The 72,089-nt window shown below is 43.8% G+C and overlaps 2 protein-coding genes across 2 annotated transcripts; both read left to right on the forward strand.

Annotated features, from left to right (window-relative positions):
* The first annotated feature begins 35,922 nt into the window (after nucleotides 1-35,922).
* On the forward strand, nucleotides 35,923-42,145 carry LOC136588246 (keratin, type I cytoskeletal 19-like). The gene is made up of 8 exons (XM_066587323.1): nucleotides 35,923-36,506; nucleotides 37,740-37,822; nucleotides 38,406-38,562; nucleotides 38,650-38,811; nucleotides 38,901-39,026; nucleotides 39,108-39,322; nucleotides 40,306-40,322; nucleotides 41,685-42,145. Exons 1-8 carry the CDS (start codon nucleotides 36,000-36,002, stop codon nucleotides 41,777-41,779), a joined length of 1,362 nt encoding a protein of 453 aa, XP_066443420.1. The 5' UTR covers nucleotides 35,923-35,999; the 3' UTR covers nucleotides 41,780-42,145.
* Nucleotides 42,146-64,113: 21,968 nt separating this feature from the next.
* On the forward strand, nucleotides 64,114-69,957 carry LOC136588454 (keratin, type I cytoskeletal 13-like). Its single transcript, XM_066587669.1, has 8 exons — nucleotides 64,114-64,784; nucleotides 65,976-66,058; nucleotides 66,140-66,296; nucleotides 66,414-66,575; nucleotides 66,658-66,783; nucleotides 67,010-67,230; nucleotides 67,632-67,702; nucleotides 69,589-69,957. Exons 1-8 carry the CDS (start codon nucleotides 64,206-64,208, stop codon nucleotides 69,648-69,650), a joined length of 1,461 nt encoding a protein of 486 aa, XP_066443766.1. The 5' UTR covers nucleotides 64,114-64,205; the 3' UTR covers nucleotides 69,651-69,957.
* Nucleotides 69,958-72,089: the final 2,132 nt, after the last annotated feature.

Consider the following 72,089-nt stretch of genomic DNA (forward strand, 5'->3'; position numbering starts at 1 on the left):
CTGCGGAAAAGACAGAAGAATGGACATGCTGCATCTTTGAAAAACGCGCCGCAGTTGCATTTCCGCACTGCAGCTGTGCGGAAAAAATCCGCCCTGTGAGAACAGCTTTTTTGCAAAACACATTTGTGCTGCATTGCACTGCAAACAGGCGGTTTTGCTGCAGTGCGGATATGCAATGGCAATCCGTGGCAAAACCGCAGCAAATCTGCCCTGTGTGAACCCAGGCTAAGTGTTCAGCTTGTGGCCTCTCCTCCCACCTATGACATAACCAAAGCCAATTCCTATTTTTCAAATTATATATATAATGCAGCCATATATTGTATATAAGTAATGGCACACAAATTATTCCACCATATAAGGCTGGATTCACACGAACGTATATCGGCTTGGTTTTCACGCCGAGCCGATATACGTCGTCCTCATCTGCGGGAGGGGGGGAGGATGGAAGAGCCAGGAGCAGGAACTGAGCTCCCGCCCCCTCTCTGCCTCCTCTCCACCCCTCTGCACTATTTGCAATGGGGAGAGGCGGGACGGGGGCTGGGCTAATTCACTGCATTTAGCCCCGCCCCGCCTCCTTTCACTGTCTTATATTATTTTTTGCCCCAAAAAGGGCACAGTGTCTTATTTTTTTTGGGGGGGGGGGCGGGGGGCTTATACTCACCTGGTCCGCGACGTCCCGATGTCTCCTGATGGTCTTCGCTGGAGGCGCTGCGGTAAACTGCATCCCCCTCGTCTCACAGCAGAGCTTCTGCTGGTGATGGGGCTTTGAATACCCCGCCTCCAGCAAAGCGAGCGTTGTGATTGGCTAATTGAGTGACTCTAAGTGTATCTAAATTCCTGAGGGTTCCCTTAATCCCTGAGTGAATTAACAGGAATTTACTGTGGTATCCCTCCACCTCTCTCCCCAAGGAATTTACCTATAGCCAGGAGAGAGAGGAAGGCGGGGTTACAGGGCTTCCCCGAGAGCATGTGAGGAGGGGCCGGAGCTAGAGAAACCCACCCTCTAGCCCTGCCCTCTGACCCCATCTCCTCTGTATTTGCTATTGGGAACATCTGTGAGAAGCTCTATAGCCCCGCCCCTTTTAAGCCTCGCCCCCCTATGCGCTATAGGGATGTCCCTCGGGGATCCCCAGAACAGGGAGAGAGAACAGGGCTATGGGTTAATCCCCCATAGTAGGGAGATAGAGTGGATCTTTGGGGGATTAACCCATAGCAGAGAGAGACAGAGTAAGGCTATGGGTTAATTCCCCATAGCAGGGATTGAGAGAGCAGGGCTATGGGTTAACCACTTCCCGCTCCATGACGTACCGGTACGTCATGGAGTGGCGGGGTATGTATGAAGAGAGGTTGTGTGGCAACCTCTCTTCATAAAGTTCGGGCGTCAGCTGTTCATAACAGCTGACACCCGCGGGCAATAACCGCTATCGGCCGATCGCGGCTATTAACCATTTAAATGCCCTGACAGCGGCAATTTAAATCCCCTGAACCCACACGGCCCCCCTGCGGTGAGATCGGGGACCCATGCAGGTGTCATGGCAGCCGGGGGCCTAATGAAAGGCCCCAGGGCTGCCTTACCAGACTGCCTATCAAGCCATCCCCGTGGGGTGGCTTGATAGACTGCCTGTTAAATTGCAGTATGATGTAATGCTGTAGCATTACATCATACTGCAGGAGCAATCAAAGCATCGCATGTTAAAGTCCCCCAGGGGGACTTCAAAGTAAAGTAAAAAATCAATTAATTGTAAAAAAAAAAAAAGTTATAAAAGTTTAAATCACCCCACTTTTGCCATATCTATTATTAAAAAATCTAAATTATAAAATAAAAATATGTATTTGGTATCGCCGCGTCCGTAAAAGTCCGATCTATCAAAGTAGTGCATTATTTTTCCTGCATGGTGAACGTCGTCTGAAAAAAAAAATAAAGAACGCCAGAAATGCACTTTTTTAGTTACCCTGTCTCCCAGAAAAAGCACAATAAAAAGCGATCAAAAAGTCGGGTGTACTCCAAATTGATACTATCGGAAACTACAGAACATCCCGCAAAAAATGAGCCCTTGCTCAACTACGTCAACGGAAAAATAAAAAAGGTATTGCACGCACAAAATGACCGCAGAAAATAATTGAAAAAAATTAAATGTCTTTGAAAAAAAAAAAAGAGGAGTATAGTAATAAAAAAAAAAATTTGGGTATCGTAGTAATCGTACCAACCCATAGAATAAAGTTATCATGTCGCTTTTGTTGCCGTTTGTGCGCCGTAGAAACAAGACGCACTAAAAGATGGCGAATATGTTTTTTTTTTTCATTTTACTCCACTTAAAATTTTTAAAAAGTTTTTCAGTACATTATATGATACTTTAAATAGCACCATTAAATAATAGAACTCGTCCCACAAAAAACAAGCCCTCATACAGCGACGTCGATGGATAAATAAAGGAGTTACGATTTTTTTGAAGGGGGGAGGAAAAAACGAAAATGGAAAAAGAAAAAGGGGCCGCGTCATTAAGGGGTTAATCACCCTTAGCCCCCTCTCTCTCTCCCTGCTATGGAAAAATCCCGAAGCCCTACAGGGATTCTTCTCTCTCTCCTCCAGGAGCAGCTGCCTGTTCACACGTTTTTTAGCGCAGTATAGGCACGAATTATTTGCGCATCTATAATGCACTAAAACAGCGCTCGTGTAAGCGAAGCCTCAAAAAAGTGTTTAAATGATGCATTCATGTTCTTCAATTTCCGGCATCATGGCACTCAGGATGTGTGTGACGATGCCAGGAGAATGAGCAGTGATGTTGCAGCCTCTCATTGGCTGCAGTGCTCACCTGATTTCCTGCTACATCATCTATTACAATATTCACCAGGACTGCAGCCGTGTGTTTCCTGCAGCACATCAGCTCTGTATGGCCCTGTGATCAGATGATTGGCAGGGGTCTCAGGCAGTGGACCATTGCTAATCAACTATTGATGACCTATCCTGAGGGTAGGTCATCAATACTGCAGTCTTGGAAAACCCCTTTAATACCAACATATCTAACTGTGGACTTTAGGAAAGCCCTTCTTGGCATCATGAGTGTAATCTGTGGTTGCATCTTTCAAATATTAGAATTCTGAATGTCTATTTAGCTGTAATAGCTAAATAGCTTATATATATATATATAGTACATTTCTGGTTAGGGAGTGTCCCAGGAAAAGACGCTTCCTCTGGGAACCTAATATTGATGGGAGTGGTGTCTGTGTATTTTGTACGAGTGCCAATTTGGCAACTAGAGTGCTGCAATTAATGGATGCACTGTACTGATGTAAAAATCTATCTAACTATCTATATCATATCTATCTATCTCATATCTATCTATCTAATATCTATCATTTATATATTTCTATCTATTTATCTATCTATCTCATATCTATCTATCTATCTATCAATCTCATATCTATCTAATATCTATCATCTATCTATTTCTATGTCTATCTCATATCTATCTTTCTATCTATCTATCTGTCTGTCTATCTCATATCTATCTTTCTATCTATCTCATATCTATCTATCTAGCTATCTATCTATCTCATATCTATCTATCTCATATCTATCTATCTCATATCTATCTATCTATCTCATATCTATCTATCTATCTATCTATCTCATATCTATCTATCTATCTCATATCTATCTCATATTTACCTATTTGTCTATCTCATATCTATCTAATATCTATCATCTATCTAATATCTATCATCTATCATCTATCTATTTCTATCTATCTATCTCATCTATCCATCCATCCATCCATCCATAAGAGGCGGCTGCTTAGGTGCTCTGAAGGGACTCTCTGTCATGTGCGACCGAGCCACAATGGCCTCTTCGTGGGGTTATTGCCATTTTTTTCTTATTAATAATAATTTGTGACGCCAGCGCTACATTAGCACAAGAATGTTAAATGTGATGCAGATAAGAAATCCCAAGAACCAGGGTTTAAAACATAATACTTTTCTTTTCCATTTCTTTGTTGATGTCAGTAACGATCATATATCAGTGCGCACATGGTGCCTTTCATTAAAAGTGGTTATTCTCTTTACATGTTAGGAGTATTATTAACACAAATGATCTACATGGGATTCTTCAGGTTAGAGACAGAGATGATGCTCGGGGTGACATATGGCAGTGCTGTTGGTTTTCCTTGGGCCAGTTTAATGGCTCTTCAGTGGCGTGAACTGTGAGCAGTATACACCTTTGTTTTGGCCCAGGTTACGAGGGTATTCCATGGCTCTGGTGTCCGCAATTATAACTCTGCTCTGTATTTAGAGCCCTCTCTTCACGGTAAAATTAATACTTGTGTGTTTTATGTCTCGTGTCTCGGCCACCACGCAGGGACTTTCCTGTGATAGGCTGCAACTCGCCTCTGGATCCAACATCTCTTCTGGTAGCTTCCAGCAGCTCCCTGACTGCAATGCTGATAGGGACCTTTCTTCTCCTGGTAATCCCAACTCACTCTCTATACACACTAACACTGTCCCCTTCTCTCTCTCTGATGGACGCCTGAAGGTTTTCACTATCTAACTCTCTCACTTGTCTGACTAACGCCTCTTAACTACACACATGATCACACTGACTAACTAAATATTTAATTTGTTTAACAGTCTGCCCACGACTCTTTGATTCTAGGCAGAGGATAAACATCCTTGTGTGTAATATTATTAAGCTTTTGGTAGTCTACACAGAATCTGATGCTTCTGTCTTTCTTTTAAACTAACATGATGGGTGCTGCCCATGGGCCATTACTCTCTTGTATCACTTTTGTCTCTTTCACTTCCTTTATTAATTTTTTAACTGGTTGATACATGCCTGGTGGAATTGGCTGGTATCTTTCTTTTATTTAGGGATGGAGATCAGTTGGTATTGTATGGCATACATTCTTGGCTCTCCCGAAGTCTAGTGAATACTTACTGAAGGCGAAATTACATTTTTGAGCTACTTTAACTACTCCTTCAACCTGTTGAGTAAGAGTATCATCATTGCCACCTGTAAATCTGACCACCAGTGGGTGTGGAGTTGAGAATGTGATTTCTGTTGATATTGTATGGCTTGTTGCACTTCCACACAAGATGGAGTAAGAACATCTTCCGCGTGTAGAAGCGAAATTTGCACTACTGGATAATACTTTTTAAGTTGAACTGGGGATTCTCACATATTTAGTATGCAAATGGGTATTCTTCCAGCTGAACCAGTAGCTACACTTCTAGCCGCAATGATGAAAGGATGTTCTTCTAGCTGAATCGGTTCTACAAGGGCTTGATAATCTTTTCCTCGAAGGACTGGTCTGGTTTGGCACCAGATTAAGATTTCGGTTCTCGGTTGCAGGGTACCGGTTCTCACATTGCTTATGCACGTACGCCTGACTTGTCCTTTCAAGTTAGTAAACCGCTGTTGTGTGGATAGGGTTTTAATGGCTCTTTGCAGGACTCTCTGCTGAGCTTGGGAAGCTGATGGCATTGATTTCTAGAGAGCCTCCAGCATCTCATCGTAACAATTTCCTAATATGTTCATGCCCAGAATCACAGTGGGGGCGTTTCTTCCTTCTACATCGATAACTAGAATCCCTTGTGGTGGCACTTCTGCTCTTCCTGCCAGTACAGTTGCCTCCCAGTACCCTACCAAAAGTACAACTTGTCCATTGGTGGCATTGACATCTAAAACTTGTTCTGGCGGTTGTATCAGGGTTTCAGTATCCCAGTACTGCTCAAATGCGTCTCTTCTTATTGTGGTGACCTGTGACCCGGTATCTATCAAGGCTGGAAGTGGTATGCCATGAAAATAGACAGTCACTGTAGGATAGGGTCCCACATTTTTAGAGAGCCACCTCGGATGTTCAGGACCAAATCCTCCTTCACTTGAGGTGGGGTCCTTGACCTCAGGAGCTGTCCATTTAACAGCCAGCAGTCCTGTCCTTTCCTATGACAGTATTTGCAGATGACGGGTCCTGGTCTAGCATGCGAGGTTTGGCCCATCTTTCAGCTGGAAGGTTGTGTAGTCTCAGAGGACCATTATGTGTAAGTGTTAGTGTGCATGGACACACTATGGGTCATTTCTGCCATGTTCTTTTGCGTTTTGCTGAGCAGGTCAGTTGTAGTGGTCTGAGACTTCCCTGTCTGTAATGCAAGGAAATGCTTGCTTTAACCAATGTATTATCTACTTTGGGAAGGTAGGTGATTTCATAGGTCTCTTCAGAATTACTCCAAGTTTCTTGACCTAATATTCAGATAGCTAGCTCCTTAAAGTCAAGGAAGGAAGTATTTGTGTTCTGAACAGATAGCATCTTTAGTTGTCTTCTCAAATCCTTTGTCGCTGCCTCTTTAAAGAAATTGCTCGCAAAGCATTTGGTCTGCTCCAGTCGCTTCTCTGGGTTCCTCTCTGATCACTGCCTTCATGCTTTCCTGTAATGACAGGACATACTCTCTCAGGGACTCATCTGCCTTCTGCTTCTTGTTGAAGAATTGCTTCTTCACCCCTAAGGTCATTCTTATCTCAAAAGTGTTCTGCTGTCTCTCAAAGGTCTGATCCACTGTTTTCTTCTGGTCTTTGGGCCATGATTTAACTTCTCTGGCTGCAGCTCCTTCCAATTGACCCACCAGCATTTTCAACTTCTGATCGTTGGTAATGGGACACAGGTGATAGATAGCTTTCATTTGGTGTTTAAACTCATGGAGATTATGCATTTTACCACTATACCATAGTAGCCATGGTGCTCCCAAATAGTAAGGCATAGTGAAGGGTATCACAGACAGACAAATTCAATTTGTACATAGAATAGCAGCTGCAGATTTGTATTTATTTTTTTTAAACTGAAGTGGCAGTTACAAGGACACGGAGACTCTGTGTCCTGTTCGTGACGCCACTTGTAAGAAGTGACTGCTTATGTGCTCTGAGGTGACTCCCTGATGTGTGTGTTGATGTCAGTAGCGATCATATATCAGTGCACCCATACAAGCCTTTCATTAAAAGTGGGTAACATATGACTGTGCTGTTAGTTTTCCTTGGGGCGGTTTAATGGTTCTTCAGTGGTGTCAACTGGGAGCAGTATATACCTTCGTTTTGGCCCAGGTTATGAGGGCATTCTGTGGCTCTGGTGTCTGCATTTATAACTCTGCTCTGTAACATAGTAACATAGTATGTTAGGCTAAATGACGTTAATGTCCATCTAGTTCAGCCTGTTTCAACCCCCCAATTTGGAGCCCTCTTCTCACAATAAAATGAATACTTCTGTGTATTCGCAGTGGGATCTGACCCGCGCCCCTGCAGGAACCAGCGCGGTACTTACCTGCTCCCGCGGCTCCAGCTCTGTGATGTGTCGGCTGCCGGGCAGTAGGCGATGCGCAGAGCGGAGCCAGCGGCTGGGGAGTGACATTTGTTTTCTGCGTGAGATTTCGTATGGACAAATCGCAGCCGTCTGCATACGATTGCGTTTTCTAACGCAATCCTATGGCAGCTTCCACAGGCGGAAATTCTGCGGGAAATCCCGCCGTGGAATCTCCGCAAGTGTGCATGGGCCGCGCAAATACATGGTGAATGCGCAGGAAACCTATGTATTCACTGCATATTTGCACACCATTTCAATGGGCCCATCTGCGTTCATTTTTGCAAACGCAAATATACAGGCCTAAGCGATTTCCGATAGCGCAAATATGCAGCGCTAAATAATGACCCCCACAGTGACCCAAATAGTAATATTAACCCCCTCAGTAGTAATACCCCCAGTAATAAGCCCCCCCAGTAACAATATTAAGCCCCCCCAGTAAAAAGCCCCCTCAGTAACAATATTAAACCCCCCCAACCCCTATACTTACCTCCTCCCTGCTGTCAGCGCCGCTCCTCCTCTTCTCGCGCTGATTCCCGGATGCACACTGACATCAGTGTGTAGCCCGGAACGCTTCCTCCCCGAGTCCTCTCCTGCGGAACTGAAGAGCAGGGGACTCGGGGAGGAGGATCCTGGCTGCACACTGACGTCAGTGTGCGCTGGGAACAGCGCTGCCGGCGTGATTACCAGCGGGGAGCTGCGGCTCCCCAGCTGGTAATTGCTGCAGTGGTGAGCGGCGTCGGCTCACCACAGGCCACATAACACGAGGCAGCAGGCCGGATTCGGCCCGCGGGCCTTGTGTTTGACACATGTGCTCTAAAATTACTCCAGAAACTGGTGCAAATTCTAGTTAAAACATATGCCAGCTCCTAACTGGTGCAGATTTCAGTCTGGCACTTGGAGGTGCTGCCAGATGTGACAAAAAGTGGCTTGCACCACTTAATAAATTTAAAATCTGCCTATTCGCTGCATATTTCTTCATTAAATCAATAGGATTTTGTATATTGTTGTTACAAGCATAAATATGCTGTGCATTGAGGACTTAAACAGATGAGCGTGTTTTAGTCCAGTTATGCGGGTGTGAAAAACACGGCCAGATAACAGGAAGAAACAAAACCGTTGATTTCATGTTATATAACATAGAGAAATGCAAACATTTGGCCAAGAAAAATGAACAGGGCACATTCAGAATTGGCGGAATTGAGCTAAGCAGCAGTACATGTGAAAAAGACTTGGGTATACTAATAGATCACAGACTGAACTTGAGTCATCAGTGTAATGCAGCAGCAAAAAAGGCAATCACAATTCTGGGATGTATTAAGAGAAGCACAGAGTCTAGAGGTAATTATTCCTCTCTAATCTTCCTTGGTCAGACTACAACTGGAATACTGTGTCCAATTATGGGCACCCAGACTGAACTTGAGTCATCAGTGTGATGCAGCAGCAAAAAAAGGCAATCACAATTCTGGGATGTATTAAGAGAAGCACAGAGTCTAGAGGTAATTATTCCCCTCTACTCTTCCTTGGTCAGACTAGAACTGGAATACTGTGTCCAGTTCTGGGCACCCAAATTTAAAAAAGACATCATGAAACTGGAGCAAGTTCAGAGAAGAGCTACCAGGATGGTGAGTGGTCTACAATGTCCTATGAGGAATGGTTTAAGGATCTGGGAATGTTTAGCTTGCAAAAAAAAAATAAAGGCTGAGAGGAGACTTAATAGCCGTCTACAAATATCTGAAGGGTTGTCACAGTGCAGAGGGATCAGCCCATATTCTCATTTGTACAAGGAAAGACTAGAAGCAATGGGATGAAACTGAAAGGGAGGAGACACTGATTAGATATTAGAAAAAACTTTGTGACAGTAAGGGCTCCTTCACATGGACGCTGCGATTTTTGGCCCGCAGCATCACGGACGCAGTGCGGCTGAAAATCACATGAACGAAAGGCAGCCAGGACCAAGTCACGGTTTAAAGGGGTTCTCTCGCGAAAGCAAGTGGGGTTAAGCACTTCTGTATGGCCATATTAATGCACTTTGTAGTATACATCGTGCATTAAATATGAGCCATACAGAAGTTATTCACTTACCTGCTCCGTTGCTGGCGTCCCCGTTGCCATGGCTCCGTCTAACTTCGGTGTCTTCTTGCTTTTTTAGACGCGCTTGCGCAGATCTATCTTCTCCATTCGGCTCGTCTCGGCATCACCGGCATTTTGGCTCCGCCCCCTTGTACACGTCATCGCGAAGCTCCGCCCCCGTCACGTGTGCCGATTCCAGCCAATCAGAGGCTGGAATCAGCACATGTGACGGGGCGCGGAGCTTCGCGATGACGCGTGCAAGGGGGCGGAGCCAAAATGCCGGTGATGCCGAGACGAGCCGAATGGAGAAGATAGATCTGCGCAAGCGCGTCTAAAAAAGCAAGAAGACACCGAAGTTAGACGGAGCCATGGCAACGGGGACGCCAGCAACGGAGCAGGTAAGTGAATAACTTCTGTATGGCTCATATTTAATGCACAATGTATATTACAAAGTGCATTAATATGGCCATAGAGAAGTGCTTAACCCCACTTGCTTTCGCGAGACAACCCCTTTAAGCACTCATTCAGATGTCCCAGGTGCGGCAAGTATACGTTGCAGCCTGGTATACCGTCTGGTGGGGAGAGAGAGTTTTAGCTAGCGTTTTATTGTGGCAAAATTTCTGCAATAAAATGCTTGTGTAAATAAAACCCGACGGTGATGAATGAGTGGAACGGGTTGCCACAGGAAGTGGCGAGTTCTCCTTCAATGGAAATCTTCAAACAGAGGCTGGGCAGACATCTGTCTGGGATGATTAATGATCCTGCATTGAACAGGGGGTTGGACCCGATGACTCTGGAGGTCTCTTCCAACTCTATAATTCTAGGGTGATCATTGAGTGAAACAGATTGCCATGGAAGGTGGTGAGTTCTCCTTCAATGGAAGTCTTCAAATAGAGGCTGGACAGACATCTGTCTGGGATGATTTATTGAATCCTGCACTGATCAGGGGGTTGGACCCGATGACCCTAGAGGTCCCTTCCAACTCTATGATTCTAAATTTATAGCGTTTTTTTCCAATCCCTCTTACAAATACCCATTTCAAGACTATTGCTTTTTCACATCCTGTGTTTCCGTCTCTCATCGGAGAGAAGCCTCAGAAACATTGGGCAAATCTACCTCTCTTGGAGATATGGCCTAAGTTTCCCACACTGGAAGGGGAAGCCATGAAGGGGAATCCTCATTGTCTATACGACATGCGTGTGTAAATAGGACATTTCTGACAGTCTAAATGATAGACTTTACTCAACTCATCACTAGAAAGAGTAATAAGTATCCTGTATTATGTTAATGAGCAATGCGTTGGCAGCGGGCAGGATCCCGCAGGCTGTGCGTGTTCAGTGAGACAGACATCTTCTGCACAATGGCACAATTAGTCAATGTCAAGTAAGCAGAAATTGAGCTGAACAGCAGCCAAGGAGTGAAACGCGTCTGTCGGCTTTCTTCGTGTTTAGTGATTCTTGCCTTCTCATCATAATTTCATTTAGTAAAAGACAGTTTTATGAGAATCCATAAACACACTCTATTAACTTTTCATTAAGTCAGATATTGAAGTTCTAAATGAAATTGTGGCTGGAGTCTGAAGAGAGAGGTCCGAGATCGGTGCGGATTCATTTCTTACTGTATCTCTGCAGTGGTCCGAGCTCTGCATTACTGATACTTATCTCCAAGTCATCTATATTTACGACATTGAATGATAGAATTCTGGATGACAGCTAAGGTGTGCTTAAGGGCTCCTTCAGATGAACGTGTTTGCCCCACGCACTGCGAAAGTGGAATTCACAGCGAATGGAACCCATTGATTTAAATAGGTTCCTTGACACTATGTTTTTTCCTCGCACATTTTGAGCATGCAAAAAAAGTTGTGACATGCTCTATTTTGGTGCACAATTGCACAAAGGTCCCCATCTGCATGTAATTGCGCACTGAAATGCACGATTTTGCGTGGAAAATCGAAAACACCTGGGACTAAGTCGGCCCGGCCTGCCTACTCAGATATGGCACTGCCGGGACTGCGTCGGTATAAGCGGTTCCAGCAGCTCAAAAAAGTACAATAAAAAGCGCCCTGTATAGCACATATATGTCACGGTAGCGCAAGCGTTTATGCATTTACACCCTTGTGAGGCTGCCTTAAGCCCCTTTGACATGGGACAACTGTTGGGCACTTCAGTGCCTGACAGCCATCCCAGTGGTAATTGTTCCTGTGTTTTTAGAAAGGAATGATCATGGCTCAGCGTATGGAGGGAGAGCGGCCCGGGGATCATTCTGGCCCTCGGCCTAAATTCACAGTAAACAGGTAGTCCATCAATGCTGAACAACTGCCTGTTTACACTTATGGCAGGTCAACAATGATTTTTATATCTGCATGGAAAATCCAATCCGTGATCCATCGCTGATTGCTCTTTCACTACAAGTGTTCATACTGCGCGATTATTGTGTAAATCACTCGTTCTAATGAGCGATTAGCATAATGATGCCTTGTAAAAGGGGTTTTAGTCCTCAGGCACACCATCATAGTGTAGATCTACGTTGTATAGATAGACTGCCCTGGGACCATACTATATGTACGTTTAATGGGTACATGCAGAATCGCAGCATACTCCATTGCATGCTATATACACATATAATTGCAAGAAAAAGTAAGTAAGCCTCCTTCCCACAGGCGGGTTGGACACCGCATGCGGGATTCTCGCAGCAGAGTTCGACCCTGTGCCCGGCTGGTGACCCCTGAGTACTCTTCTGGTGGCTTCTGCACAGCGCTGCGGATGTGCCAGCCGGCACTCCATCGCGCATGCACAGTAGCCGCCGGTGCTCTGCGATAACGTGGATCCCGCGATACTTCCGCAGTACTCACCGCGGAAGTGCTCCGGGACGGACGGCTTCCATTGACTTCAATGGAAGCTGGCAATGCGTATCCTGCACAAAATCGCAGCATGCTGCGATTTCCTACCTGTGAATGGAAAATCGCAATTGATTTTTGCTCATGGGCATGAAATCACAATTTGCCATAGCATGCTATAGGCTGGATTTGCTGCGGAATCAGGATCCGGAATCCCACTACGGATTTCGCAATGCAAATCCGCCTGTGGGAAGGAGGCCTAAATCCTTTGGAATTACCTGTCTTTCAGCATTGATTATTAATAAAATGTGGTCTGATTGTTATCTAAATCACAATTATAGATAAACACAATCTAATAACTCACAAACAGTTGTACCATTTATGTATTTTGTGCACGTTAAAGGAGATGTCCCGAGGCAGCAAGTGGGTCTATACACTTCTGCATGGCCATAATAATGCACTTTGTAATGTACATTGTGCATTAATTATGAGCCATACAGAAGTTATAAAAAGTTTTATACTTACCTGCTCCGTTGCTAGCGTCCTCGTCTCCATGGAGCCGACTAATTTTTGGCCTCCGATGGCCAAATTAGCCGCGCTTGCGCAGTCCGGGTCTTCAGCTTTCTTCTATGGAGCCGCTCGTGCCAGAGAGCGGCTCCGTGTAGCTCCGCCCCGTCACGTGCCGATTCCAGCCAATCAGGAGGCTGGAATCGGCAGTGGACCGCACAGAAGAGCTGCGGTCCACGAAGGTAGAAGATCCCGGCGGCCATCTTCAGCGGTAAGTATTGAAGTCACCGGACCGCCGGGATTCAGGTAAGCGCTGTGCGGGTGGTTTTTTTAACCCCTGCATCGGGGTTGTCTCGCGCCGAACGGGGGGGGGGGGTTTAAAAAAAAAAAAACCCGTTTCGGCGCGGGACATCTCCTTTAAGTAATCATCCACAGTGCAGGGAGAAAAAGTAAAGCTGCATTTACACACAAAGATGATCGCTCAAAAGATGGCTTTTGAGTGATCATTTTGCATAAACTACTAATTGGTACTAATGCCTATTAGTACCAATTAATATCTATGTGAGCCACTGGGAGCTATATTCAGAGAACAGCAGGTGGTCTGTTCTCTGAATACATTCCCTTTGTTCTGCCATAGGGCTGACAGCTGAGACAGTGTTATCAACACTCCCCACAGAGAACACAGTGTAAAGTCCCTGCTATCAGCTCTTCTCCTGAAAGACTAGAATTATTTCTTACCGATGGATTCATGGAAAAGGAATTATCATGACAGCACACATGGAGGTTGCCCCGCCTATATTCCTTGGGACAGAAAAAAGTAGAGTTTTTTAAAAGGCCACCTCCCACCGATTAACTCCAGTGACTTCCAAATCATCACACTGGATACGTGGCCCAACAGCTTTATTAACACTGAAAGACATCAAAACATGTTACATATATATGTATTACATACCATACAAGGGTGGGAAAGTATGTGCTGTCATGATGGACTCATGGAAAAGGAATATCAGTAAGAAATAATTCTCATCTTTCCATCGCGTCCATCCTGACAGCACACATGGATGTATAGCAAATAACCTGATGCCTAGTAAGGGACTACTACCAGTTCCCTTCTAGCTGCCAAGTTGCTGCCCTGCACATTTTTCTACCGAGTCCCCCCTGCGTTCCACGCAAGAGGCAGCGAGAAGAGAGCCCTGGTAGAGTGGGCCCTCGTCCCCTCCGGAGCCAACAAACTCCTGGCTCTGTAAGTTTCCTGGATTGCTAACCTGATCCATCTAGCAATTGTATCCTTAGAGGCCGACTGGCCTTTATTGGCACCCTGAAATTGGAGAAAAAAACTTTTCTGATTTTTGAAAAGGCTGAGAAGCTTGTAAGTAGGCTTTAACCACTCTACGGACATCCAAATTATGTAGTCGCTGCTCTTTCTTATTACTAAAATTTTGGCAGAAGGAAGGTAGCACTATCTCTTGACTCATATGGAAGGGAGACACGACTTTTGGTAAAAAATCAGGAGTGGTTCTAAATATTACACGGTCTTCTGAAACCCTTAAATAAGGTTCTATGCAAGAAAGTGCCTGTAACTCGCCGATTCTTCTCACAGATGTAATGGCAATCAAAAAGGTGACCTTAAAGGGGTGGTCTCGCGAAACAAAGTGGGGTTATACACTTCCGTATGGCCATATTAATGCACTTTGTAATATACATCGTGCATTAAATATGAGCCATACAGAAGTTATTCCACTTACCTGCTCCGTTGCTAGCGTCCTCGTCTCCATGGTTCTGTCTAAATTCGCCGGCAGCTTGCTTTTTTAGACGCGCTTGCGCAGTCCGGTCTTCTCCATTCAGCACGAGCCGCTTCAGTGTGCTCCCCACTACAGCTCTTCTGCGCATGCGCAGACGAGCTGTCACTGCTCGGGAGCGCGCTGGAGCGGCCATTCTGTACCTTCCTCTGTTAGAGGAAGGTGCAGAGCTGCCGAGCTGTCCGGAGAAGCCGCCCAGCTGTCCCGCCGTCCAGCTGTCCTGGTAAGTGATGGGCCGGGGGGGCTGCCGCTGCGCCGGGCTGCGCCGGGGGGGGGGGGGGGCTGCCGGGCTGCCGCGGCGATGGGGGGGGCTGTCGCTAGGCCGGGGGGGGGGCTGGCGCCAGGCCGGGGGGGCTGCCGCTAGGCCGGGGGGCTGCCGCTGCGATGGGGGGGGCTGTCGCTAGGCCGGGGGGGCTGCCGCTGCGATGGGGGGGGCTGTCGCTAGGCCGGGGGGGCTGCCGCTACGATGGGGGGGCTGTCGCTAGGCCGGGGGGGCTGCCGCTGCGATGGGGGGGCTGTCGCTAGGCCGGGGGGGCTGACGCTGCGATGGGGGGGGCTGTCGCTAGGCCGGGGGGGCTGCCGCTGCGATGGGGGAGGCTGTCGCTAGGCCGGGGGGGCTGCCGCTGCGCCGGGGGAACTAGCGCTGGGCCGGGGGGGCTGCCGCTGTGATGGGGGAACTAGGGGGGGGGGCTGTCGCTGGGCCGGGGGGGCTGTGATGGGGGGGGGACTGCGCCGGTTACCTTGTGCCTGGCGGTGGGTGACAGGTCGGCGGTGTTCACTCCAGGGGTCCGGTCGGCGGCTGCGGGGCGTCTGGTTGCCATGGAGACACAGCTGGTAGCGTCTCGGGAGCGCGCACGTCGGGCTACAGCAAGCGATGCGAAAAGAGCTGGCGGCCATCTTGGGAAAAAGTTTTATAAGTTGCTGAAACGCTGGAACGGTAAGTAGAAACCAGCTAGGAAAGTAATTTACAGGGGTAATTAGTAATGTATGTTTAATTAGGGGGACTGGGCAAAAAAAAAAATTCACTGCTTCCTCGAGACATCTCCTTTAATAGATAGATTTCTTACAGAAATTTGTTGAATGGGTTCAAAAGTAGAATCACAAAAGCCCTCCAGAACTATGTTAAGATCCCACATGGGTGTCACCCCCTTACAAATGGTTTTATCATATCTGCTCCCTTTTGAAACCTTTTCATCCACCTATTTTCCAGCAGTCTGGCATCAAACAGGGCACTGAGAGCTGCCGTCTGTACTCGTAACGTTCTAGGGATAAGGCCCTTATCTAGCCCCGCCTGAAGAAAATCTAAAATCTTAACATAGTCTGGGTAATCAGTTTCCAGAATATCTGGCTTACACTATGCGCAAACTTTTTCACATACTTTGTAATAAATCTTTGAGGTGACAACTTTCCAACTTTTGAATAAAGTATCAATCACCTTATCGGAAAGTCCTTGTTTTCTTAGCCTCCGCCTTTCAGCAGCCAGGACGTCAATTTTAACCAGTGGATTTACTGAAAGAACACTGGGCCGTGGAATAATAGATCCTCCCTGAGGGGTGGCGCTATGGGGGATTGCATCGCCAAAGAGTTCAGAATTGGATACCAAGGTCTCTTTGGCCAAGCCGGAGCGATGAAGATTACCGTAACATGACTGTTCTGAATTTTTTTGCAGACACCTGGATATTAGCGGGAGTGGGGAAAAAGCATATGCCAGAGACATCTCCCACTCCTGGGATAGCGCATCTAGTGCTAACGGGTGGTCTGTAGGATCTAGTGAAAAGAAGTCTGGGCATTTGGAGTTTTTTTCTGGTCGCAAATAAGTCTATTTGAGGTTGGCCCCACTGGTCAGTGAGATAGCGCAACACTTCGAGGTTGAGGGCCCAATTTCCAGGATCCAATCTCTCTCTGCTCAGGAAATCCGCTACTCGATTTAATGACCCTTTTAGGGAGACTGCTGATAGAGATACAGTGTTGTTTTCTGCCCATGGCAGGATCCTTCTCGCCATGTGTAATAAGCGGGGGTGCCGGGTGCCTCCCTGATGGCGGAGAAAAGATACTTTAGTTATGTTATCCAATAACACCTTTACGTGTTTTCCTCGGAACAAGTCTCCTGATCTAATAAGGTCCTCCCAGACCACCCTCAGCTCTCTAAACTTAGAGGAAAGGGTGCTGGTGAATTTTGACCAGGAGCCCTGCAAGGCTTCGCCTGCTCCTTGGGCTCCCCAACCTGAACTGCTAGCATCCATATTCACCGTGACGCAGGGAGATAAGGACCACTGAACCCCTCTCCTCAGATTTGAGGGTGAAAGCCACCAGTCTAGAAATTTTTTTTACCCATTGTGTCCAGGGAACTCTGAGAACGATCCCATGATGACAAAAGTTTCTCCTGTAGGGATCTAGAATGAAATTGAGCCAGCGGTACTGCTGGTAAGCAAGATGTCATCTGACCTAGGATGCGCATCACTCACCTTGCTGACACAAAATTTTTCTTTTTAAATTTTCAAATCTCCAGGATAGTATGGGAAATTTTAGTTTCTGATAGAAATGACCAACCTCTTTCAGAGTCTAGGAGGATTCCCAAGAGTATTTTCTTAGTCTCCGGAATAAGATTAGATTTATCCTGATTGGCAATCCAGCCCAAATCCCTGAGGAGATACAATGTCTGCTCTAGATGAGACCGCATAGCGATTAATAACAGGTCATCCAAATATGGAATGATCCTGATGTTTCTTTCCCGAAGAAACCTGATTGGCTCTATCATCACTTTTATGTAAGTATTAAGTGATTTTAGGTTCAATATAATTCTAAAGGAGCCGTTTGATTTGGGGACTAAAAATAACAGGGAATAATAACCCTGGCGCTGCTCTTGCACAGGGACAGGTAGAATAGCTCCTAAATTAATTAAACTAAGGACACCCCCCACCAATCGCTCATGAAGGTGGGGAGACTGGATAGGTGTTACACAAAATTTTGGGGGGGGGCTTAGATAACAGTTCTAATTTATAATCTGACGAGACTACCCTCTATACCCAGGGATTTTCGGTAATCCGATGCCAATTCCCTGAATACCGAAGGAGTCCACAGTACACTCTTTATCTGGGATCAAGTCTGGAAGGGAAGCCCGAGCCTTTCCCTCTGCCCCTTTTCGGGTAAGACTACCTACCCGACTTTCCTTTGTTCTTCCGTCTTGGATAATATTCTCTCCTAAAGGGTATTTCTTCTGAAGATAATCTGTCGGGAAACCCATCTTTTTGTCCGCCGCCTTCTCTAGAATTTTATCCAGGATTGGGCCGAAGAGATACTCGCCCTGGAAGGGGATTGTGCACAATTTACTTTTTGATGTTGGGTCCCCCGCCCATGACCTGAGCCACAGAGCTCTCCTGGTGGAGTTCCCTAGACCTGCGCTTCTCGCGGCTAACCTGACAGATTCCCCCGATGCATTGGCTAAAAAAGCCGTAACTTTTTTGATCAGAGGAAGACATTTGAGGATTTCTTCTCTCGAGGTCTTCAAATGAAGATGAGACTCTAACTGGTCAAGCCACAGATACAGAGAACTTTCCACAGATGTGACGGCTATGTTGCCTTCAGCAACGGTGATTGCAGATTCCCACACCCTTTTCAAGAAGTCCTCCATTTACCGCTCCATCGGATCTTTAAGTTGGGAACTATCTTTAAATGGAAGCGACGTTTTCTTTGCTAATTTAGCAACCTGTACATCTACCTTTGGAATCGTATACCAAAGGGTAGCATCCTCTTTGAAAACAAAAGCCTCTCTCTGAATTTTTTTTGAATGGAGGAACCCCGTGTTGGTCTATGTCACTCATCTAGAATCATTTTCAATAGATTTTCATTGACCGGAGAACATTTCTGGCGTCTGCTTCTAAGACCCCCGAACATTTCATCCTGTACAGATCTAGATTGTGGTACTTCCATAACTTTCATGGTGTTCTGTGCTGCAGTAATTAGCTTGTCTAAATCTTGGTTTGAGAAGTAAATTTTTTTTCCGTCATCGGTAGCAGGAGCCGAAATCTCTGAAAAATCATCAGATTCTTCAATCTCAGAGAGTTCAGGTGATGAGACCTCGTAATCTCTAGTGCAGGCTCTTTTCCTGGACGGTCCTGGCTGGGAGTCAAAGGACTGTTCCTTCAGAACCTGAACCTCCTCACGGACCATCTCCCGGATTCCTTGTAACAGGTGTTGTTACTCATCTTTCATAATCTTAGAAGTACACTCTGAGCAAATCAGTCTCTTAACATTATCATCAAATTTGTTGGAACATAATGCACACCTCTTAATCTGTTTTTTATCTTGTTTGGTTTTTAATGCTTTCTCCTAGAAAGTGAAAACCATTACCAATACCAGATAAAAATTTTCTATCCATGGCACCTGCCGGGTGAAAATGGAGCCTGTGGATCATGGAGGAGCTCCAGGGATTCAAAATTGGCGCTTTATGCCGCCAACGCGGTGTTGAACATCATCGCGTCCGACATCTGACATTATTGCCCCATGACGCAGTGCTGCTACATACCCGGAAGCCGGCCGCCGCTAGACGCCAGGACTGAAGCGCAGAGCCAGATGCACCTGCCGCTTAGTTTCCTCCACTTTGCTGGTGCCGTTCGTCGGATGGAGCCGCCACACAACCGCCTCGACCCAGCGGGATTTCCTGCGCCCCGATGAGTAGCATACTCCGGCCTGCAGCAGCCTCCATCCACAGCACATAGAACTCCCTCCTGTGTCCGATTGGGACAGGAAGAACACTGGAGTTAGTCGGTGGGAGGTGGCCTTTTAAAGAACTCTCCTTCTTCATGTTCCAAGGAATGCAGGCAGGGCAACCTCCATGAATGCTGTCAGGATGGACGCAATGGAAAGACGGATTTTATGCTGAACTAAAAATCATCGTTTGGCAGAAAAGTGAAAGATGGGCACATTTATACGCAACGATTATAGCTCAAAAGATGGATTTTGAGCTAATTTTAAGCGATAATTGTTATGTGTAAAAGAGCCTTTAGTGAACCTCTTAGTTAATGATTTCTCTAAAAGCTAATCAGCAAAAGGTGTTTCAATTAAGGAGATAAAATTAGATTTGAAGGTTTCACAGGGCTTTGCCCAGAAAATAAAGACACACAAAGCCTGGGCACTGACAAATTTGATCTCTCAAGAAAGATTGGTTAATGTGAACCTTGCCTCGATTCCCAAAAATTTCTGAAGACCTCAGAAGACATGTTATAGAGAGACATAAGGCTGAAAAAGGTTACAAAAGAGTTGCTAAAGAGCTGGGTGTACATCACTCCAGAGTTAGGGAGGGTCCTTTTAGATGAGACGATTAATGTTTGAACGAGTGGACGAGTAATTGACATCACCGCTAGCTCGTTCGCTCTCGTGCAGCCTGTTTGGAGAGGCAGATGCATCATTGCTATATTAGCGAATGTGAAAGACTGAATGATTGCTGTTTAAACCAAACAAAGCTAAAAAGCCAACAATGGTTTTTATGCTTGCATAAAATGAACAACGAACAAAAAGTGAACAAATATCATTTGTTGTTCAGTCATTGACTCGTGTTTAGACCAAACAATGTTTTGAACGATGATCGATGATGATTAAGACAAGTTAATTGCAAATTGATAAAATTCAGGACTGTTGCTACTCGCTCTAGGAGTGTGTGACCTGTTAAGATCACTCCAAGAGCACCAGGTTGTTACATCAGTCAGCACTTGGTTAAATATTTGCCAGAACACCTAGTGTCTGTAGGTTCTATCCAGACTTGCCAGGGTAAACAGCTCCTGTGCCTTCTAGTCTAGGTTAATTATCCTGCTAGTGTCTGAGAGGTGTGACTAGTGATTGACTTGTCTGGCAGCCAACCAGCTTCTCCCGCCTCCCTATAAGATCCAGCTCTTGCTGCCTGGGAGTGGCCGATTATTCACCAGTGATCCCTGAGCAGTCCTGCTGTTCAGATCTGCTGAGTTCTGGCTCTGGTACTTTGACCTGTTCCCAGTTTGTTCCGGGCGTTCTGCTACTGCTGATAGTAGCTGCTGTGGGTTTACCAGTTTTTCCTGTCATACTGGTCTATCCTTTCAGCCTAGTCTGTCGGTACCAGTAAGTTGTTTTCTGCATAGGTACGGCGGTTTCTTCCTGTCTTGTCACTAGGCAGCATAGGGTCAGTGTTGGCTACCTGGACCTGTCCACCTTTGGGGCTACCTCCAGGAAGGGACATTGGCATGGGTGAGAGTCAGGGAGTCCCGCACCGTTCGTACCTGTGCACACTACCAGTATTGTAACATACCCATGCCGTGCTTTCCTGTGCACACTACTAGTACCGTAACAGGTGCAATCATGAGAGGTGAGAAAGAACTCAAGGGGAACAACAAAAGACCTACAAAAGACTCTACAAACAGCAAAAACCTCTGTTCATGTGTCCACTATTAAAAATCTACTGAACAAGACTGGTGTGAATGGAAGGGCACCACAAAGGAAGTTGATGTTGTGGAAAAAAAGGCCATTGAGGTCCATCTCAAATTTTTCCGAGACCACCTGATGCTCCAAAATGCTTCTGGGAAAATATTATGGACAGATGAGACAAAAAGGGAACTTTTTAGCAGAAATACACACTATGTTTGAAGGAGAAAGAACACTACACAGAGCACCAAAACCTCATCCAACTGTGAAGCCTGGTAGAGGGAGCATCATGGTTTGGAGCTGCTTTGCTGCCTTGGGGTCTGGACATCTTGAGGTCATTGAAGGAACAATGAATTCTAAGGTGTAACAAAACATTTTACAGTAGAATATAAGAGCAGCGTCCATGACCTCACGCTGAAGAGATATTGAGTTATGCAACAGGGGGCTCAGAAATAGAGCATGCTGCGAAATCACGCTCGGACAAATCGTGGTCGTCTGCCTAGGATTGCATTTTCTAATGCAATCCTATGGCAGTGGCCACGGACGGAAATTCTGCGGGAAATCCTGCCACGGAATTTCTGCCCATGTGCAGGGAACCTTACTAACGGCCGGGATTAAAGCTCTGGACCAAGTGCGGTATATTTATACCTTTTATTAGTAATCATTAAAGAAATCCAGGTAGTTATAAAAGGTTTATTTATTTCTTTTTGCAACTGTAGGTATTCTAAATAAAGTTTCCAGGGGAGAATATGGAACCTCACGATGGCTCCATATGGTGACACACAGAGGCACATTTACAAACTGATTTATGCCAGCTTCTGGCATAAAATGTCACAAATTTTGGCGCAAAGGGATATTTTCTGCGCCAGCCCCTCAACTTTTTCCAAAAGTGAGTGAGACTTGTTCGGAGAGGTTGTGGCTGCTCCAGACTGATAGGTTTATGTATAATTTACGCCATAAACTGGTAACCTTTACTAGAAATGTATGCCAGGTTGGATCCGTGTTAAATTTCAACCTCACATTAAAAACAACCCAGTTGCACATCCATGTTCACACTTACGCACATCACGTTTTTTCGGGTTCTCCTTACAGGGTGGCTTTTCATTCTGATTCACAGAATGACCCATCTCTGCGATGTCCGTACGTCCAGATAGGGCATATAGATGTAGTGGCCCAGAGTTAGGGGTCCCCTTCGGTACCTCAGAATATAAGATTATGTCTGTCTTGTGTCATCGTCTTGTATGTAGCATACATCAGAGATACGTGTATTGAAGTTGGCAGGCACGAAAGGGTTAATGTCTGGCCATGTCTCTTGTTGTCTGGAAAATGTATTGTTTTGTCTAGTGTTGCATAAAAGTGTGATCACATGTGAGAGAGAGAGGTGAGAGTCAGTCGAGCCAAGTACAGAGAAGGAGTGAGTAGCAAGGAGTCGGTTGGTGAGTGAGGAGATTGAAGAAGCCGAACGATGGTCTGCCGCTCTTGCTTGGGCCCAGCCCTTCCAAGAACCCTCCATATAGCCGCTGACCCTGAGGAGAATGAAAGCCCGGACATGGTGGAAATGCATGAGTGTATAGTGCAGGTACCGCATGCATCCGGAGGAATGGCAACTGCTTATAAGCGAGAAGCAACGGTGGAGAGAGAGTTTGTCCCGGGGGAGAGCTCTGATAACGGAGGAGTATACAAATGCCCCAAGAATCCTCCCTGTCATAAGTTGTTTCTGTACAAAGACTGTTTCATTGACTTTCACACCAAGAGTTTAAGTAAATGGACAGGAGCGAACGTTTCTGGTTCTCGTTCAGAAAATACCCTGTGTGTGGACTACTTTAGTTAGCGTCATGAGTGACAAACAGGGTCACTCCGACCCCTCTGTTACTAATTGGTAGACTCCCCCTGTGGTAAAGAGGTTGGGCTACAAGCCACCCTTACTGAGAAGACAGTAGAGGCCCGTGACGAGGTTATCTCTCTACCTTGCTGTCTCCTCGGCTGAGGGCCTGCTCCTCGGACGCTGCATGGACAAGGGTTGACTTCATGAGATGATCCCTAAAGGACATACATTGAAATTGATGAGTGCTTATGAACTTCAACTGATATCCATAGTCTTGTTCCTCATAAGGAGAAAGGGGTGTCCTTTAAAGCTATTACTTGACAACTTATGTAGTATAGGACTTTACGTGTGGCCGAAGCAACAATCAGATTCCATTTTTAATTTTTGTAATGTATTGATTGCTCTGATTGATTACTTTGACAATATGTCCACTTTTTGGCATAAGTAAAGTTCATGGTTGGGAAGATTTATCACAATTACTTCAAACCAATAGAAGTTGCCCAGAGCAAATAATCACAAACTCAGAGCTGGAATTTAATTGGCTGATATGGGCAACTCCTCCACTTTTCCCTTTCATTAGTTTTTTTCATGTGAGGGCATACACTTTTTTTTGGCAATGAGCATAATCAATTGGGCAAAACGTACAGGATATGATCCAACGGAACTCATAACGGGCACAGTTTGTTGTAGATAGACAGTTCTCAGCCCCCGTCATTGTATAATCCATTTCTTGAATGAGTAGAATATGAAGCACTTAAGGGATTAGAAGAAAATACCAGAAGACATGGGATGATGCCATCAGTTCTGCATGTGGAGACATTGGTGCCGTTTTAAGAGCAACATGAAGTGTTCCTGCCTGTCTTACAGAACAATGGAAAATTCACTTAAAGGCAAATCCAGGCACATTACACACACACACCCAGTGCCCGCCAATGTTTTCTTAGCAATTTTAAAGACCGCGATGCTCATTTGTTTGGTCTATGAAAAAGGAAAATAAATAAGTGGCTGTCTGTATCACATTCAATGCAGTATAGTATAGACTCATAATAGCCTTATTCATGTACTGCCTCTGTTCTGGCCATTAGACAACCAATATCCATGTCTTACTAAAAGCAGACGTTGCAATACAGTTGGTGTAGGATCTATTCCTTTCTTTACCCTGTCCACTACTATCTCTACATCTTCAGAATGGTGACAATTCTGTAAATATAGGAGGAAGGGCAAAAACATACCATGCAACAGCTATGATGCTCCTTCGGCATAGCTCAGTTTTTTCCCCATTGGGTGAAGAGGGACTATAGCAGGGGTCCCTCTTTACACTCTGGGGAGGCTTCAACCAGCCCTCTTTTCCTACAATGGGTAACTAATCAGGTGGGTGAAAACATTTTGGATACTCTTGACTCCAAATGAGCCAACTTTGTACAATTGGCTATAGGAGACAAGGGCATAATGTTTTACCTTCTGGAGAGCACCAAAAGGGTGTATAGAGTCTTGTCAGCCATGCAATGCTCCTTGGGGAAAAGCTATGTAAATGAGCAATATAATAATGCCTCTACACTGCATTTGGAAGATAGCTACTCTATGAGTCAATATCCAAACTTTTAATAAGCCTTGCAACATATAAGCCAAATCAGAATGCCTATGTACATACAGGTATTTGGGGATTCTTGCCTCTCATTGGTGCACAGTACGGTACTGGTTGGCTTGGTGTGAGATCATCAACCTGGGTTTTATGGGGCATTGTTTCTCCTTGTAAAGAACACCACAGGATAGAGGATCTGTGGTGTTCTCCACAATGAACAATATTATGCCCGAGACTTGCATTGATGATCTCTTATCCAGCCAACAAGAACTGATGAGGGGCAAGGGTCCCCAAAACAGTTTTATTTACAAAGGTATTCTGATTGGGTCAACATCACTAGTCATGTTACAAGATCTGTTACAAGGTCAGATATTGACTTATAGGTAGCTACCTTCCAATAGGGGGTGTTGTGGAGGATTATTCTATTACTCATTTGCATAGCTATTGGACACTGAATATACATAGCCCCATACCAACCATACAGAGCAATAACCAAACCCTAGAGCTTCAGCTGGAAGTAGTCTTTTGGATAGGTGATAAATGTTAGATCAGTGGGGATCCAATCTGATTCCACTCCTTGCCAGGATTATACGGCTAAGGTGAACTAGAGTTGTTATTGGTGAGGGTCCCACAAGCCAAACCCGAACAGATCCAATATTTGTGGCTGAAAGAGCTCTTTGATAGATGGGGGGGGGGGGGGGGGGGGGGGGGGGGGGTGTCCTACATTCAGGACCTCCATCTATTAGCCACAGTGAAGAGCACATAAAAAAGTGCCATTCTCTTTTGAGGACCCAACAACTCTGTACATTAAATGGCAACCCATTAATTTCAATTGGAGCCATGTAATACTTTATTGGTCCTGTGGTGGCACTGCAAGGGAATTAGACAGTTCTTGGCAGGGTGATCACTGCAGGTCCTAGTAGCATGACACTCATTTTATGTGAGCCACCGGCCGTGCATTGGACCTAACAGGAATTCTACTCACCCCTCCTGCACCTCCGGGATGCAGAGTTTATGATCGCTAACCTCTCCCCCCCTTCCCTTACATCTGCATGCGCCGTCTTGTATGCAGTGCTGACAGAGAGCTGAGAGGTCAGCAACCCTCTGCTAGTGCGCAAGTTTGAAAAAAAAAGTGGGAAGATAAGTCCTGCCCTGTCTTTCTCCCGTATATGGTAGTATTAACTACCTGCGAGAATAAGAGGGCAAGCCCTATCTTTTCTCGCGCATATTATTAACGTGCGAGAATCCCAATAGTGGAAACAAAACCATTGAAATCAATGGTTTCGTTTCCTCCTATTATGCAGCTGTGATTTTCATGGTCTCATAATGGGACTAAAACACGCCCATCTGTTTAAGCCCTAGAATTACAATCGTCCCTTTGAAGGTAACCATAAGGCCGATGTGATCCTCGGTAAAAATAAGTTTGACACCCCTAGTCTAAAGTGTATGCCATCGTTTTGCTTTCTATGACAAATTTTAGGCTTCACTAAAAGGTAAACCGGAGTTGCATTTTCACTCCTTTGAATAGATAATTTTCCGTTTCCTCTCTTCTCCTTTCCTTATGTTTACTTTGCTTATATAATAAAAAAAACTATAGCCTCACTTTTTTTTTATCTCTCTCATTACATTTCATAGTCAGAGGACTAACCTGAAATGCCTGGGACTCAATATCGGCCCCCCCTACCTACCATGTGCCATATCTAATACTGGCATCTACTTATATGGCTTCTGGCCCCGATCAGGCACAAGGGTTCTGATACTAGTGTACCCTACGTAAATATGGTCATATCCATATATTTAGGGCTTAACCTTAATATTAATAGTCTTCTAATGTCACCTTCTTCCTGTAACGTGTCACTGTGCATGACGCTGTCTGTTGTTATGGACACATTTTGGTGTGTCAGCCGAAAATATTATCTGTTGCAGTTCTGGGATGTTAGGTGATTTAACTTGTAATTAACGGTTCCCTAGCAAGCTTTCAGGATGGTGACGTATTCTTGCAGATTGGGTGTGTCCCACATTCAAGGCTAAGACTTAGGTAAGCCAAAGAAATGTATATATATCTACAGATGGCTTTGTATGGCCCGTAGTCAGCAGGTCACGAGGAGCCAGATGACTTTGGTTGAGACCACAGATATGAGTGGTACTGCATAAGTATTGACGGACGTGGGAACCTGAACATTTTAGCACCATAGAGCACTGTTATTTAGGCACAGTATGACAATAGTATTTGGACACTATAGTGCTACTATTTGGGCATTGTATAGCAGAGAAACTTGGATACTATACACCAGCCCAATCCCAGTTGGAGCTTCGCTGTATGGAAATCCCCGTGACCCCGCAGTGCAGCATAAAATCACGTGACAAGTTTTACGTGGATCAGTTTCAGTGTGAATCCACATTAGGTGGAAAAATCCATCAGATCGACTTCCAACGAGTCTCGGTCATCGGTGCTAGACTAGCCACGCCAGGATTCCACTGCCAACCTTGTGGGGTTTCTTGTGCAGCAGTGTGGAGAATATATAGAGAATGGTATGATCCAGAAAATACATCCAGCAAAAGGGGATCCCGTGAAGGTAAACAACTCGTTGACAAAGGAGTCACATTTGGATCCTGTGGTTGTCAAGAATAGTCCTGATGAACACATAGTGTACAGCCAAGCAAATTGCAGCCAAATATAACTCTGGTGCTCCAACTAAGGTTGTATTCACACGGGCGAGCGCTATATTGGCCCAAGAAACGTAGACTGATATCACGCTTGTAAACTTGTGATGATGGATGCAAGCATGTAGCGTTTATGCTTAAAAATGCATTGCATCACATCCGTGTACTTGTAATGCTCATGTGCGATACAGGTTCACAAGTGCTTTCAGTAGCTTACAATGGTAAAAATCGCATCACACTCACATGCAAATAGTATGGCATTTTTTCAAAGATCTCATAGGAAATAATGGTTGATTCCTTATTAGGAATTGCCCAAAAATTGGACATGCAGCCATTTTTCAATCTTGTAGCTCCGTTCATATCGCTATTGGATGGAATTTGTGCATGAAACTCGACTATGTGAATGGACAACTCGTCGTTCCTTAGCACACATGGGCTATAACAGCAGATGACCAGTTTCAGCGTCTTTGCTAAGAGAAATGGAAAGGCGAGAATCCAGTGGGGAAAAAGGCACAAAAATGGGATCACTGAGCTGCAGAAATCATCCCCTGAGTCCAGATTTATGTTGCACCGGAGCGATGGGAGGTCAGAATTTGGCACAAGCAACAGGAATTGATGAAACTTTTCTGTCAGGTGTCAACAGTTCAGGCTGGTGGAGGTGCAGTAATGATGGGGGGGATGTTTTCTTGGGTCTGTGGGTCCTCTGATACTTGTGGATGGACGACATGATGAACTGCTGCAGTTCTGAAGGCCAAAGGAGGTCCAACATGCTACTTCGAAAGGTTTCTGAGAGATGCCATCCTGGAATACCTCAAGGAAAACAACGGAATGAGTCCTCACCAGCATGGCTTCATGAAGGGTCGATCATGTCAGACCAATCTGATCAGCTTCTACGATGAAGTTAGTTCTAAGCTGGACCTGGGAGAGTCTATTGATCTCCTATATCTGGATTTCTCTAAAGCATGTTACACTGTGCCGCATAATAGGCTAATATATAAAATGAGACAGCTCGGTCTTGGCGAAAACGTGTGTATCTGGGTAAAGAACTGGCTCAGAGATAGAAAGCAGAGGGTGGTAGTAAATAGTTCATACTCTGATTGGACCACCGTTGCTAGTGGGGTACCACGGGGTTCAGTATTAAGCCCCATTCTGTTCAATGCATTTATCAATGACCTGATAAAAGGACTACACAGTACAATATCAATATTAGCAGATGATCCAAAATGATACAAGATAATTAATGCAACAGAGAACAATGTGCAGGTACAAATGGACCTAGATAAGCTGGGGGCTTGGGCAGAAAAATGGCAAATGAAGTTGAAAATCGATAAACGTAAGGTTATTCACATGGGCAGGAGAAACGGATGTCACCAATTTACACTAAATGAGGTACTGCAAGGGAAAAGTGAGATGGAAAAAGACCTGGGGGTACTAGTGGATTGTAGACTAAACTGGAGTAACCAATGCCAGTCAGCTGCTGCAAAGGCAAATAAAGTTTTGGGGCGCAAAGAGGTATAGGGGCGAGGGATGAGAACATTATTCTTCCACTATATAAGGCGCTTGTCAGGCCTCACATGGAATACTGTGTACAATACTATGGGGACAAGACAAGGATCTCTTGCATGATCTGTTTATACCCAGGACTGCGACGGTAACAGGAGGGCATCCGCTACGTCTAGAGAAAAAAAGATTTCTTCACCAACACAGAAGGGGGTTCTTTACTGTAAGAGCAGTGAGACTATGGAACTCTCTGCCTGAGAACGTGGTGATGGCAAAATCCATAGAGTTTAAGAGAGGAGTAAACGTCTTTTTAGAGCTCTACGACATTACAGGATATAGACATTCAATAGCCAGAAGAGTTGTTGATCCAGGGATCTTCCAACTGCTGGACCTGGAGTCAGGTAGGAACTTTTCAAATGTTGATCCAGGGATTATTTTGACTGCCATTATGAAGTCGGGAAGCCATGCTTTGAAATGGAGGAATAAAAGTTTTTTAGTTTTCTACCGCATCACTGTGCTGTCGCAGACTATGCGTCTTTTATGGAGTCGGGAAGGAACTTTTTCCCCCAAAATGGGGTTAATTGGCTTCTGACTCACTGTTTGTTTGTTTTTTTTCCTTCCTCTGGATCAACATGGGGTGGATGTGGAAACAGGCTAAACTGGATGGACATTTGTCTTTTTTCAGCCCAGCATACTATGTTAGATGGGCGTCTCTAATTAGGTCGGCATTCAGTGCATAGTGATATTATCTGGGTACTCTATGGATATGTTTTTAAACACTGTATGGTGGTTTTATTTGGGTACTGTATGATAATGGCTCTCCTGAAGCAACACTCTGTTTTGTACTTTTATATACATATTAAAGCAACCATCTGATCCTGGGACAAACTTTGTGTAGCAGGGAGAGTAATATTATCTGACAAACTGTGACATCCTTCTGTGGTGTTCTGCCATGGATCTGATGGTTCCTGGGCCTCTACACTTCGTTCTTCCAAGATGGCATCAGTTTTTTTTCAGACTATTCTTTGCACTTTGCATTGGTAATGTCTAAGGATATGTTCACATAGTAGAATTCACAACAGAATTTTCAGTGTGAATTCTGCCTCTAAAAACCATGTAAAAAATGTGCATCTTCCTGACACGGTTGTTGGCGCTGATCCTTGCGCAGATTTGGCCTTGTCAATGCACAAAATTTGCATGTGGAATTCCAACATGGAGAACAGCATTTCTCATAACGGGGCCTTTAGATTGTGCAAACTCATAGGCTGTGTACGTTGGCACCTCAGATGGTCCCATATATGTTCTATTGGTGATAAATCAGGTGACCAGACAGCCACGGAAGTGTGACAATGTTGTGGGGACATTCCTGTAACCCCCCTGTGTGTGCGGCCGAGCATTATCCTACTGGAAAATGCCTCTTGGAAGCCGCCATGAGAGGAAACATGTGGCTGCAGGATGTCCTGAACATATCGCTCAACTGTCATTGTCCCTCGTACCACTACTAGGGGTGACTGACTGTTGTATGTAATGGCCCCCAGACCATCACACCAGGAGTGGGAGCAATGTGCTGCTCCACAGCAAAGGCAGGATGGAGGCGCTCGACCTGAGGTCTCCAGACACGAACACAGACGTCGTCAGTGGCCAAACTAACCCTGGATTCATCACTGATGACCACCTGATTCCACTCCGTAGCATCCAGTTTCATCGTTCACGACACCACTGCAAATGGAGGCGACGGTGGTGGAGTGTCAAAGGCAAAACATGTAATGGGTGGCATGACATCAAATGTCCTTAAATCAAGCACCTGGAAATGGTTCCGACAGACACAGGGGTGTAACAATGGTATGAACTGTTTCTGGATGGAGGACAACAAAACAGTTGGAGCTGCTCATGCTTCTCAGATGATCCTCTCTACTGGTGATCTATCGGGGGTCCTGAGCCCGGTCACCTTGTGTGCTCTCACACATCCACTGGTCCCAACACCTCCTAACAGTCTGGTCAGAATGGCCTCTGGATCGTAGAAGTGGGTCCCAAGCAGAAAACCCCTCTCTAACGTTAGAATGCCCTAATGGGACACATTGCAAGGGGTTGGCTTAGAGAGAAAGCCTCTTTAAAAATGTTTTACTCGGATCTGATGTGACGTGCAGTAAATAAGCCTGGAAACTCCATCGGTAATGACGACAGCACAATGAGGCTTCCAGTTTCTAGTGTGGTATTTATTTATGAAGTCTTGTATTGGATGAGCTAAGTACATAATGATTTAATAGGTTGGGCGGATTACTTATGTACGGATTATTTTATTTTGTGGGTTTTAATGAGTTTATTTCTCATTCTAATAATTGTTCTTAAGTACAAGGCTACACCTTTCGCAATTCTGACTGTAGATAAAATACAAATACCATAGAAATGCTAAAAATGGTAATGCTATAATGGGCACTTATGGACACACTTATATGGTGTGTGCACATATAGAGGTAAATATTAAGATCTATGAGTGGGCATTCATCAAAGTACAAGTACACACCTTTTTTGAGATATTCTGAGGCAAATTAGCCATCAATATTAGATCAGAATAGGCTGAACTCACCAACTTTGATGAGATCAGCTGCCAGTCCAATGTAGGTGAGTGTAGCCCACAGTACCATAACATGTTGGGGAAAAGAAGGATTGGGCATGTTGGACTTCACTATGCCCGATCCTTTATCCCAAAGGAGATAAGCTACTGCCAGATGAGTTGCTCTTTTTCACATTGAAATAAAGATATACACTTGGCTGGACATTGCTTTAACATTTTGGGCCATACTTAAATATTCCACAGTCTCACCAACACCAAAGGAGCATTGGAGACTCATATTCTGATGTAACAGCGATGAGGGGTGTTTCATGTCAAGTGCCCTTGTACTTATAGTGCATTGTATTCATGTGTGCCCTTTTAAGGCTCAGTGCTTGAGTGCGAGGTGACATAAAGGAGATCCCGTGGGACATTGCACTGGGTCACGCTGGATATAAAAGCTGGGAACTGTGCCACAATGACATATACAGGCACAGCAGTGTTGTAAGGAATTCTGAGCTGTGGGATCATAAGACAGCAGAGGTTTGTTATGTGACGAGTTGGACTAGCTTGTCCATAAAAACTTGGTCTCCAGACTTTTAATGCGTGAGTATTGGGACATCATCAAACACTCGCAACTTGCCAAGGGCATTTCTGTTTATCTATTAGCATTAAAAGAAGTTTAACGAGTGGGTGCTTCATATCAGGGGATCCCCAAGTATGTGTCATGCGACCGGTTTCACTATGCCTGACAAGGCGCCCAACAATGGGGCTGTTCAGAAACTGCTGGGTATATCAAAAACATAAAGCCTCCTGTCTCAGCGGCTGCGGATACATCCCCTAAGCCTATCCCAGACAGGGCAAATATTACCCCAGATGCCCCTATGGACCTATACTGACACAAAAAAGTTATTGTCATAACAACACCATGTCGAGCAATGATATGGCTGCTGGAGCTAACTTTGCAATAGCTGATTCTAGGATTGCTATCACTGTTTGGGTTATAGGTTATTGTTATGCAGCCATGGTGGCAATCAGCTGATCATCCTGGCACCTTGGCAAAATCATCTGGCCAAATATTTCCCCTGCAGCATCTGCAATCTATAAATGTAATACATGAACATCTCACGTCTACCAGAGCAGGAGTCGCTCTTACAGACTTACTTTCCATTCTGGAAGGGAGTCCCAAACATGGATTTCTCTGTGATGTCTATATGCTCTAATTCGTCCATATGGCAAGGAGTTGTCTTCATGAAACATCTCCTTTAAATTCACAAGTTTTTATGAATGATCCGCATGTCCATTAGTAAATTGCAATTAAAAATTGACATGTTCTGTAGGATGGGCTCTGAGAATAACTCCTTCTGAGAACCCAAGCCTGATATTGCATGTACTTCTCTATACTGTGGTCATCATTTGTCAGATGCTTGTGGTTCTTGGTTTTACTTACTGTATGTTAATGCAGGAAGCTTCTTCTCTACATTGGCTTTTTATAAATCCAGACCTAAGAAGCATAGTATAACATATGGACCCACATATGCTATGGGTGGACTACAATACCAAGAGAGGTTAACAAAATTGGGATTATTTAGTTTAGATAAAAGATAGTTGAGGGGCGACCTAATAACTATGTATAATCATATCAGGGGACAATACAGAGATCTCTCTAGCATAATCTATTTGTACCGAGGACTGTGTCTGTAACAAGGAGCATCCTCTGCCTACAAAGAAAGGAAGGTTTCTACACCGACATAGAAGGGGGTTCTTTACTGTTAAAGCAGTGAGACTATGGAACTCTGACTGAGGACATGGTGATAGCAAATTCGATAAAAGCATACAAGAGGGGCCTGGATGCCTTTCTTGAGCGTTACAATATTACATGTTATAGTCACTGACTACAATAGAAGGGTTGGTGATCCGGGGATTATCCTGATTGCTAGATTGGAGTCAGGAAGGATTTTTCCCCCTTAAATGAGTAAAATTGGCTTCTACCTCATCAGTGTTTTTTGCCTTCCTCTGGATCAACTTTGGGGGTGGGGGGTGTAATAGGGTGAGCTGGATTGACATATGTCTTTGCTTAGCCTAACATACTATGTTACTAGAATGGAAATAAGCTGTAGTACCTGACACATACTATTGACAAGGGTGGCGCTGTTTTTGGAGAACAGTACAGACTCATTTTGTAATCTTGGACAAACCCTTTAAATTCATATACATAGGTGTAAGGCCTAGTGCCCATGGCCGTGACGGGCTCCGCAAGTGGAATTCCGCAGTGGAGCCTGTCACGGCGCCCCCTCAGAGACCCCATACTTACCTGACGCCCCGTATGACGCTTTGGCACGCCTGCTCAATAGAGAGCATGACGCGCCGGCTGCATCATATGACATGCCCACAGCTTCACATGACGTGCTACAGCGGAAGATAGCACGACGGACGGCTTCCACTGACTGCAATGGAAGCCGTCCGCGCGTACGCCCGCGGCAAATAGAACATGCCGTGGGTGAAGATGTGTGATTTCATGGTGCGGAAATCCGCGTGGAATTCCGCACCGTGAGCATTGAGCTATTAGGTTCAATAGAAGCTAATAGCTGCGGGCAACGCGGCGGGTAATACGCGGTGGAAATCTGCCCGTGGGAATTAGCCCTAATTATATCTCTACCATAGTCTTAATGAAAGATCACAGATAAAACACAAAACCAGCCATAGTCCTTGGTTGTAAGTAGGGCTGCTCTGTGATATAAGCCAAACCTATGTGTTGATATAAAACATTCAGCCCAGTTTATAGACCCAAATCTTGTGATGATACAAGATGAGGCTATAATTACCGGAGTGATGAAGCAGCCATGGCTTGGGAACGGTGATGAGTAATATTTCAGTCCAGTATATTGTTCTCCAATTACTGTGTGATAAAACAGTGTGATATTCCCAGAGTCATATGTATCACTGATTGTGGACAGCTGCGTTTAAACAGAATATACCCAATCTTTCTTCTTCCCTCTGACATCTGCCATCCTGGGAGAGTTGGAACACCCAAGACATATTAGTTAGTAGGCCGATCTCCAGTACCTATATCAATGATATATCCTGTGTCCAGTGGCCATGGAGGTTAGGGAGCAACTTCCACTGCTATGGGGCCCTTGGGTAGAGCGCCCAATGCCAGCTGACATTGTGCAACAGGCTCGGAGCAGCAGCCACGGCTGAGATTCCCTACTGGGAAGTAGACTAAGGTCAGTCTGAGACTAAGTCTGCAACATAATGGTCGTCCTGGTACTTTTGTCCTCCATGGTTGGCAGCAAGGACATTAATCCTTCATGACCGGGTCAGGACACGACAGTGCAAGTATCAGTCAGTGAGCCATTTCTTTTCAGTGACTCCTTGGCAGAAGTATCCAGCGTGTTCGACGATGGTAATCGTCACACTGCGACATAGCTCTGTATAATGAAGGGTGATACTGGGAATCATTTCCTCTGGTGGGTCCAAGAAGCCCCAGTCCAGTACTGTGATCGGTAATAGGTACATGTAGCCATTGAAATTAAAAGGGTTCTTCAGGATTTTTACTATTGATGACCTATCCTTAGAATAGGTCATCAATAGTTGATTGGCGAGGTCCACTGCTGAAGATCCCCGCTGATCCCTGGGCTTATTGTCAGTTCTGGAAGTGGACAGTGCTGTCTGTATTGCAGTGGCCTGGTTTTGTATTGCATTGTATTCAATGGGAGCTGTGCCTGTAGTACTGAACAAGGCCACTGCAATGTTAACAGCGCTATCTGCTTTCAGTGTTTGCCGCACTGATAGTAGGCTTGGCGATCAGCTGAATGGAAGGGATCCTGAACAACGAATCCAAATTGATCAACTGCTAATAGCTAGAGATGAGCGAACGTACTAGTTTTGAGTAATTACTCGATCGAGCACCGCGATTTTCGAGTACTTCAGTACTCGGGTGAAAAGATTCACCCGAGGAACAGGGGGGAGCCCTCTCTCTCTCCCTCTCCCCCCCACTCACCCACGGTGCCCCCCGAATCTTTTCGCCCGAGTACGGAAGTACTCGAAAATCGCGGTACTCGGGCGAAAAAGGGGCGTGGCCGAGTACGCTCACTCATCTCTACTAATAGCCTGTCCTGAGAAAACTTCCTGGAAAACCCCTTTAAATAGTCCTATAAGACACATCCTTTCAGTTGGCCCAAAACAGCATGAAATAGGCGTAAAAAAATATCAGTAGAGGATTTGCAGATGCACAAATGATGTATATGTAGTCTATGGAGACAATAATGACATGTAACAGGGGATTACTTGACATTAACTACATCCAGATCAGTGGTAATAGTCTTATTCTAGGCATTTCACTGTAATATGAATGCTACCAGCTACCAGTTGGATGATTTACCTGTTGGCATTTGCCTTAAGAGTTAACAGTATAAAGGATCAATTGTTGTTTGAAACAACAAAAGCTCCAATTTCAGTATATTTCCCAAACTTTCCAGAATTGGGAGGGTTCAACGTATTTTCTACCTTGTTAAGGTAGGAGGAATGTCAAAAGTATAGCCTCCGGGCCAGGAGCCTCCCTGACTCAATGTGAATCAGAGCTTTTGTTTTAGGAACTAAACAGTACACACATTACGCACAAAATCTCCTCCTGGATGAGTGAAAACACTTTGTATAAGGAGGTTTAAGAGACGAAGAGAAGGGGGTGGGGGTGATATGATGAAACACGTACAGGTTAGTGTCCCAGACCAATGAGGTAATGATGAATCCCGCTTCTCTTACAAATGTTGGCACGTAAATCAAAGCTGATGACTCTGCCGAAGGACCAATCCTTCCGTGAAAGTCACACCCACATCCTCTTGTATAAAGAGAAGAATGGAAAGTCTTGATTCCTGCACTTGACAAACCATCACAGGTAACACTTAGACAGACAGGTGTTACAATACCAACATGTCCTCATACAGCATCAGGCAGACCACTGCATCGTCAGGATCCTCAGGTGGCTTGGGATTTGGTGTCCATGGTGGTGGCTCAAACAGATACTCTGTAGGTAGTTACAGGTCACCTAGCATCCATGGAGGCAGTGGTGGCCAAAATATCTCCATCTCGACTTCTAGGCTAGTTTCCTCTGGGGCTAGTGGTTTTGGAGGCGGCTTGGGTGGAGGATTTGGTGGTCAAGCTGGTGGAGCAGGTGGTGGCTTTTCATCTAGCTATGGTTATGGCTTTGGAGGTGGACTTGGTAGCGGGAGTGGAGAGGGTCTTCTAGCAGGGGGTGAGAAGGAGACTATGCAAAACCTGAATGACCGTCTGGCCTCATACCTGGACAAAGTACGCTCTTTGGAGAAGGCCAACGCCGAGTTGGAGATCAAGATCCGTGAATGGTATGAGAAACAAGCACCAAGCCCAGATCGTGATTACAGCGAATATTACAAAATCATTGAAGATCTTCGCAACAAGGTAGGACAAACATTTGTTAAATGTGATGCTTGTTCTTTCCTCTTACAACCATGTACTGTTATATATGTGAATGCTATAACTACCTGTATCTAAGTAGGAAAGATAGTTTCATGTGTACACGTACATATCTTTACATATCAAGTGGAGTCACACCTAAGTAAAAATTGCAATATGTTTAATATATATATATGCAATTATTTAACTGCCTCCATATTTATTGTACTCATACTACTGTAGCAGACTGATGATATCATCAAATAGAGACTGTAGACTTCCTATTCAGGGTGGCATCACTGGATACTTTCTGATAGTGTAATTAGTTGCTCCGCACAGCTATCTTCCTATACCATCTGCCCATCATTGACACATACTGATGACGTCATCAGTATGAGGCATGTATGAATGTGTGAGTTAAATTCATGAGTCATACTAAGTCATTTATTTCATACCAAGACCTGGTATCTGGTTAAGATAGACTTTACCTCATGATATCTTGGTATGGAGAAAAAATAGCAGTTTTAATAATAATGGCTGCATTGAACCTGTAGTATTGCAATAGTGACATCATTATTACTAGTGATAACATTCAATGTGAGTCGCTTAGGTTTAGTTATATGGCTCTAACATATTAGGCACCTGATGTCTCTGGGTGGCAAAATGATGGCCTGTGGGCCTCAGCTACTGGCCCTTGGGCAGTGCCAATTTTCAATGTTCTCCTCATGGGAGGGTTCTGTTATATGGGAAATGCCACATAGTTATCAAAATGACACCAACGACTAAGCAAAATTTTATTTGAAGATTTTCCATGTGTACCTTTATTTTCATACTTATTCTTTGTCCTTTAGCGCACATTTCATCATTAAATTATGGCCTTTGTGTAGTAATATTTGGTGTATAATTCAAAAATATATCCAACTTTTGGCCCCAACAGTCACTAGTAGGCATAAGCGCAAAAGCCACTGCACAAAGACATTATATAGGCTCTTTGCTTTTTAGCAGTTCATCATTATCTGTCTTATAATCTGCCAACAATTTAAGCCACAGTATTCATAAACCTAATACCTTACATACTATGTAATAGACAGTACAATGGTACTTTTTAGATGGCGGTAGTTCCCCTAATGGACCCCCGTGCTCAAGCCTGGCACAGTTTTTGATATTAGAAATGAACAGTAATATATATAATAACTTGCTATAGATCATGACTATAATATGTTTTTTTTTAACTCTTAGATCCTCACTGCCACCACGAACAATGCTACTATTCTCCTGCAGATTGATAATGCCAGGCTGGCCGCTGATGACTTCAAGTGCAAGTAAGACATTCTTCCTGGGTATACTAGTGATATCAGTATAGAACAAATGTTATTTTTGGTACACTATTGGTTATCATTTTGGTGATTCTTTGTCACTGAAAGACTCAACAAGAATTAAAACTCATAAGGACAGAAGCAAGTTCTTGTTCAATCCATTTGCATCATTCTCTGACACCAAATATGGTACCCATTTTCATATATCCAAGCAGGGGATTCAGAGATAATGGAGGGGGGTCCTCTGCTCTTGATCTTTATTTATTGTCCAAAGTGTTATAAAGAATGTCTCTTCCTTTGAAGAACCTGTTTTGTCCTGCATAACACAGACAAGCCATTGACTTGAGTGGGCATTGTGTAATACTTAATTTCCCCTGTGGAAGCGCTGCAGGGAAACTGAACACTTACTGCTAGGTTTATCCCTAGATTACAGCTGATCATTGAGGGTCTCATTATAAGACTCTTTGTGATCAACCTATGGTCCAGCGGCCCTTCTAATAAGTAGAGATTGTTCACAGTTATGTTTTATGCCTATAGTAGGTAATCTTCAGAAGATGAATTACATTTTGTTTTGTCTCCTGCCAAACAGGTATGAAACTGAAATGGCCTTGCGTATGAATGTTGAGGGTGACATCAATGGACTACGCAAGTGCTTGGATGAACTGACCCTCACTAGATCTGATTTGGAGATCCAGATTGAGAGCTTGAAGGAAGAGTTGGGCTACCTGAAGAAGAACCATGAGGAGGTAAGACTCATCATCCTGGCAGATTATGAGATAATGGTTTATTCAGTATTCAAAAAGATGTAGATCATAACACTTTTTTTTGTGTAGGAAATGGACGCTCTCCGTGGACAAGTTGGTGGCCATGTGAATGTAGAAATGGATGCTGCCCCGGCTGTTGACCTGACTAAGATTTTGTCTGACATGAGAGACCAATATGAAAATATGGCTGAAAAGAACCGTAAGGAAGTTGAGGCCTGGTACTTTAAGCAGGTGAGCAAATTAGGTTCCTTCAGGATGTTCCTCAGTAATTATATTGTCTAGAAAAGAGTCATATAATACAACATATTCATCTGTCACAGACAGAGGAACTGAACAGAGAAGTAGCAAGCCACAGTGAACAGATCCAGTCCAGCAAAACAGAAATGACCGACCTTAAACGTACCCTCCAAGGCCTAGAGATTGAACTGCAGACACAACTAAGCATGGTGAGATCTGGTTCCAATCTTATTCATGATATGTTCATCAATTGCATTATTACATATCCTAAACACAATGCTCCACTGTAGAAAGCGGCACTGGAAGGCACCTTGGCAGAGACAGAAGGCCGGTACTGCATGCAGCTCTCTCAGATACAAGACTTGATCAGCAGCGTGGAAGGTCAACTGTCAGAAGTACGGTCAGATATAGAACGTCAACGCCATGAGTACAAAATCCTCATGGACGTGAAGTCCCGTTTGGAACAAGAAATCTCAACCTACAGACGTCTCTTGGATGGTGAAGAGTAAGTAGTAATATAAATTCGGTGACCTTTAAAGAGACAGGAATATCTTTGGGTTAGACCAAGTGACCAGAAATCTCATTGACATTACATATTAAGGTGCCTATAAATTAACGGACATATTACGGTTGGTAAGACATGTGGCTGTCTTTGTACCCCCAATACACTGGTGATGTCATCCGTACAGTGTAGGATCCTATGCTGGAATATTGGGATCATGATTCTAAGCCTAATCACAAATTAGTAAAATGATTAGGCCTTATTTTGCCAGTTTAGACAATGACGTAACCTTGGTACACTCATACCATAAGCTTTGTAGCTGCTGAATTTGGCCACTAGAGGCATAAGCTACAGCTTCTGGCTCCTGCTGCAAAATCTATAACCCGATCCTTCCTCAAATATTATGAGCCAGTCATTTAGAAGAGGGGCTATTGGACTAGAGTTTATTTGTAATGTGTTTAAAGTGGTTCTGCCAAGCCATAAATTTATCCCCAATTCTGTGCATAGGGGATAACTTTATGGATGGTAGGGGTCCGACTGCTGGGATTCCCATTTATCCTAAGAATGGGGGTCCCAAAGGCCCCTCATGAATGGTGTAAGTACGCGCTGCTCCATTCATTGTAATAGGAGAACCGGAAATTGCCAAATGCAGGCGCGACCATTGCTTCATTCATGGAGAGACCTTCAGGAGCCCCGTTCTCGAGATTGGTGGGAATCCCAGCAATTGGACTCCCACCGACCATAAAGTAATCCCCCATCCTGTGGATAGAAGATAACGTTATAACTTGTCACAACCCCTTTAACTAATCCCTAAGACAATGCTTTCCTATGAGGACACTAACCTTCTTCAGACTTAAATCATTCCATTGTTCTATATGGAAACCCTTCGGGCTTTATTATACGCCCCCAATGTAAGATGATGCCAAATTCATATTTTCTGAAAGCGGCGATTCATTATTGATTCTCTTTTTTTCTTTTTCCAACAGCTTTTCCTACAAAGATTGTAAGTACATTGTATTCTCTTATTTTTAATTAAAATTATATTAATTAAGTTTGGAAATGCCAAGATGTGCCAATGGTATCCAACAATGGGCACTATTCTCAGATTACAGATGCTGTTAACCATATATGTGCTATAGTGAGTATTATATCTTAAAGGGGTATTCCCATCTCAGGAATCCTATTTCAATGTGTTCGAAATCGCAAAACCATGCACTCACAAGACGTCTATTTCCAAAATGCTCCATTCTCCAGATTTTGCAGATATTGATTCCTCTGCCCTCAGGTTGTTTATTCCTCATTGCCAGGGAAACAGATCACCTCTTCTGTGGAAAGAAATAACAGAGCACAACAGTAGCCAGATAGAGATGAAAGAGGTATACAAGCTTTGGCCTCCTCTGATATTTCTTTCCATAGGAGAGGTGCTCTGTTTCCCTGGCAATGAGCAGTAAATAATTAGAGGGCCAGGGAATCAATAGCTGCAATATCTGGAGAACGGAGCACTTTGGAAATAGACATCTTATGGGTGAGTGCATTATTTTGTGATTTTGAACACATTGTATTAGGATATTAGATTGTAATAGGATTCTAGAGACTGGAATACCCCTTTAAGTAGAATAAATTGTATTATATATAATAGACTTCTGGAATGCCTTATGGCCCAAAACAGAGTGCAAGATGGTAGCTACTAGGTGGCACCACAACTAGTCTTCCAGTTCTACTTTCAATTAAATTTCATGGCTGCATCTTCTGTGCATATATAACCTTTTAGTTTCTATTTTGGATGGCCACAGTTTTACTTGGGTAGTTATTCTTCTTTCTCCATAGAGCTTCATGACTAGATATGAGCGAGCACGCTCGGTAAGGTCAGTTACTTGAGCGAGCTTCACTCATCTCGAGTAACTGCCTTCACCTCCGAGCGTGCTCGGGGGGGGGGGGGGGGGGCAGCGGGGAGAGTGAGAGAGATCTCTCTCTCTGCCCTGCTTACCCCCGCCGCTCCCCCAAGCATGCTCGGCGGAGAAGGCAGTTACTCTAGATGAGCGAAGCTTGCTTGATTAACTGACCTTACCGAGCGTGCTCGCTCATCTCTATCATTATATACTATCCATACGTAGGCAAGATAGGGAAGAATTGAGTTCAACAGATGAAGCGGGGCTAAATTAGCAGTTTGGCACAAATCATAGTGAAATCACATTACATTATCTGTGGTTTTACATGGGACTGCAGGTTCAATTACTGCATGGCTCAGTTACCATCATGCATTTGCAATACAGAGTATGCACGATACGTATACAAAATCAGCACGTACAAGTGGGCATTTATTACAATTGTTTACTTAGTTATTTCCGATTTTCTGTATTTGCAGCTCAAACCCACCGCAAAGTCCGCACCATTATCGAGGAGTCCATTGATGGAAAAGTGGTGTCATCACGAGAGAACGTCCGTGAATCCAGCTACTGATCTAAAACTGCCTACAAACTCGGCACAGATATCTGAAAGTCAGCGACGTAATACATCCAACATAAGATGCCAACCTGCGGTGCTCCCATTTATTTTAGGAATGACATATCCCAGAATGCTCTATTAGTTGGCAGGCACACGGGTATGTGAGGTTCTGCAGCAGCTAGAGAGCCGTAGGTCACACAAGCCAACCTTACACTTGAATTGTACACCTCACCAGTATCATGTGCTGAGTTAATCTCCATAATCACTAACGCCAATGTAACATCTGTGTATTCATAACCGCATGATACAACTTCTTGTGCTACTTACTTTTTGAGGCCTCTATATGTTCTACATCTAATAAACTTTAAGCTTTTTGATGCATTTCTGTCTGGTCTGCCTGCTTTATTTACGGTTATTGTTTATGCTCTTGAATACCATTTGGGTTTTGTAACCTAATAAGTACAAAATATGTCTGAAATATGATAATGACTTGTATGGTTCAGGAAAAAATGAAGTTTCTTGCAGACTTTGGGAGGTAATGACCTGAAGACAAGGCTGCCTATAATCCTGCTGGTCAGTGCTGTCATAGGGATTAAGTCATGCTCATAGTCCACTTGTTTTAGTGGATTAATCTTCATATATGGTTACTTGAATTACCTTTTGCTGTATGGGCCAATGACAGTGATAACTACACTACTACCTGTAAAGGCCATTTTACACACAACTATTATTACTTAAAATTCACTCAAAAGCCATCTTTTGAGCGATAATCGTTGCGGCTAAATGTGCCCATCTTTCACTTTTCTGCCGAACAATGATTTTATGTTAAGCATAAAATCCATTGTTCGGCAGAAAAGCTGATAGCAGAGACTTCCCACTGTGTTCTCCGCAGGGAGTGCTGATAACATTATGTCAGCTGTAAGCCAAAGGGAATGTATTAAGAGAACAGACCACCTGCTGTTCTCTGAATACAGCTCCTAGCGGCTCACATGCATTAATAAGCTACTAATTGGCATTAGTACCAATTAGTATTTTATGCAAAATGATCGCTCAAAAGCCATCTTTTGAGTGATCATCTTTGTGTGTAAAAGGGCCTCAAGGCTAGTTCTGCCACTAAACTATTCATCACCTATCAATAGCTGATTGATGGGGATCGGCTGCTCAGAGTCCCTGCTGATCATTTGAGCTTAGCCCCATTTACTTGAATGGGACTGTGCTGCTCTAAGGCTATGTGACTGATGAACGAGACGTCACATGCTATAGTCTCTTTAATCAGTTGATTGGTAGGGATCCCGAGTGGCAGACCCTGTTGATCAATTACAAGGTATCCCTTATCTGCAGGATGGGGAATAACTTGCTGATTGGTGGAGGTCTAACTGCTGACATCTCCGCTGATCTGGAGAGCGCGCGGGGGGGGGGGGGGGGGGGGGTCCTGTGTTAATGCACCCCCTACAATGATGAAAGACTGAATGTAATGTAAGTCGTGCAAGTGTTAGTAGCACTCCCTTCGCTGTCTACGGGACTGCAGAGATTGTCGAGTGGCACCTGAAATGAATGGAGCGCTGACTCTGCAAGCTCAGCCAGAGCTCCATTTATAGTGATGCCACTGCGGACGTTCTCAAAAACGGCAGGGGTCTTAGCAGTGAGACCCCCACCGATCAGCAAGTTAACTTGTAATTCTGGGAAACCCCTTTAGGCTAATTTTACACAGGCAAGTGCAATATCGAGCCATGGAACTCAACCCAATATATCACGCTCATGCAATATTTGTGTTAAAAACACCCTGCATCACTTCAGCGAAGCAGCGATCCTCCGTTTTCAGTGGGAAACATAGCATCACACTCGTGTACACCTCGCACGCCGTGCCATGCTGTGCCGGCCCCATTAAAAACAATGGGCAATGCAAAGAAACGCCCAAAGATAGGACATGCTGTGATTTTTTCCAGCACCGCGTTGCAATGCGGCAAAAAAAAAATGCTCTTCTGTACGATTACATTCTAAAGAAAATCTCTCACAATTTTCTCAGCTGTGTGAAAGCGACCTTAATGACCTATCCTGAGTCATCAATAATTAAATCCCCTATGAGGGTGCATTCACTGATTGCGGAAAGGCTGCAGTTTTGCTGTATCGGAAACGCTGCGGAAAAAACACAGCAGAACCGTTCCCTAATAAAGAGAATGGAATTAAAGCAAATCCTGTTCTCCTGTAGAGGAAAAAGAACCCTTTGCAGATTTTCTGCTATAACTGTAACTCTAACCATCGGCTTTGCTGCAGTTCTGTTACGGAAATTTCGCAGCAGAACCGCAGCGTTTCTGAAACATGTAAACGGACACGAGCGTATGCGATTTCATGCTGGCCGCATGCGGCTGAGAATCACAATAGTGAAGAATAGCTGTGATCTAAATCCGACATTGATTAGCGTTTTCTCAACCATTCACACGAGCGTACCATGTGAAAAAATATCTGCAGTGCGGAAATCCCTTGGTCAGCAGATCCTTGGAATGACTTTAATTAGAGATGAGCGAGCATACTCGCTAAGGACAATTACTCGATCGAGCATTGTCCTTAGCGAGTATCTCCCCACTCGGAAGAAATGGTTCGGCTGCCGGCGCGGGTGACAGGTGAGTTGTGGCAGTCAGCAGGGGGGAGCGAGGGGGGGTGGGGGTGGGGGGGAGAGAGGGAGAGAGAGAGATCTCCCCTCTGTTCCTCCCCGCTCTTCCCCGCCAGTAGCCGAATCTTTGCTCCCGAGCGAGCAGGTACTCGCTAAGGGCAATGCTCGATTGAGCAATTGCCCTTAGCGAGTACGCTCACTCATCTCTACTTTTAATACTTTAAATAGAGCCAGCTGTCTTCTTTCCTGAGCGCCGGACGCAGGTAAACTCCCTCCCCCTCCTTTTTTTTTCTTCAGCTTCCATAGGTGTCTATGAGAGCCTCCAGCGTTTTTCATCAAAAGATAGGTCAAGACTAGAGATGAGCGAACGTACTCGGTAAGGCCGATTTCGCAATCGAGCACCGCGATTTTCGAGTACTTCACTACTCGGGTGAAAAGTACTCGGGGGCGCTGTGGGGCGGGGCGTGGCGTGGTTGAGCGGGGGGTAGCAGCGCGGAACAGGTGGGAGCTGTCTCTCTCTCCCCCCCACTCCCCTCTGCAACCCCCCGCTCACCCACAGCGCCCCCGAGTACTTTTCACCCGAGTAGTGAAGTACTCGAAAATCGCGGTGCTCGATTGCGAAATCGGCCTTACCGAGTACGTTTGCTCATCTCTAGTCATGACCTATCTTTTGACGCTGCAAGAAAACTGGTGACTGAAAACGCTCAGCGATTTGCCGATTTTACGGCGTGACTTTTTCTCATGTGAATGAATGCATTGGAATTCATTGCGTTTTTCGGACAACGTTTTATCACAACGAAATGGCTGCGATAACACGCTTGTGTGAATGAAACCTTAAAGTGGTTGTCCCATCAGCACCTATTCTTGGTTTTCTGGTGATGAGGTAAGCGCTGGTGATCTGGCTGCCAGCACCCCAGTCCATTCTATAATCCCCTGTTGCTAGCGAAGGTTGTTTGTTGACCCCGCTGTTTCCTTAAAGGGGTAGTTTATTTTTTATTTTTTTATTAATTTAGTTATAGCATAGGAAAGTATACAGTTTTCGAATATATAAGTGTATTTACATGAATTCATGAATGGGTGAGTGAGAGCTGCCTCTGATTGGTGAGGGCTGTGACCAATCAGAGGCAGCCCATTCAGCAGGCGGGGATTTTAAAGCCCCGGCTGCTGAATACTACTCACAGCAGTTCAGGAGAACTGCCGGCCGGCCGCGGCTGAACTCCGTCTGCCGGGACCAGGTGAGTATATATATTTTTTTTGTTTTTACACATTTCTGGATGAATTTCAGGGAAGGGCTTATATTTTTAAGCCCTTCCCGACAATTCATCCCGCGATCGCCGGCAGCCCATTGCTTTCAATGGAGCCGGCTGTATTGCGGGCTCCATTGAATTCAATGGGCAAACATCATTCTTCTCTGCCACAGCTGTTACAGCTGTGGCAGAGGAGAATGATTTGTCTACTATATGTTCTCAATGGGGTCGGCGCTGCTGCCGCCGGCCCCATTGAGCGCATATAGGGAAGAGAACAGGAATCGCAGATCGCAGATAGGTGCGATCTGCGATTTCTGTTCTATAATTTATCGGACGAGCGCATAAAAAGCGCTCATGTGTCCGATACCATTGCAAAGCAATGGTTTTATAAAATCGCCGGACGCATGCGCATGTGCAAATCTCGCGAAAAAACGCCCGTCTGACCGAGGCCTGAGGGTGCACTTTGCATTTTCCCAAGATCATGAGGTGCTATTTGGTTATCCTTGCAACCCAATTGTTGAGCTCAATCCTTCTCCATCTTGTCTACATATGGATAGTATATACCCGGGCCATGCACATGAAGCTCTATGGAGAAAGAGGAACTACACATGGAAAACTGTGGCCATCTAAAATAGCAGCCAAAAAGTCACATATGCACAGAATATGCAGCCATTACATTTAATTGAGAGTAGAACTAGAAGACTGGTGGTTGTGCCACCTAGTAGCTGCCATCTTGCGCTCTGTTCTTGGACATAAGGTATTTAATATATAATACAATGTATTCTACTTAAAGGTGCATTCCTATCTTGGGGATCCCATTTCAATGTGTTCGAAATTGCAAAACAATTGCAAAACAATGCACTCACCCATAAGATGTCTATTTTCCAAAATGCTCCGTTTCACATATATTGCAGATATTGATTCCTCTGCCCTCAAGTTATTTACTGTTCATTGCCAGGGAAATAGACCACCTGAAGGTCACCAGGACTGCCATGTATTCCTGCCTATCAGGACAAGCCTATGGCCTGTCTTAATAGAATGCCAGCAGAGATACCATATACTGCAATGCTGAAGTATTGCAGTATGTGGTATGAGCGATAAAACAATCATAAATTCAAGTCATCTATGGCTACTAAAAAAAAGTTTTTTATTACTATAAAACATAAAGGATACTAAAAGCAAAAAAAACACCTCTTTTCCTGTATTCATAATAAAAATATAAAACATTTGGCACCTTCCTAATCATACTGTCACACAGAATAAAGTTATTATTTTTTGCCACAGTATGTAGAATGCCCCTGCAAAGATGGCAAAATTGTGTTTTTTTCCCATTTCACTTCACTTTTTCACTCCAAATTTTTTAAAGTTTTTCAGTACATTATATAGTACCATTGAAAAATGCAACTCGTCCCACAAAAAAACAAGCCCTCATACATCTACATAGAGGGAAAACTAAAGACTAACGTTTGCCCAACAGTCATCGCATGTAAATTGACCTTTAGTGCCCCAGACTAAACCTACTGAAGCTAGGAGCTGGCATAGGTCTCCTCTATAATTTATACCAATGTCTGGCATTATAGTAAATCTGTCAAACCATGTGTGGCCCTACCCACTTTTTAGAAAGTGAACTGACGTATATTAGCAATATATGTGCCCCCAATGTGTAATATCGAAATGCAATAGCTGCAAGCTCCGAGGCTTTTAGGAAGTTGATGCAATTACCATGATAATGATATTCCACTGTTATTTTTATTCAGGAAGCCCGTGGATATCATGTCAGCTTATTACTAATAGAATGTCAGGGGTTATATGATATGTGTATATGTCACATGACTAACACCATGTTTAGTCTGGACTGACTAGTTCACAAACTACACCACTCTACTGCACAAAAAGGGGCTACTGCACTTGTAAAAGCCAACTGGACAACCCCTTTAAAGGAAGGAGCTGCAGTACTATTGTAGCACAGATGCCACTTTGGATTTTTTATTTTTCCAACTTTCTACAGGAACGGTGCAAAAACTACCGTACAACTCGAGTGAACAGCTGTTATCTGTCTAGTTGCGAGTGGTAGTGCACAGAATAGCCAAAGTCTGCTTTAGAAATTGGTGGAGGTCCTAAAGGCTGGACCTTTACTTGTCATATAGTGATGGTATATGCTAGTACTGTGGTGGAACAAGCCTATGAGTTTCACCATCTGGACAACTCTAAAGTATGATTTCCAAACAAAAGCTAAAGGCAAAAACATAGCTCAATGGTTATACCTTCCCAAACGAGAATTATATAAAATTGTATTCTTTAGTAACATGTAGCTCAAAATAGACAAGGACACATTAAATTTGAGGAATAGGTGGCTGAACTAAATCCTTGCTGAGTCCATAAATGAACTAAATATATATTGCTTGGCAGACTGTAAGAGCAATTGTCTCTAGCCACTAATATATTCACGCATATCCCATCAATATGCAACAAGCTGTCTAAATGCAAATTGTGCATCCTACTATTGGTTGCCAATAGTTATGTTATTTCCCCAGACACTGCATGCTGTGTGAATATATTAGTGGTTAGAGACAATTGCCAGGAATGGTCCCCCCAATCCCCTATGCTAGGGGTGTAAAACTCATTTTCAGTGAGGGCCATATTAGCCTTATGGTTGCTTTCAAAAGGCTGATTGTAATTGTAAGACTGTTTAGTAATAGTAAGCCCCATAGTGACCCCAGTAATAATATTGACCCCCATAGTTGCACCAGTAGTAACAGTGACCCCCATTGTGGCCCCAGTAGTAATAGTGGCTCCAATGGTAAGTGTCCCCTTATATTGATGGCTCCAATAGTAATAGTGCCCATTATAGTTGCCCCAGTAGTAATAAGTGACCCCTATAGTAGTCCCAGTAGTAATAGCAAACCTCCCCGTATTGACCTCTGGCTGGGCAGCATCCCTACAGGCATTCCACTCACCCAGCCATCAGCTCCGGTCCAGCAGCTACTGTTAAGACACCGCAGGGGGAGAAGTCAGCAGTCACAGATGCTGCACTACTGCTGCCGGATCGGAGCTGAAGGTTGGATGAGTGGAATCTGTTGATGCACTGCGGGCGGGCCACGTAAAATGAGGTAGCACCTCAGTACAACACTATTAGATCTTATTAATGGTATGCCCTGTGTGTATAGAGATATTTATGATACAATCACAATTAGAGGTGCACATTTTATATATAGATGGAAATTAGACCCTCTGAATCATTTGCTCTGCTGACTCCAAGGAACCCGGGTCCGACAGCAGCTGCAAATTGACAACAGGTCTCCAACCTGCCGGACGCTATATATGACTTTTTATAAACTCCTCTTTAGAACTTCATAGATCTTTGCCAAGCATTTTGCTGATCAGACAATATCCCGGTTAATCCATGACAGGATTAGCAGTAAACAATTAGTTACGTGTTTAATTACTCTGATTAAGTACAGAATCGAAGATAATGACAAGTTACAATCTGCACAAGAACACTTCCTGTATACACAGGTTTTATGCTTAAGTAGCATTAATGATTCACATAATTACATGTACCAGTGGCAATTCTTCCTAAATGCCATTGCCTAATGTGGCTGGCATCAGGATTGAATTGGGCAGACTGGTGGGTGCAGTAGGTAATAAAGTCTGCCTACAGTACTGTGTAAAAGGTGTAGTCAAGTGAGAAAAAAATGCTGCAAAGTAAGATTAAAAAACAAAAAATAAAAGGCATCTGATTGGATACAAATGTATTCTGCAGCAGGACAACAACCCCAAACATCCAGCCAATGTCATTATGAACTATCTGCAGGGTAAAGAAGAACAAGGAGTCCTGGAAGTGATGATATGGCCCACAGAGCCCTGATCTCATCATCATCCAGTCTGTAGAGGCAGAAGAATTGGAGCATGCTATATCAACAGATGATCTGTGGTTAGTTCTCCAGGCAGTTTGGAACAACCTCTCTGCCGAGTTCCTTTAAAAACTGTGTGCAAGTGTACCTAGAAGAACTGACACTGCTTTGAAGATAAAGGAAAATACAGATGTGATTTAGATTTCTCTTTTGTTCATTCACTTTGCATTTTGTTAATTTCCATACCTGCCTAAAACTTTTATGCAGTACTGTCCATTTAGTTTTACAGCAATGCAGTAAATAGGGGAGGCGTTCCCTATTCACGTATCTAATCTATTTGCCATAACGTAACGTGTCTCTTTATATGGAGGGCCAGGTACATTCATCATCTATTCATTTTAATCAGTACAGTGTAATAATATTTTTCTCCAGTAGAGGCACTGCAGAGGAATTAAATACTTAGGCTCTCCCACAGATTCCAGCTGTTTACTGAGGATCCCAGCGGTGGGACTCCCTGTTATGACCTTATCATCATCTAGCATCCTGTTATTTAATTTAATATATTCACCACACCATTGTGTTCTTAGTTTCCACCCATTGTTTATCGAAAAATTCTATCAGGAGACTACTCCTCCGCATTATTATTTTTCATATCTATGTCTATCAGTAGGGGGCAATCAAGTCAATTTCCACAGCAGCCTCAAGGGCCTTTTATATGGGAACATTCGTTTGGCTGGTCATTAGGCCATGTGAAGCTGCAACGATGAGCAAACAATTAGCTGATCGCATCTTTTGTGCAACCGGAAATATGCTGTTGGCAGCACGTCTTCCAGTGAAAACCGGGGATGTCTACTGACAATGATAAAACTCTATGGCGGATGAATGATCATATATGCATTCAATGTCCCCAATACATTCTGAATTGGCCAATGTGAAGGCCAGTAAATAGAGCGCCAATCTCATTGATCCATGCTCATTATCTTGCTCACATTGAAAAAGACCTTTACTATTTAAATCTGCGTGTATGCAAGCTGACTTAGTTGTACCTTGTAGGCAAACCAGAACCAACTAATCAATGTCATTAGGTTGGATGGCTTGAAAGCCCAAGTTTTAAAGAGCCTCAATGGGCACTTGAATACCACTTAAGCATGGGATACTCAACTTATGAGTAGGATGCATTTGCACCCTACCTCATCTCTCTCACTATTTGAGCACATATCTCCATTTTATTCTGGCCTTTTGGCTAAAATCCAACAAGAATTTTTAGACAGGTCTCCCCAAACTTTGATGAAGCCACTTGTCCATGACTTTTGTTGGTCATTGTGGTTTGGAGGCTTGGGGAATAGGTATTTGAGCATATATATGTAATTCAGCCTGCCCTTTTGGCTAACTCTAGTATGAGGAACGTTTAGCGGGGTCTCCCCAGGATTTGGTGGAGCCACTTGCCCATGACTCTTGCAGGGTCCTGGGGAATAGATGAGGAGGCTTTTCCTCTTTGGGAGATGACTTCTTAACACACTTCGGTCAATTATAATGGCAATTATAGTGAAGAATTTTCAATTCCATGATAGAATGAGTTGAGAACATTAAGATTCATGAAAATTAGATATTTTTAGGACATGCCTACCACTTGTTTGGTCTCCATCATGATGGCTCCATTAACTTGAAGGTCCACACTACGAGTGGAGCCTCAGATAAAGAGACAGTCCCAAGCCCTTTCCATTGTGGTGAGGCTTCCACTCTCTATACTTACTAAGACGTTGGCAAGAATTGGAACCCATCTAATGGTCACACCTACCATGTGTATAAACCTGCCCAGGTTAGTTACTAAGAACCCATGTTTTTGTCTTGATTTCTTCATCATTGTTCCAACATGTTCGTTATATGGTATATCTGCTCTCTGATTTTATGAGATTTTTCATACATGTCAGTAGTGACTCACTACTGGTTGCCAAGGCAGAAACAATGAGCCATGAACACAACTCATAGATGGCATAACACAATATGCAGCATTCCTTTCAGGAGATATTGGGCCACCCCTCCCCAAGATCAGGAGACGCCAGTAAAATAAGGTGCTAATTACCCCACCCATTAATTGTTCCCAGAAGTACTAAGAAATTAGATGCAATTGGTGTTTTAAATAACATCTTAGGGGAGCATTTTATTATGTTACATCTCAGTTTAACAGTATGGTGGAATACATTAAAGATTTTATGAGCTCAGTCCAGATATAGGTATGATTGTAAGCAAAGAAATGTATTGTCTATAGTAAGCAGAAACGTCTACAATTTACTGGATTATGAGCTTATAAAACGACATTTTATGGAATTACATTAACTGCACTTAAATGAACTGTAAACTGAAGAAAGTGCAAAGATGAATGAAATGGAGAATTATAAAATATAATGTATTATTGAAGGCCATGTTATACTTCTATCAGATCCGCCATCAGGTTAATTTAAAGAATAAAGTAGTTCTCTGGTTTCAGGAATGACCAGGTTGGAGGGTTGGGGGATATATTACCTGCAGTTGTTCCCCATTTCCAATCCTCCCATCTTTCAGTTTCGGGCTGTACTTTAACTATGTATTGCAAACTATGCACTGTTCTCTGATTGGCCAATGCTGATCATGTGAGCACCTCTGGACCATCAGAGAATAGGTATGGTGTATTAGTAGTATAACACTACCAATGTACTTTGACGATTAGGAAATCTAAAGATTGTACCGGCCATCTTGGATGGCTGAAAATGGGACCCAAAGCCAACAGATTGGAGGAGCAGTAGAGAAGAAGAGCTGCAGGTAATATACCCCTTCCCCTCCTGTCCCAGGACAGAATTTAGTTCCAAAGCTACCCATAGATATTAAAAGACTGTTTACCTGTTGAAAGATTTAAAAACCTGCTCTTTGAACGTTGTTTCAGACTTTATGTGCCAAGACAAAATGGGTAAGACAGTCACCTAGGACTTCGAGGGGCAGATCTCTTAAGGCTATTTCTTTCAATTGTATCTGTGGCTTCAGGGCAATGCAAATTGGGACATTGTCTGGCTGGGCAATGTATATCAGTGCACTCTTTGGCTGCAGCACTTTCTGGCCTTGACACTGTATATGGGGAATGTTCAGGTTTAGGAATTATATACTATCTGACTGAGGCATTGACAATGGGGTAGTCTATCTGTCTTGGGTGGTCTGTAGCATTGTATATGAGGGCATTCTTTGGCTCAGGCAGGTATTGTACTGTATGTCGAGAAACTTTCTGGCTAGGGTAGTGTTCTCTTATGCTGACAAGGGTGAAACTATAGTAGATGCAGAGGTTTCGATTGCATCCAGTCCCTGGAACCTTAGGGGATTCATAAGATCTCTCTTCCGAATATAAGGAGACAAACACTATAGATGAAGCCTTACTATTGGGGGCCTCGTTACAGATTTTGCATTTCGACCAAGAAACTTCAAGTTAAAGGAGATGTCTCGAGGAAGCAGTGAATTTTTGTTTTGTTGCCCAGTCCCCCTAATTAAGCATACATTACTAAGCCCCCCTGTAAATGACTTTTCTAGCTGGTTTGTACTTACAGTTCCAGTGTTTTAGCAACTTATAAAAGTTTCCCCAAGATGGCCGCCGGCTCTTTTCCCTTCGCTTGCTGTAGCCCGACGTGCGCGCTCCCGAGACGCTGCCAGCTGTGTCTCCATGACAACACGACGCCCCGCAGCCGCCGACCGGACCCCAGGATTGAACGCCGCCGACCAGTCACCCACCGCCAGGCAGCAGGTAACCGGCGCTAGCCCCCGGCTCCCCCCGCGCTACGCCCCGGCTCCCCAGCGCTAGACCCTGACAACAGACGAAGGCCCCGGAGCCCAGCGCTAGGCCCCGGAGCCCAGCGCTAGGTTCCGGAGCCCAGCGCTAGGTTCCGGAGCCCAGCGCTAGGTTCCGGAGCCCAGGTGAAGGCCCCGGAGCCCAGCGCTAGGTTCCGGAGCCCAGGTGAAGGCCCCGGAGCCCAGCGCTAGGTTCCAGAGCCCAGGTGAAGGCCCCGGAGCCCAGCGCTAGGCCCCGGAGCCCAGTGCTGGGCTCTGGAACCTAGCGCTGGGCTCCGGGGCCTACCACTGTGGCCCGGGACCTTCACCTGTTAGTGAAGATCACCCCCCGACCCATCACTTACCTAGGCGGCTTCTTGGGGCTGCTGGGCTGGGCTTCTCGGCTGGGCAGCTCCAGTTTCTGCACCTTCCTCTAACAGAGGATGGTACAGAATGGCCGCTCCAGCGCGCTCCCGAGCAGTGACAGCTCGTCTGCGCATGCGCAGAAGAGCTGTAGCGGGGAGCACACTGAAGCGGCTCGTGCTGAAAGGAGAAGACCGGACTGCGCAAGCGCGTCTAAAAAATCAAGCTGCCAGCGAATTTAGACGGAACCATGGAGACGAGGACGCTAGCAACGGAGCAGGTAAGTGGAATAACTTCTGTATGGCTCATAATTAATGCACGATGTATATTACAAAGTGCATTAATATGGCCATACAGAAGTGTATAACCCCACTTGCTTTCGCGAGACAACCCCTTTAAGCCTCAGTACGTGGTGTAAAGTGGGAGTATTGGGATTGGGCGTATGGTAGAAAACTGCCCCAAACAGATTCTCACCTGTACGTTGCTATCATATTATAGTTTAAGACCCCTTTAAAATTATTGTGAAGCAACAAAAATGGCAACCATGTCCTGAAGGCGTAAAGCATCCCCATACTACTGCATAGAGTTACCGGAACCCCTGTTTTTAACTGTTGGAGGGTCGTTTTTCTGCACTGCTGATCTCCTGCATCTAATCTTATGGAGTCAAGAACCCCAATGTAAGTCTAAAGAGGCCTGCCGATCTCTAAATGTTCTTCTAGGATGTTTTCGGATTTCTATAATGTGTTGCTGCTGCACCCATGGAGTCATGTTAGTAGGCGAGCCACTCCTGAATAGTTTCACTACTGTTCTAAGTCTTCTCGATTTGGGTTAAAGTGACCCTCACCATGGTTTAGTGTAGATCTAGAGCCTTAGAGAACATGTTGTTACCCTTAAAGGGGTTGTACCAAGATGCACAACCTCTTTAAGAATGTAGAGCTCATCACGAGTCATGCTCTTAGCACCCCCAATGAACAAATCATTTTGCCGGGAAAATCATGGCCAGGCCAACATTTCCACTGCTGCAGTGGAAATGTAGTTTAAAGGATGGCCATTCATATGATTGTCCGTTTAGTAATAACAGGACAGCAGAAGGTGCGCCAATCTTACCAAACTAATCTTAGAGAGCAGCTCTCTGCTCTGGGACACAGAGTGGGACCCCGAGTGGAAGACTCCGCTCTATAATGTTCATAGGACCCTAATAGGCATAAGGGCATAAGAACAGGGAATGCCATCTTGTCACAATCCCTTTAAGAAATCGATAACTAAAAAAAAAAACTGTTATATGTTTCCCGATATTCATTTAGTCTAATCTTACATTTTGTTAGAATAGGAGGCACCGCATTATTGTGTAACCACTTTATTGATATGTCATATACTTCCCTACCTGAAGAACACCGCGCTTTAAAGCCTACTATAAAATGTCATCCTGCGAGATAAAATGTTATTCTTACATGTGGGTTCTGGAACAATGAGCTACTGTGGCGGTGTGTAATAAGGCTATTATTATTTAGACTGGCATAGAGTCATTTGCTACTTACCATTTTGGGTTCTGCCACAATGGATCATCTGTGCATAGTTGGAGTTCATAAATATATTATTGTTCTCCATCTCCATAGGAACTACCAACCGTATCCCGCCCACCTCCAAAACACCAGGATGTTGTCTTAAAGGGTTTGTCCAGGATTTGAAAAATATGGCTGTTTTCTTCCAAAAACATCACCACATTTTTCCACAGGTGCTCCTGGTCCCCATTCACTTCTATGGAGCTGAGCTGCAAAGCAAAAGAAAGCAGCCATGTTTTTGTAATCCTGTACATTGTTCTAGGTCTGGTAGTTTTCCATAGGCTTCTCTATAGGAAAAAAACTAAAATAAAATATATGTGACTAAAAAAAGCCAAATATCAGTTAAAAAATGCAGGCAGCATTCAGAAAACACATAATTTTTCTCGTGTTTATTTTTAACTAAAGTCGGGAGGCGTATCATCACTCCTTGAGGAGAGGAGGTGAGAGAGGAGATTTAAGACCATTTAGACCCAAAGATTCTCGCTCAAAATTCGTTCAAAGCCATCTTTTGAGTGACAACCGTTGGGTCTAAATGCACGGACATTGTGCAGTTTTCATGCACAAGTCGTTCCTTGCTCAATTCTAGTTTTTTTGAATTGAGAGATGAACTCTTATCAGTGGTGCAGGCTGTTATCACAGTCGGCAGTGCTGATAAGATTCTTCCAGCTAGGTAGCTGGTAGTTCACAGCGGGACACTGGCTGTAATCGCGAAGAACAATACAGCTGTTTGCTTATGCAGAACAGCTGTATTGTCACTGAGCGATAACGGTGGTGTCCCGCTGTGAACTACCAGCTACCTAGCTGGTGGTGTCCCGCTCCGCCTTCATAGGTCTTAAGTAGCTACTTAGCTGCGATAGACTATGCAAAGATGATCGCTCAAAATTGTCACTCAAACTGTTGTTTGGAAGACTTTGGAGCGATCATCTTTCAGTGTACATGGGGTCTTATAAGGCCATACATGCTCCTCTGGGAAAAATATGCAAATAAGGAAGATGCAATAATACCTCTGTAGCGCCACCTATTGGATGCCACCATTCCTGCAAATCAGTGTCTTACCCTTTATACAGGTCTTAACAAAGATTGGGATTTGAAAACCAAGCCAGAGTCCATACACAGATAGCTGTTTCGGGGTGTTTGCTCCTCATTAAAGGGTCGGACATTGATTTGTAGGAATGCTGCCAACCAATAGGTGGCGCTGTAGAGGTATTGTTCCATCTTCCTCACTTGAATTTTTAACTAAAAAAACAAATGAAATGCCTTTGTCTAAGGGCTCCTTCATATGAATATGTGCGCAATTGCGTATGCTTCAGCGCAACACATTTGTTTCAGGAAAGAGGTGTTTTTACGCTCATATCAATGCATTTTACTGTACTTTTTGCGCTCGTAGGGCATGTTCACATGGGTGCGGGACCCTCCCCCCGATGTAATGTAAAAGGCTATTTAGCCTAATGAGGTCCAGATGTGTTCTTCTAGTCATGGAATTGTTCACATTAACAAACATGTAAATAAGAAGTTCACTTGACTCTAATTAATGCACATACACAGTTCTAAAGTGCTTTAGGTTATTGCACTTGTGAGTGTCTGTTGTTGACTGCTGCAGAAACCAGCAGTAGTCACCATCATGCTGGGGTTGCAGTGGCCTTGATATCTTTTTTTCCTGGTATCTCCTGGTAGAATCTCCCCCCATGTTCACCGCTCACGTCACCCAAAAAATCCAGATGAGAATGTAAGAAATGAATTTTGAGCAACATTCGACAGCCGAGTTACTGATACACTGCTAACATGTTAATTGCCTGAGGAAGGACCCTGAGAGGTCCGAAAGCTCGCATTAGCATCATGTATTTTTGTTAGCCATTAAAAGGTATCATATCTACAAGATTACGTGGTTTCTCTTGCTGAGAACAATCACAGTTTATGAGTTCAACATGGTTGTCAGCCCGATGGTTGCCGAGAAAGTTTTGCACAACTAACACAAATGCATCCGAAGCAGCGAGTTCAAGCGCGCTCAGTCTGGATCTGAATGTGTCATCACGCATTCATTCACGGATTTCAAGACCAACATAAATTGTTTTTTCCAGACTTGTCCGTTAGATAGTGGAAACCATTTCCATTATGTTGCTCATCAATAGGCTAAAACAGACATACTGGCTATATAAGAAAACAGTATTGTCAACTAGAAGCTTGTGCTTGGCCCATCTTGCATTATATTGGCCTAGCAACTGCTGACATCAGCTTACCGACATGTTCCGATGCTGCAGGAACCCGCTGCTGCCAGGAGGAGTTACACAGAAGGTGCCGGAAGGTATGATGCAGGTAACGGTGCAGCAATTATAATGTTGCCATGCATCAGTCCGTGGGCTAATCTAGCAAGCTGTCGCCAAACTGTAGTTGGCCTATAGCCCAAGATCTTGACATCCTAGGTGAACTTTGACTTCAGATTCGGTGCACTGGATTTCATGTAAATAATATGTTTTTTCTTCCAGTAGCAAAATCTTTGTTTATCAGTGTAATTGTTCAGTGTGAACGCAGCCAACGACCGAACAACGAACAAAAATAGTTTCCTATTTACTCGTCGTTCAGTTAAGGCCTCCTTCACACGGGCGACACAGCATCGCCGCGAGAAAATCGCAGCGATATCGCATCGCTGCACCGTGTGATATTGCTGCGTCTTCTCCTGGCAATACCGTGATTTTGTAGCATCAAATGTGAGGATTTTCAGGAGGGTTGGAGGGGGGGGGGGGGTTTGAAATATAAGCCCTACTCCTAAAATAAGCTGTAACTGAAGAAAAAAGAAAAGTATACACCACCTCTCCGGCCGCAGCTTCTCCTTGCGTCTCAGCACTGATCATCTTCTTCATCTTCTGGAAAATCTTCATCTTCTGGATTTCATTGAAAAATCCCTGGCTGCTGGAAGCGCTGGCTGTGATTGGCTGACGCTTAGCCAATCACAGCCACTGCTTGATGAATAGCTGTGATTGGTTCAATCAGTGCCATTCATCGAGCACTTGCTGTGATTGGCTAAGCATCAGCCAATCACAGCCAGCGCTTCCAGGAGGTGGGGAATTTTCAATCCCCGACCAGAAGATGAAGAAGAGAAGCAGTGCCGGTACCTGGGGAGAAGCTGCGGTGGTGGCAGAGAGCGCTTCTAAGGTGATGTATGTCTTTATTTTTATTTTTTCCTGCAGCTAGGGCTTAGGTTATGGCTTTGACAGTAGGACTTCCTACTGTCAAAGTTGCATCGCACTGCACGAAAATCGCGTTTTCGTGCGATGCAACAGGGAGAAAGGCTCCATAGGGAAACATAGGCTACAAAACAAAACATGTCGTGGGCATATCACTGGACCCGTGAGGTTTTTGTGTCGTGTTGTTGCATGCTACAAAACATCACATGTGTGAATTAACCCATAGGAAAGCATGGGCTTCACATACATGCCATTTGTAGCATTGTAGCAACGTGACAAAATCGCGTGACGTGTGAAGGAGGCCTTTAGCAGCATAAAAATCATCGTTGGCTCATTCACTAATCGTTTAGTTTAAACAGCGCTCATTCAGTCCTTCTCATTCACTTATATGCAGCGGCGTATTTTAGTGTACTTTTTGCGCCCGAAAGGCATGTTCATTTGCTTGCAGCAAAGATGCACTGAAGAAAGAAATTTGCTTCGCTCACCTGTTCCTCCCCCCACGACACTCAGATTGGATACGGCATGGTTTCTTTGTGAGACAGCTTCGCTGCTCAGTCCCAGCAGCCTTGTATACACAGAAGAGAGGAAATCCACGGGGATGACGCTGGTCTCACTTTTAAAAGTCCAATTGCCTTTATTCCAAGTGTGCCATATAAACATATAAAGATGTACAGTACAAGAAGAACGCATTTCAACCTTTGTAGGGGTCTTGATCACCTTTCTACGCTGTCAATTTCCGTTTCCTCTTACATACAAAAGTTAATTAAAAACAATTAGTATCCATCTGATAGTTAACCCTTAACCGCTTCCCGCTCCAGGACGTACATTTACGTCCTGGAGTGTCGGGGTATGTATGAAGAGAGGTCAAGGGGCAACCTCTCTTCATACAGGGCGGGTGTCAGCTGTTTACTACAGGCAATAGTTGCAATTGGCCGTGTGGCCGGTCGTGGCTATTAACCCTTTAACTGCTGTTGTCAATTCTGACAGCGGCATTTAAATCCCCTGAACGATGTCCGGGGGTCCCGTACGGCCCCCCCGTGGTGAGATCAGGGGAGCCGTGCAGGTGTCATGGCAGCCAGGGCCTTCTGAAAGACCCCAGGGCTGCCTTAGCAGACTACCTATCAAGCCATCCCCGTGGGGTGGCTTGATAGGCTGGCTGTCAAATTGCAGTATGACGTAATGCTATAGCATTACGTCATACTGCAGGAGCGATCAAAGCATCACATATTGTAGTCCCCCAGGGAACCAAAAGTAAAGTAAAAAAAGTTTAACAAAGCTTTTTTAATTGTAAAAAAAAAAAGTAATAAAAGTTTAAATCACCCCCCTTTTGCCATATCTGTAATTAAAAAATCTAAATTATAAAATAAAAATACATATTTGGTATCGCCGCGTCCGTAAAAGTCCAATCTATCAAAGTAGCACATTATTTACCACGCATGGTGAACGTTGTCCGAAAAAAAAAAAGAACGCTAGAAATGCACTCTCAGTCACCCTGTCTCCCAGAAAAAGCGCAATAAAAAGCGATCAAAAAGTCAAATGTATTCTGAATTAGTACTAATAGAAACTACAGGACATACCGCAAAAAATGAGCCCTCGCTCAACTACGTCGATGGGAAAAAAATAAATGTCTTTGAAAAAAAAAATAGTATAGTAAAAAAAAAACTATACAAGTTTGGTATCGCAGTAATCATATTGACCCATAGAATAAAGTTATCATGTCGTTTTTGTTGCAGTTTGTGCGCCGTAGAAACAAGACGCATCGAAAGATGGCGGAATGGGTTTTTTTTTTTTCATTTTACTCCACTTGGAATTTTTTAAAAGTTTTTCAGTACATTATATGGTACTTCAAATAGCACCATTGAAAACTACAACTCGTCCCGCAAAAAACAAGCCCTCATACAGCGACGTCGATGGATAAATAAAGGAGTTATGATTTTTTTTAAAGGTGGGAGGAAAAAATAAAAATGGAAAAAAAAGGGTTGATAAGCTGTGATCCTCTCTATGTTATATCTGCATAATGTGTGCTTGCAGCCTATAGTGTGTATGCTAGTATCATATTGAAACTTCAAGGATGGAGAACAGAGTATATGTGTAACAGTATAATTAATATAAAATGCATGTATGCATATACAGTATATACAAAAATATGTATATTTATAAGGTGTCAAGAATATATGAAAATTCTAATTCAAATCCGACAACTTCAGGGGCGTCCCAGCTCCCTGCATGTGCTTCCAGGGACACCGACATACTGTTCCTATAGTTTACCAGGACAGATCTTCTTAAATGCATATGATCTTACGCTTAATTATATTTCTTCTTCTGCGCAAATATTTGATCCATTTGTAAAGTTTGTCCGGGAGCATCCACTGCAGGAGAGCCGTAGCAGCCGCCATGTCACCCAGTCCGAGGTCTGAAGAGACAGGTTCCTTTTTAGGTGCCTGTAATTACATGCTCTTATTTGTTCTATCTTTACTTGATCTACAAGCACTAATACTGAAACAGTTGTAAAGTATATACAGGAGGATACAGTCTAGGGCGGTCGTAACAACTGCGATACCGCTAAATCCACACCCCTCCTTCTGAAAATACAGTATGTGCATATTTAACCCTGTCTGTGCAAATAGACCTACTTAACTATGACGGTGGCTGTGTACCCTTTATGTAATATTGATTATTCTTTTGTGTAATACGGGATGTGCATTTAGGCATATGAGTGCTTTTATGCTGCAGTGCTTGCAGCACAACTGCTGTCTTCCTTGGTGCAATTTTTGATCTAGAAGACCCTATGTGAGCTTTCTTTTGTTTTCCGTCACACCCCTGTTCTACAATTTACCCCTACACCACTGTACACTATTTTGACCAATTTTTGGGAGGAGCATGGTGTTCCCCAGATGTGTGGCTGTATTCCCATGCAATTTAGGGGGCTTTGACTGCATTGGGTCTCTCCGGCAAGACAAATTAGTGAACTCGATTTTTACTCCAATTAACTTTCCTGGGAGTCAGAATCAACCGTTTCAGTTCACAATGATTTTCATCAAATTGGCCCGATACCGACACAAACCAATTATTCCACCAATCGCTCATCAATACTTATAGGGCACGTCCAAAAGAGCCCGGGGATGTGTTATTTATACTCACCCGGTTCCCCATTCCTGTCCTGCTGCCCGTGGAAGTCAGCCTGTGGATAGTGCAGCAAACTCATCTCTGTAGGCTGTATACATGCACTTCCATAGAGAACAATGGGAGTGCATGCACAGCCTGCAGAGATGAGTCCACTGCACTATCCATACACCGTCTTTTTGGGGTGACAACACAGAAATGGAGATATGGGTAAATATAATAAGAACATCGCTGTAAAGGGGGAAATGCTACAGCGTTCACCGTTAGACTCTGAAGAGGCCTATGGCCACGACATGGGCCCCATATCCTCTGGTTCGGTATCTGGCCGGGAAGGGGAGCATGGAGGAAGAGGAGCAAGCATGGGTCAGAAGAACACTAGAGCACTGCAGCCCTGTTGCTTGGGCTCCCCTCCAATCTCCAGCTGCATCACTGGTCTGACCAGTGGTACAGGAGTAAGACAGCAGGCAGACAGACCCCAGAAACAGTAATGTTGTAACATAGATGACATTGTATCTAGGATATGGATTTGCAGCTATGGTGCATTGTAGATGCAGCATCCCATAGGGAGACCCCAGACACTTGACATACGTGGGGAGCTGGGAGGGTAAAGTGATGGCTTGTTATGGCAGCACTTACTAGACTCCTTTCCCTGAGGGATAACATGAAGCCAAGGCCAGAGTATACTGCAGGCCACCAAAGACGCCTAGGATAGGGAATGCCAATAACAGGATAACAGGGGTTGCAGTGGTCACGGGTGACGCCACCGTTCCTACACACCGGAATGATTCTCGGTGGAGAATAATTACAGCAGAGACAGTGTTGGAGTACCACGGGTCCCTAAGAATGTTTAGGGCCCGGTATAAACTTTTACTTGCAAACTTGAACAGATTATACAAGGCAGCTCACTTTAAAAACTTTACAGTGCAGGCAAATGACTTTTGAACGTAATAAAGATTATTTTCTTGCAGTACCTCCTCCCCGACTTGCAGACGTGTTGGTGTGAATATTAAGGGTGCACCTCTACGCGGTGATCCTGGCTCTGGATGGCCCTGCAGGAAAATTGGACAAAGATATAGTACCTCTGCACTGGCCTTGTCAGAAGAAGTAGTTACTTACAATTGCTCTCGCACTACTGGGGGCTCACTCCACTCACATCCAGAATACAGACATCACAGGAAATCTCTCTTCTTCTTCCTTCTTCACCACAAGGAAGCTGAAGGTGCCTCCATGTGGCTCTGTGTTAGACTCTCTCAACTCCAGAAGATGGAAGCCCTTTCCCGCTCTCAATCACTCCTATTTATACCCTCTCTCATATCACATGACATGACAGACTGATACATTTACATGCAGACTATGATTTTATTAAAGTTAACCTCTCAGGCGCTGCAGCTGTGCAACACACACACTGGAAATGACAAGACAGATTTTGCACAGTGCATCCACGTAAGACAAACATGTATGACATTTATGGAGTGGACCAGAATGATGAACTGGGCCACTACATAGACAATGTGATGCGGATCTCTGAGATTTCATGAAGTACTCTGGCACCTACGGTGTATTAGGCCATGAGCTTTGGTATGCCACACACCTTCAGTGATATGAAGTAATACAAAATGTTATGTTCTTCAAAGTGCCCTGTCACTCCAAAAAAAGTCACAGAGATGTACCCTGTGCCAACGGTGCTCCGGATCCTAATGCTGGGCATGGAGATAAATGTAACTAGTGTGAAGACCGGTTAAAGTTAGGTTAATGTAACATTCAAGTATTCATACCCTACTATGGAGCGAAACATGTTTATTATGCAAAAGCTCAGTAAAAGTTATATTTTTATAAAAATGTGCCGCCTCCATTTATTTTCCTGAACCTCTGCTGCACCACTAACCACGACCGGTTATATCCCCAGACACCTTGGGACCTGCCCTATGAGCACCAAAACTCACTGGAATCCATGGCAGGTTCTCTTTAATCCACAGCATGCTCTATGATATAAACAGATGTGTTCTGCAACACATGAATGAAGTTTTGTGAATCCCCCTGTACTTGCATTGGACTATACTTAGTTTCGTGTTTTCCACTTGCCTTGCAGCAATATATTCTGTACTACAAAATAGTTAGAAAAATTGCCTTCAGAGTAAAAAATGCAATTTTGTGCCACAAAGTGTAATTTTGTATCACAACCCCCCCCCCCCCCCCCAAATATTGAACTTATCCTCTAATTCCAGTTTCTCATATTAGAAATTCGTGAAACATGTGGTGGCTACCCCTTTAGTATGATGATTGAACATTGTACTTGTTACTTGGTTACTATTGTTTCCTACACATTTGCTGCTACAAATGTAAGAAATTCCAAAACAGTTGCATTAACATTGAAGATTATTAGTTGTTTGGCGAAACAATTCTCATTAATTGCATTAGGCAGACATCCAGGAACAACAGCGGAACATGAATTTCTGCTTCCTAATATACATGTCTGGGAAAAATAAGAGAACACCCAGATACTATGTAGATAATGAATGTCCATCAAGTAGCGAGAAAAATGTGTTAAAAGAAAATTGGCAGATGCAAGATGACTCCAATTAAACGGTGACACCCAAGGAATATTTGGTATAAAAGGAATGACTACACCGATCTATACATCTGTGGTCCTGTCTCAGATCCAGCTGTGGAATCTTCTTTATAGCACATTCTTGTAGACATAATCTTTATCACCATGAGCTTTAGACAGTCATCGAGCTCGGCTAAAACATCAAGTGTTAGAGTATCTTCAGGACACCCAAGCTCTGGTGGACATTATGGTGGTGGTAGAACTTCAGGAAGCTGCATGGGAAGTGTTGGTGGTGGAAAGATAAGCACTGGTTTTGGTGGTGGACAATTTGCTGGATCTGGCTTTAGCAGTGGGTCTGGTATCGGTGCTGGTTGTGGCTTTGGTGGTTCTGGGCATGGAGTTGGTTTTGGTTCTGGATACGGGGTTGGCTCTGGATTTGGTGGTGCAGGTGGTGGAGGCTTTGGTGGAGGAGCAGGTTTTGGAGGTTCTGGTGCAGGATTTGGAGGTGGTCAAGGAGGAGGCTACGGACATGGAGGAGACCAAGGACTTCTCTCAATCAATGAGAAGTTCACTATGCAGAACCTGAATGATCGCTTGGCTGCATATCTTGATAAGGTTCGATCTTTGGAGGAGGCCAATGCTGATCTGGAGAGGAAAATCCATGACTGGTACGAAAAACAGCGTCCTGCTCCAGCCCAAGACTATACCCACTACTATAAAACAATTGAAGAGCTCCAGAAAAAGGTGAGCAATGTTACAAAAGTGAAAAAAATGGAAAAACAATGTTTATGGCTACTTAACTTATGATGCGTTGACATATTTAAGTTCATATTTTATGGAGGAGACGGTTTTGACAAGAACCACCTCAACTCGGATCCCACTAGCATTTGTATATAATTTCAAATTGTGGACACTGTAATTGCGTCAAGTTGATGAAGTGTGTTAAGGGCCATTTACACAGAACAATTATTGCGCAAAATTAATTCAAACAGACGAATTTGTGCGATAATCGTCACGTCTAAATACACAGCCATCGTGCACTATTCATTTACAGTTCTCTGGTCAGTCACTTTCAATCTATCTATCTCATATCTATCTATCTATCTATCCATCTCATATCTATATATTCATCTCCTATCTCTCATATCTATCCATCTATCTATCTCATATCTATCTATCTATCTATCTCATATCTATCTATCCATCCATCTCATATCTATCTATGTATCTATCTATGTATCTCATATCTATATATTCATCTCCTATCTATCAATCTATCTCATATCTATCGATCTATCCATCTCATATCTATCTATCTCATATCTATCTATCTATCTATCCATCCATCCATCCATCTATCTCATATCTATCTACCGGTATCTATCTATCTATTTCATATCTATCTATCCAACCATCTATCTATTCATCTCATATCTATCTATCTACTAATCCTTCTATAATTACTGTGTGCTGCATATCTCTTAATTCCAACTCACATTCTAGAATTTAGCGTGTGGATAAGAAGACGAGCGAGAGAGGGCAGCATCTTACTGCTTAAGCAGGATTATCTCAAACAAATCCCTCCCTGCTCCTTCCTTCCACAGGCCATCCCTACTTTGTAGGGGATCATAGTATAGACTTGCCACAGAACAACAACCAAACTAGCAAGAGTATTTAAATTAACCATATGTGTGCTAGAAATAATGTTCCTAATCAGCACTGGGATCCTTAAGTTGTGGTCTACATTTGAGTCCCATGGACCTTAGGGTTGCTAGCCCAAATGCTGAATACCAGTTCATCCACCTCTATGTTCCTGCATACTTAACACATACTGAATTACATTTAAATTATGTTTATTGTTGATGACTGCAGAATAATACCTGTGCATTTGGTGCTAAATAAAACTAATTTTGAACTTTTTGCTTTTAAATTTAGATCCAACAAGTCACCAATGAAAATGCCCATGTGGTCCTTCAGCTTGACAATGCCCGACTGGCATCTGATGACTTCAAGCTCAAGTAAGATGGACATGCTGGTGCCAATGTATTCATATTTAATGCCCTAAAGACTGCAATTATTGATAATTGATATCCTGACAGGTACGAGAATGAGGTGTTCCTGCGTCAATCAGTGGACGCTGATATTAATGGTCTGAAGAGGCTCCTGGATGATTTGAATCTTGAAAGAAAGAGCCTTGAGTCTGAAGTGGAAGGTCTGAAAGAGGAAATTGTGGCTATCAAGAAGAACCATGAACAGGTAGAACATCTTCCTGTATCTTATAAGACTTGCTAAGTAGTATGACTTTACTATCACTAGAAGGCACTATGTATTTGTATAACTTAAAATGACTCATAAGGTTATTTGATTGTTCAGGATATGAAGTCTTTGAGTGGACAGACCCATGGTTCCGTCAGTGTGGATATGAACGCTGCTCCAGGAAATGACTTACAGAAAGTGCTTGGTGACATGAGACATGAATATGAGTCACTCATCGAGAAGAACCGGAAGGAAACTGAGGGTTGGTTTCATGAAAAGGTGAGTTGTGATCATCAAAAGACATGTCATGTATAGATTAGGTGTTTCATTGGCCTATAGAAATGTTATTATTATATTTCAGACTGCTGAGTTGAAGCAGCAGATGACCAAGGACTCAAAAGAAATCAATACAACTAAGACTGAAGTCACAGAGTTAAGACGTACTCTCCAGACTCTTGAGATTGACCTCCAGGCCCAGATCAGTATGGTAACTGAATTTCCTAAAACCTTCTACATAATTCCATGCATTTAAACCAGAGTTTTTCAAACTTTTCTTAATGGGTATTCACCAGTCAGAACATGATGATACCCGGACCTCACCAGTCATGGAAGAGCATGGCTTAATTCCATTCCAAGAGCATTGATTCAGAAGTATGACAGATATTATATATTATGCATCTTTTCCCAGGACCTAAGATATATTTTCATTGCAGAAAGCTGCTTTGGAAAGCTCTCTGGCAGAAACAGAGGGACGGTATTGCGTGCAACTGTCACATCTCCAGGAACATATCCAAACAGTGGAGTCAGAACTAGCAGAAATCCGATGTGAGCTTGAAGGCCAAAGCCAGGAGTACCAGAACCTTCTGGACATCAAGTCTCGTCTGGAACAAGAGATCAACACTTATCGCAGCCTTCTGGATGGCCAGGGAACACAGTATGTTGAATAGTAATCCTTCTACAGTTCTGGACTGAAGTCCACATAATGCATGATAAGGCTTTAAGCCTTAAAGGATGGGTAGAGCATTGAACACTATCTAAAGCTATTGACAGAAGATATTAGTATATATAGTTCGCTTTTGGGCTACTAGACTTGGGTTACAACTTGCAAAGCAAAGGCCTAATACTGACAAAATAGCGCCACAGCTGTCCTCAGGTTGTGTCTAGTAGTGCAATTCAACCACTTTCACTTCAATTGAACGGAGTGCAATACTAGACACAGCCCATGGACAGATGTGGTGTTGTTTGTTGAAGAAGTCATACTGATGGGATTATGGCATGCATCGGTCACCATCATTCATTAATATAAATAAAAAACTTATGGTTCTTTTTTTCCAGATCTCCCAAAGGCTTCTCTTCTTCCTCCTCCTCCAATTACTCGTCATCAGGTTCTCATTCCGAAAGACAAGGTATGTATTCTCTACCAAGAAGATACACAGACTAGGGAGACATATAAAACCCAATCCCGAATATAGATAAAGAATTTAGGCCCGTTTGAGGTAACCATAACATGGCCTCTTTTCAGCTGTTGTGTTATGGCCTTAGGCCCCAGGCTACACACACAGTTTTATGGAGCCAAACCTAGATCACAATAGGACCCAATGGGGATTGGAGTTTAGCTGAGTGGAACTATGGGGAAGTCTGAGTCCAGTGGCTGATTTACACTCATTTGGCCTTGCATGACTTTGTGGTGCTAGTTTAGGATTGAATGTCTTCTGGCTAGAACTCTCAATGCCATGGGCTAAGCCAAGAGTTTTGGCCAGAGCATGTTTCCCACATTTACCTGGAATCATCCTCATCAGTGTGTTTGGACCACTGTCTATAAAGAGTTTTCATGTTTATACATAGAGGGGACTATATGTTTAGTAGAACATCAATAGAGAACACATCTGATGCATTCCTGCAGTAGTAAAATAACAACTCTTGAGTTTCATAATGCTATCATACCACCACATAACCACAGTAGAAGACTTGGATCAGCATGTCCCTAAATTCCCAGCTGTGGGAACATAAAATCTAGAATACAGAAGAGCATTAGGTCTCATGCAGAGTATAATGGCTTTGTACAATCTCCAAGTTGTACAGAACTGTAGTATAATGCCCTTAGAAGTCTATAGGTTTATACTGTACCTCTGTATGTCTCGCATTTCACCCAGAGGCCTATGTTCTATTGCCTCTAGCAGAAAATGTCCTTGTAGTATATTGCCATATGGAGGTTCCAGATGGTGACATGTAGAGTGCTACCGCTTTATAAGATTAAGTCGTAGGGTCATCGTTTTTTTCTTTGCAAGTTTTCTGTGTATAAGTCGGCGCTTAAGCTTTCGAAGGAAAATAGGCTTTTGCATATAGATGTCCTTTGTGAAGATTCCTTCTATGTATATCTTCTTCATAAGGGAAGAACAATAGGCAAATTGCCATATTGTGGCTCCATATATAATGGCTTCATGAGTTGCAGAGAGCCTTAAATGGGTTGTGCCACCTCTAGCTTTTGATGAGCTATCCTCAGGATAGGCCATCAATAGTAAATCAGCATTGATCTGCCACCCAGGACTCCCAGTAATCAGCTGTTCCCTTGAGCCGGTGTCCTAATGTATGGAGCTGTTTTGCTGCTGGAAACAGACAGCTCCACTGGCGTAACTATTGGGGATGCAGGGAACGCGGTTGCACCCAGGCCCAGCAATCTTAGGGGGCCCGTAAGGCCTCTCCTCTCCATATAGGGAGACCAGTACAAAGAATAAAGCATTATAGTTGGGGCCCCTGTTACAGGTTTTGCATTGGGGACCAGAAGCTTCACGTTATGCCTCTGGACAGCTCCATATGTCCAGAGGCATAAAAATCCAGCTCACCAACCAGAACCAAGCATCCATCAATTAATACATCACCCATAGACGTCTATGGAGCCATTCTGTATCTCTAGGTTTATCTGGAGGCATATGATATTCCATCCCTTCTAGCAATATGGTTCCATATAGAAGCTTCATATGGTGCAACAGCTCTGTAATATGGAGCAATATGGACTCTACAAGTTGACCATATTTACCTCCTCTGTCAAGGTTTCTTCAGTGTATACCTCCTTTGTCTGCCTTCACTTGCTGCTTTGAGCTTGTTGATGATCCCACCAACTATATTTCTCTTTAGAGACCTCATTTCTAATCTTTTTCTAGTTGTAGCCACGCGGCAAATATAATGAAGAATTACATATCTTGCTCTGTTCTGGTCTTGGTGATGAATAATGACTCAAAATTAGGCTGATTATCTTTGAAGAACCTAAACTTGTACCTTTTGCTCAATTTAGGTGGCTCCTACAGCGATGGACGAGGAAGCAGCCAACACTTCCAATCTGGATACAGAAAGTGAATGATTTTCAGCTCCCGTGCCAGCAATACTTCCGCGCTTCAGTCTTATGAATATTCTATACGCTGAGTCTATCAAAAAAACCAACAGAAGTCTTCAGTTGAGAACCTAAAAGTTGTGTTTCCTGAAGATAACCTGATACATTAACTATCTGAAAGCAGTTGTCTCTTTTATCCACAGCTGTCTGCATAACGCAATACCACATTGTCTCTTCTTTTGGCTGAATAGTTTGTCTCTATGTATATTTCTCTCAGCATGTAAGAGTCTTTTGAAGTCTTTAATAAAGCTTTGCTATGTGAATTTCATCCAATATTCAGATTAGAGCATTTATTCTGCCGATGGATTTACCTCATCATCATGCTTTAGGCAGTTGCCAGTAAATTCACCCTTCCCTTTGATCTTGAATCATATAAAATTGTCAATGTAGGAACAGAGAAGTCATAAAAATCTTAAAGACCCAATCCATGCCCATAATTATAAACTTTTATATAGGAGAAACTGAAATTATAGAATTGCTTCATACTTGAATTTTGAGTAACATTACAACTGTATGGCACGCAATGAAATTAAAGGGGTTGTCTAGGGAGGTGGAATTTCTACCTGGACTACTGATGTCGAAACCTCCACTTTTGGTTCATACATGGATCATGTGGTATGGACTCTTTCTGTGTCTGTCATGTCATTGGAGGGGCCTCCTGTTCCGCTCATCTTAGTAATTAAGCCAGCCCCCTTCGGTGTCTCTGCATTATCTTTGAGGAATAAGTTATGTTAGGTTCTTCGAAGGAGTTGTCTCTTGATTAACTCCTGGTTTTGACCCATGCCTGTATACCCAACTTTCCTGACTTCTGCTTGCCTTAACTTTAGCTTGTTCCTTGACCACAATTTGACTGCTCGCCACTTGCCCTTACCTCTGGTCTGTCCCTATATTTCTGCATGAACTCTGTAGGCCGTTCTAGCCTCAGCCTGTTATATCAACTTTGTCTCTGCCTGTTCCTCTGGTATACTACTACGGTGCTTCTGACTGATCAGCTGCTACTGTACCAAGACTACTAATAGGGTAATGGCATTGGGCCCCTGCAGCAATGACCAGATCCCTCAAAAAGGGGCTAAAGGGTGAAAATCAGGAGACTTCTAGGTACAGCCCTCAGGAGTAGACCAAAGCCAAGTCAGTCGATGATATAGTGGCTCCACACCTGCTGCATGATGCTAGGGTTATACGGACAACCGTATTAGCCATAGATTATAATGACAAAATTTAGATGGGGTTAAGAGGGTGAAAGTAATGAGATCTTCACAGCTGAGATGACAAGAATGTAAGACAATGTGTTACAGAAAGGCAATGTTTTCCTTAAGATCCCGCAATCTCTCAAAGTCCCTAAGGACAAGAGTGTATAACATGAGTGAATATCTTATCCTTCTGGAGAAAACTCTGGTTTTGGCTCATAATTCCCAGTCATTGTTGCAAGGTTTCTTAAAAGGTCTGACATGCAGGAATGCTGCCTTCCAATAGGTGGCGCTGTAGAGGCATTGTTCCATATTCCCAATTGCAAGGGAGTAGATGTCATGTTCATGTTTGTCATGATGAAGTGAAGATGCTTTATCTAATAATAACGCACCTCTGGGGATTTTTGCATCGTGATGAAACAGGTTGAACACATCCAGCACAATGGGATCTTTCATGCAACAATCCAAAGCGAGCGTGACCGGGTAATTGTTCACTCCCTCCGCCCTTCAAGTTAATCCAGACGCACTCCGAGAGTATTTGCAGCTACAGGATTTAAGATTGATCATTGTTAGCAGGATATCCATCTTCACTTTACCATTAAATATGGGCAGGGGTGTAACAAATATTTATATGGCCCCATAGCAAAACTTGTACTAGAGCCCCATTACACCATCAGCAAGAAATGTAACAGTTTAGATTACTGTATCTCAACTAGTAGAAAGCCCATCCTAGGATGGCGACTGCAATCTATATATGTCAATCTCCATGCTCAGGAAAATGATTCAGTGGAATTAGGAATATTAGTTTTAATGCAAAGGGTTTAGCTGTTTTGAATGCACAAAATACTTGGGGTAAACCAATGTGGAGGTCCCTTTGCCCAACCTGCCTACTTTTGTAGACACTTGTGAAAGTTTTTAAAAGACTCAGCATCTAATTAAGATATTTCCCAGTAAATAACATTCTAATGACATTTGTTGTACAGGGTGGGTCATGGAAGATTATCCTGGCACCACACTCTTATGCAGGCTGTCTAAAACAAAATCTTGGCTGCCCATTAAACCAATCACATTGCAGCTTTTACATGACCACAGCAGTATAAGAAATGAAAGCTGCACTGAGTTTGGTTGATATGGGCAACAAAGATTTTCTTTTAGAAAGCTATCATAAGTGTGTGTTGCTGGGCTATTTAATCTGTGGTCCACGCTGTAGATGCTATG

This window comes from Eleutherodactylus coqui, chromosome 13, assembly GCF_035609145.1.
Source record: "Eleutherodactylus coqui strain aEleCoq1 chromosome 13, aEleCoq1.hap1, whole genome shotgun sequence".
Classification (NCBI taxonomy): domain Eukaryota; kingdom Metazoa; phylum Chordata; class Amphibia; order Anura; family Eleutherodactylidae; genus Eleutherodactylus; species Eleutherodactylus coqui.

Excerpts from the sequence above, each read along its gene's own strand:
- LOC136588246 (XM_066587323.1), top strand. The coding sequence starts at position 36,000 with ATGTCCTCATACAGCATCAGGCAGACCACTGCATCGTCAGGATCCTCA. Across the intron at positions 38,563-38,649 it reads TGAAGAAGAACCATGAGGAG|GAAATGGACGCTCTCCGTGG; the intron begins GTAAGACTCATC and ends TTTTTTGTGTAG. Across the intron at positions 38,812-38,900 it reads AGGCCTGGTACTTTAAGCAG|ACAGAGGAACTGAACAGAGA; the intron begins GTGAGCAAATTA and ends CATCTGTCACAG.
- LOC136588454 (XM_066587669.1), top strand. The coding sequence starts at position 64,206 with ATGAGCTTTAGACAGTCATCGAGCTCGGCTAAAACATCAAGTGTTAGA. Across the intron at positions 66,784-67,009 it reads TCCAGGCCCAGATCAGTATG|AAAGCTGCTTTGGAAAGCTC; the intron begins GTAACTGAATTT and ends TTTTCATTGCAG. Across the intron at positions 67,231-67,631 it reads CTGGATGGCCAGGGAACACA|ATCTCCCAAAGGCTTCTCTT; the intron begins GTATGTTGAATA and ends CTTTTTTTCCAG.